This window comes from Conger conger, chromosome 2 (assembly GCF_963514075.1).
Source record: "Conger conger chromosome 2, fConCon1.1, whole genome shotgun sequence".
Lineage (NCBI taxonomy): Eukaryota > Metazoa > Chordata > Actinopteri > Anguilliformes > Congridae > Conger > Conger conger.
The window spans coordinates 15,276,625-15,340,877 of record NC_083761.1 but is presented as its reverse complement, the minus strand read 5'-3'; the positions used below and the strand labels follow the sequence as shown (position 1 = coordinate 15,340,877).

General features: G+C 44.5%; 2 protein-coding genes across 5 annotated transcripts in view; both read left to right on the top strand.

The window, feature by feature from the left end:
• Positions 1 to 6,609: 6,609 nt before the first annotated feature.
• Positions 6,610 to 61,679, top strand: exoc6 (exocyst complex component 6). 4 transcript variants are annotated; one of them, XM_061225487.1, is made up of 23 exons: positions 6,610 to 6,752; positions 20,696 to 20,867; positions 22,876 to 22,923; positions 23,054 to 23,144; positions 24,531 to 24,576; positions 28,581 to 28,785; positions 29,274 to 29,429; positions 29,893 to 29,961; positions 34,203 to 34,286; positions 34,383 to 34,429; positions 34,689 to 34,809; positions 36,912 to 36,983; positions 38,576 to 38,673; positions 39,423 to 39,528; positions 39,975 to 40,084; positions 42,972 to 43,083; positions 43,709 to 43,843; positions 44,231 to 44,410; positions 46,296 to 46,325; positions 50,059 to 50,200; positions 53,807 to 53,880; positions 59,408 to 59,520; positions 60,028 to 61,679. In XM_061225487.1, exons 1-23 carry the CDS (start codon positions 6,625 to 6,627, stop codon positions 60,158 to 60,160), a joined length of 2,472 nt encoding a protein of 823 aa, XP_061081471.1. In that variant the 5' UTR covers positions 6,610 to 6,624; the 3' UTR covers positions 60,161 to 61,679. The 4 variants fall into 4 exon arrangements, with proteins under 4 accessions (XP_061081471.1, XP_061081482.1, XP_061081490.1 ...); XM_061225506.1 differs by lacking the exon at positions 6,610 to 6,752 and adding an exon at positions 7,496 to 7,651; XM_061225498.1 differs by lacking the exon at positions 46,296 to 46,325.
• A 1,975-nt stretch (positions 61,680 to 63,654) lies between these two features.
• LOC133115335 (cytochrome P450 26B1-like) overlaps positions 63,655 to 64,253 on the top strand; it is a 4,678-nt gene continuing 4,079 nt past the window's right edge. Inside the window, exons 1-2 of the mRNA XM_061225192.1 lie at positions 63,655 to 63,858; positions 64,218 to 64,253. The exon at positions 64,218 to 64,253 is cut by the window's right edge and continues 189 nt beyond it. Of these exons, the coding sequence (XP_061081176.1) occupies positions 63,655 to 63,858; positions 64,218 to 64,253 (240 nt within the window). The remainder of the gene's footprint in view (positions 63,859 to 64,217) is intronic.

Below are 64,253 nucleotides of genomic sequence, written 5' to 3'. Positions count from 1 at the left end.
AACTGAAGTGGAAAAGGTGTTTGTCCTTTGAGCGTGTGTGGGAAAGGAAACGAAGAGCCGCAAAGGAGGCAAAAGTACAGATTAAGACACATACCGAAGCACTGTCTGAAAATCTTTTCAACAAATAGAGAATGTATGTGGTTATACTATCAGGAGGCATGTGCTGTTAGTTAGCATGATACAGCAAAAGACAGAGAAAATGGAGTACGAGAAGTAACTGGTGGGAGAGATCATGGCGTACAAAGGCAGTGGCCCAGTTACCTGAAAAAAGCAAACATCGACCCGAGGTTAAACAAATAAGACAGCACTTCTCAGGCAAGTGGGAGATAAAATACCTGGAGCTGCTCTTTAATAGATGCAAGCTGATGTGCTTCATTGGTTATAAGAGGGCATTCTGTTTTTAAGTACTGTTTTTTGTTCCAAATGCACTGGCAATCTGAAAACGACAGGGTTGTGTTGAAATGACCCTCTCATACTGAGATGTGGGTTTCTTTTTTGAAGAGTTTGCTAAAATAATGTCCTTTTCTACAGAGGTGACTTGAACTGTGTTGCATCCACTGCACCAGATATTACCACATGATATATAATGTGAAAGATGGTGTGAACTGAAAGTCTATGCTGATGAACTTAACTCCAAGTATTGTAGTATTTTGAAATTAGACGCGCCACTTAATATTACACAACACAGCATCTACTGGCCACACAAAGTGATTGTAGCAAGTGGCTTAAAAATGAATGACTGACTTTTTTGAGCCATTGAATTAGTTTTGTGAACAGGATATATCCTGTTTTCTGCCATTCTTTATTGCCGGTGGAGGTGATGTGAGTCATGATATTTTTTTCCGGAGTGAGAGAGAGAGAGAGAGAGAGAGAGAGAGAGAGAGAGAGAGAGAGAGAGAGAGAGAGAGAGAGAGAGAGAGAGAGAGAGCGTGGCTTCAGGGCCTACAAAGTGGTAGACTCCCAAACCAGCCAGGAATATCTGCTCATGACAGACAATTAATCTCTTTGGCTCAGGAAGTTATTCTTGCATGTATGTTTCCACAAATAATGTTATTGGGAGAGCTAGAGGGTCTGAACAATGGCTGCTAATTTGTTTTGCTTCCTTTTTTCCCTGCTACACGCTGTAAAAACAAAGATGAAAATGCAAGGAAACACCCTTAATTGACAGCATAAGAATGCAGGCAGTCTGCACTGGGGATTTCTTTCAATGGAGTCGGAGGACTTTGAAAAGTCTGCACCCTTCCCAATTCCCTCTGACTCTCTGTCTCTCTTTCTTTGAGCTGGTTGGCTAAGAGAAGACAATCGATGCCATGCAGTGTTTTTTTGTGAGTGGACTATTAAATCGTACACAGTCTTCTGGTTGGGTCCAAATAACATTTCAAAAATGAAAGCAGGGAAGTTCATGGTGAAGGATAGCACTGGGCAAATTGCTCTCTCTCTCACACACACACACACACACACACACACATCAGCTAGCCTGATGGTCAAGCTGCTCAGGGCATATAATCTCAGGGTGGTGAGGATGAGCTGGGTGTTTCAAGGGTGTGGGAGTGAAATCCGGTGAGTTGTCACACATTCAGCTCTTCGGTGTGTGTCAACTTGAGAGCTGTCATTAGTGTTATCATTATCATTACAGAACCAGTTCACACTGCATTTAGTGAAGGTCCTTACTTATTGCACAATAAAATAACACAGATACTTATGCCATTTTAAGCCAGAATGTCTTAATTTATCCTGCACTATCCCTTTATGTGAGTGCCATCAATTCCATTTGCACATGCCAGCAGCCATACTTCTATATTCTCTGCTCCTGCTGAAAGGCCAAGCAATTATAAGCTTGGTTAGCATTCAGATGGGAGACCTGTGAAAACAAAGTTTGGTTGGTGGGCCAATAGGAGGTGATCTCCCCTCTGGTCAATTAAGCCCCATTGCCACGGTGCAATGATGGGGACACTGTGCTGTAGGAGATGCCATCCATTGGCTGATGTTGTAAACACAGGTCCTGACTCACTGTGGTCATTAAAGATCTCATGAAGCCATTGCATTGTCCTTAAATGCCCAACTTGCCTTTCTCAACCTGCTGCCTAATCATCACCCAGTTCGGAATTTTACTTGTTTTTACTCATTATTATGAACAGTACTTCGCTGTTGGTGCTGTATACTTCATGCTGCTGTAATCCTTTACTGCAGTCCAAAATACAGTGATATTCCTTTAGTGTGAAAATGCAGTAGTAGGATGAACAGCATATTTAAGCTTGCTCTCATCTCAGAAGGTTGCCACTGCAGCCAAAAGAACCTCTTGGCTCCTATGAGAGCCTTGCACTTGTCTCAGTCTGCTGAACCCATGATATTTCTATTTGTCTAAGTTTCACAGAAAGGAGACCCAACCAAGATAATCACAAGCTACACATATATCTTTTTCATTTCATTGTCAAAAGAATGTCTCATCTAAGAGATTGTCTCCATAATATGTTGGAAAATTGGATTTGCTAATGACATTATCTTGGATTTAATCAACATTTGCCTTTAACACAAACCTAAATTAATATACCTCAAATGACTTTATGTTGTTTAACAGATTCAGCCTTTTATTCACCAAACTGTTGAAGAAGAAATGATTCCGTTGAATAGTGAGTCACAGTTAAGGGGAATTGACAGACTCCAAACCACTGTTCCATGAATTGTAGTTTTTATCTCATTCCTGGGTACTGTGAGCTGAAAGTAATATAGTTGAAGGTGATGACAAGCAAAAGCAGTAGGACAATAACAATGCTGTGTTGTTGCACACTATTTTAAGTGTGTGCTGACAAACCACTCATTCATTAGACTACATCTCAGAACATTCCACATGTTCTACACCGCCACCTGCTTCCTAGAGTTGAAAGGGCTTCCTGTCAGCATAAATGGTGAGCATTGGGTAGCTATGGAGAGACATTATTGCCAATTTTCTCTCCCTACACCAAGGAGGAGTGACCATCATCTTGTACAGGACATTCAAGAATTACTTTTAACCTTTATCTATTTATATATTTGTCAGCCCCTGCCTCCCATCCCACTGTACTACAGCAATGTGAGCAAACCTTTACTGATTACACATCAGAGTACACACATAAAAGTGATTGTTATTCATCAATGTATAACCACACTAGCAATTGTGACCATGACAACCTGACTGGAAAAAATGTCAATGGGATTTCCTTCAGGTTATCAACCACAGAATACTTTAAAATGGTCATACTTCATTGAATACTTATCAATGACTTTAACAGCTGGCTTCTGCTGAAAATTGCAGCAGCAATTAATTACAATTTACCACTTAAATCAACTCTCGAGTTCTGACCACACATTCTGGAGTGAGTGCCATTGTTACAGTACAAGCACCCTTTCATTTCTCTAAGAATCTTGACTCATTCTGCAGTCTGTGGAAAGTGTTATCTTAGGCAGCTTGCTACAGGAAGTTCTGTTTATCACTTCCTCTCAGTTGTAGTTTGTTTAGGGCTTCATCATATGATCAGATTGCATTAAGAGAGGGGCTTTTTTGTGCCCAGCACTCTTCAAAAGAGTAGACCCATAGGATTTGCTATCACTTATTGCATATGTTCTCATGTATGAAAACAAAGTCTATCAGGAGGTGACAAATTTGTCTGTTGGTCTTATTGGAGCACTGGTTTTGAATACCCAGTATGATTTCAGAAAATAAAGGGTTTCACTTCTCCTTTCTAAATGAACACAATAACACAGATCTTTGGTAGAATCATTTCACAACATAACAGAGGGTGAGCTCGCATGGCAAAGAGCGTTAAAGAGGAAACCTAGTCGGTTAGATAGAATAAGTCGTCCTCGTGTTGTTCTGTCTTCTTTTTGCCACTGTAATCAGACAGCAGTAGAAGCACAAACGAAGAGTAGGCCTATCCAGCAACAGCAGTTCTGGTGTATGGCCTTAAAATGACTGAAAAACACAGCACAAACGCATTTCCTCATTTTGTTTGGCCACTTTCTAATCTCCATTTAACAAAATGTCAACTTGAATGAATGAGGTGTGGGTGTCCACCTTGCAATGCATGGTTTTATTTAATTTGGCATTTAATGTTCCTGACAAATGAATCTGTGTGGTCGATACCAATATTAATCAAACAGAACTTCCTCCTTTTACTGGGTATTCTAACACAAGGAAATGCTTTCATGGCCCAAAAAAAACTTTTACATTGGCAATAAAGAATGCTTGGCAAGGTGGACAAAGTGATCTCTTGGTTGGAAAGAAGAGCCCCCAAAAAAGCGTATAAATTTCTCTGATTGCTAGGACTGTTTTCACAGTTAAATATTTGGATTAGATCTCCGTCTTCGATTAATGTGCCAATGAAATGGCTGAGACCTCCTGATGCAGAGTCTAGTGCCCTCCTCTTGAAAACTGCACTTCATCACGGTCTGAACTCTGTCTGCTCTGGAGTGGGCCTTTTTACCCTGCTGAAATCCATCAGAAGGGGGGTGTAATGCCCCTCAAGTACCCTTTTATTGTCCCGCTTTTTGGCCCAAATGACAGTGGCTCCACACACACAAACCTTTCAGAGGCTTTGCTTCTCTTCAGAGACAGCTAAGTGGAAAAGAACTATCAAAACATGATGTAAACATCCCTGGTCAACTCTTGCCCCATCAAAAAAGGGCCAAGGTAGATTATGGGTATCATAACATTCTTAAGCTTGTTTATTTTTCACACCATTGTTTCTACAGTGCATTATAAGATTTAAGTACAGAACAGTGCAAGTTGCAATATCAACAGAATTATTTTTCAAAACATCTGAGCTATTACTTTTAAGAGGCATGAGCATGGGCAAGATAAACAATTAAGATGCCATTTCAATACAAAGGACAAGTTACAAATTCCACAATTCCCAATGATACTTCACGAAACATAAAAAAAGTTATTTTTCCTAACAATTTGAAGGTAAGCAATAAACTACTGCTAAATGATTGGTTCCCAAAAGCACCCTCTACAGGATAGCTGTGATATTCTCACTTTCCACAATCAGGCAAGAGTAGGCACCATCTCCGGGCAAACGTACTTATCAGTATTTCAAAAATTATATGCTCTTTATTTACACATCAGGGACATTTCAAAGCTAAGGTATTGATTCCTGAGAGTAAATGTAGACACACACACACACACACACACAGAAGTAGAAGGATCCAGACTAAACTAATCTAATCTCTGGATTGACAGGGAACACAATAAACTCTGAACTGAAGTCCCTACAAACACAGAAAAAACAGGGCCTTATCACTCTGAAATGGTCAGGCCTGTCCAGTGTTTGAGCTCTGTGCACCGCACAAGGTCTCCAAAATCTCAGAATCTTGAATTAATAGATGTGCACAGAGGGGGGCGAAGAGGAATCAGTAGTCCCTTGTCTTTGTAGATAACAAGGAGACTCATTAATAATGAGTATTTTGTTCCCTGTTTGAAGTTGAGAAAATGAGCCTATTCAGTAATTGATGGCCATTAATTTTACTGATACTAATGCGAAATATGTAAGCTGTACACATTGCCTGTTAAACTTACCATTGACAGTGAATGCAAAATATAGAGGTTCAGATGCTTCCAAGATCAAGGGTTACCAAGTCTGTTGAAACCCATAGTCTGTGGGACGGACAGAGGAAATGGTAAAGAGTGAGAGGGGAAGAACACATTGACGAAAGAATGTTAGATGAGTGTGTGTGTGTGTGTGTGTGTGTGTGTGTGTGTGAGAGAGAGAGAGAGAGAGAGAGAGAGAGAGAGAGAGAGAGAGAGAGAGATCACCCGATTTTCACAAGTTCAATCCCTGAAAGGACAAGATTCCAGAAGTGTGTCAGTATCCGGGTGTTTTCCTTCTGATGTAACATTAGCGCTGACACTGCATCCGCCTGATAAATGACCTCTGAGATAAATTTCAGCAAAATAGTTTGCCATTACAATGCCAACCACCCGCTTGCTGTTCCTGTACTGCAGACACATTTCCGGTACTGGTGTGTGCAATCATGGTCAGCTTCTTGTTTTTGTCAGAGAAATAAGGAAATTTATTGTTTGAGGTTTCGTTTTTAAAACCAAATTGAGATTTCACCATTAATTATAATTATAATAATAATAATGTAATGTAATAATAATAATTTAAAAAACAGAAATTATTGTACATTTCATGTAGTAAATAAAAAGTGACCTGCGCTTTAAATTATTATTAATATGCTTAGGATCTTGAATTTTGATCAGTCTAAATTAAATACTGAATAGTGACCTATAGGCCTACACAATACAACAACAAAAACACTACAGTCAACAATTTGCGTAGTTCAGAGTATAACTACAGTACACACAAAGGCAAATAGGTAGGCTAAATGCATAATTGTATTCAACATAAACAATATGGTGACACATTTTATATCCAAACATAGTCTGTATAACTTGTAATACATGTAATGTAACTTAACAAAAAGGTATGACACCATGCCAATATTTAACAAAAGAGTAATAAAGCCCCGCTTATTGGATTCAATGTTCTACAGATCACAAGGTTACTTTTTTTCAGTTGCTTTTTTGCTGACCACAGTAGGTGTGTTGCCCGGATTTCATCCAAGCCTTTCTCCACAAACTCAGAAATGACCAGCGACCGAGTGAAAGCTCCTTTACCAAGTATTCCCGATGAGGAAAATAAAGAAGAGAAAGTCTACGGAAATGTTTTTGCGGAACTCGAATCTGTGGACTTGCCTTTGGGAACGACTTTAAGGTAGTACCACAGACTTAATTGGAAAACATCCACATTGTGCAATTAGGTAGCCTATATTGGTGAGCAATGTGTAGGCTATTCGTGTATTATTCCAGCAATATAAGATAAACAATTCAGTCATATTCGTAAATTATATAGTTAAAATCTAAATATCAAACGTTTCACATGGCAATGGACTGTGATCTTCAGTGTAGTTTAATGATTGAACTCCAATTGACCGTAGGGGTTTCCAGGTAATTGACTAAAAACAATGTAAATAGGCCTACACTTTTCGTTGCAGTGAATTCAATGTTGTAATTTATTGTGTTAATATTAGGCAACCCAATGCATACCTCTAAAAACAGGAAAGTAATTATTTTTCAATTTAAAAAACTAAACTAGCTATATTCCAATGACATTAGAGATTGCAAGACTTTATTTCGCTAAATTAATACTACCCATTTGTTAAGGATCAAAATATAAAATGCAGCCTAGCCGTTTTGCAAACGAATGTGCCTACAATATGTGGCCAATGTGCTTACAATAGGTATTTACTAGCTAAGCGAATTGCCTTGTTATAATCTATGGAGTTCCCGGATAATGAGAAGATATTATATTTTTGCGGTTGCTTCCTATTGATTAATGTCCATTTAGAAAATCTACGGTTTCCCAGGTGAATTAAACTAATATACCGCAAAATCCAACGCATGAGACGACGACATTCAGCGCCACCTTGCGCCAAGTTCTCCCCCTAACGGTGGGTCCGTGCAATAGCCTCTTTCCCCGCAGTGTCACTTTATCGCTACCGTGAATACAACCAACATGGCGGAGAGTGAAACCTTGGAGAGTATCACTGAGCATGAACGCATTCTGCAGGAAATTGAGAGTACAGACACGGCCTGCGTTGGTCCCACGCTTCGGTATGGAGGGGAATTTTCTTTTACAAATATTATTTAGACATTATTAAGAGGTGCAGCTTATCTGGTAAAACACATTTAATGGTCAGGCCTTTGTTAGCGGCTAGCTAGCTCACTGGCTAACAAAATTAGCCAATGAGCTAGTTTTGCTAGGTCTACCGATAGACTACTGCTAGCTAAATGGTAGCTGAGCCTCCTCCACTGCGACTGCTGCAGTGAGGTATTCCGTTAGACTATAGCTAGCTAATCGGTTAGCATAGAGCTAACATTGGCTCGCTACAGCCCTTATTGGTACTTGCGACCTAGCTAGCTAGGTACGAAGGCACTGTATAAATGCAGTAACGTTAGCTATCTATCTTTTTACAGAATATGTTAGTCAACACACATAAATGTTGTATTGTTAGCAAAATACCGGTATAGCCTACGTATTGCTCTTCTAGACTGTTACGTGGAAAATGCAAACAAATCGCACTGGCTAGCTAGTTAAGATTGCTGACGGTCTATGATGGGCCAGAGTACCGTTGTTTCCGTATAGGGACTTATGCATTTTGGTAGAGCTAGCTATCTACCTTTTTAATTAAGATATTTCGTAGTTCGCGAGTTACCTGTATGACAAACAATATCTTGCCTTGCTAATTGTCCAATATAATGTGACAGTAATCTGAGAGTTTAACATTAATCTACACATTTAGTGGGTGTGGCTGTATGATAGCTCAAGGTTGTTCCAAACCATAGCTAGCTCCATACTTGCAAGCGAGCTAACTAGACAGCTAGCCAAAGATGCTTATATGGTCATGGCTGTTATTAAAAGCAAAAAACCATCACCTTGTCCGCCATGAATGATGGCTAAATGTACCGTTATCTGGTGACGTTACCTTAGCGAGTTTGCCATGTCATAACTTACATTTAGGCAATACAAACGTTAGCTAGCTCTAGCTACTGTTTTATGATTGACAGAACTGACTGGTTGGTTACTTGCTATACCTTGTCTTACTCTCTGTTAGACTAGCTAGATAGCTATTTACTGTATGCAACCGCCCAGAATTATACAGCAAGCTAACGTTAGCTATCTTGCTGAGATTGTGTCGCATTAATCTGGCAACAATAACAGTTTGCCGGAACAGCTGTCTATCTCCAGCTAGTTACGACGATTTATGCAAGATTTTAATATTAATTGTGACAAAGTTTGAGCCTAACCATTTCTATTTCCCATAACGTTAATTTCGCGCAATTTTTGCATTCTCAATTGTCTTAATCTGTACGTTATACAGGCGCACTGTAATGTTCTGGTATCAAGTGCAACAACTGACAGTTTAGCTATTTTTTGGTAAGGCAATAGTTAGCTAACTAGCTAACATTAATTAACTAAGCTTCATGGACAGATCTAAGCAAATAGTTGACTTGATATTCTAAACGCATAACCGGCAAAATAATTGTAATTTTTTAAAATCTTAAAATGAAAAATACGAATAACATAGTAGTTGTATATTCTTCAGGTAATCACTGTTTTCTAATAAAATCGCCAAGGGACCAGTTTCTTGTGTGTACAATATTCAGCTGTGAAGTAGGTCACGGTTGCCAAATTGTTCTGATGTGCACTTTCCTAAGCGTGGGTAACGTCAGTGTTTTGGTGGGTCGGTGTTCAGAGGCCGTTTTCGAAACCGCATACTTCAATGGAAATCAGCTTGCAATTTCCACTGCTTTGTCATGCACATTCTGCTCTGACCTTGTCTAGGCCAAATGGTGCTTAGTTCCTCATTCAAAAAACGTATCTCTTCAAATAGGGTGCATTTTACTGGTTCCGTTGTATGAATAAAGTTACATTAGCATTTGGTATTGTATTGATGTTTTTGTGCAATACGATTCTGAAGTATTTAACCCTCCTATATGTTTGAGGTAGTGGACTGGACCGTTGCATATTGCTGTCCCAGGTAGGCCACTACTATATTTTGTCATTTGACCAAATGCTAACTTGGAAAGGCCTTCAGTTAAGCTATGCGGAGTGTGTACGGGTTAGATGGGTGATAATAGACGGTCGGAGATGTACCTGGCTTGGAAACATGAGGCATGTTTGGCGGGTCGAAGCCTTACTTCCAGCCTGGGACGGCAGGCCTTTTCGTCATTCATGCAAATGAGCTTGGCCACATCCACGGGATAAGCATCTGTGCTCTAAGCAGGAGCACCCAGCAGGACAATTAGAGTGACTCATAGACTGATGTCTGCACCGATGTCTGCACTGACTTAAACATTGCTCAGTGCAGTGGGCTGTTCATTAATGAAAATCGAGGATTGATATTTCTGAACAATGGAAGAAACATAAAAATCTGATTACTAAACTGAAAACTAAACTGAATTTGATTTCCTTGCTGCTTTGTCTCTGGAGTACAGTGCTTCTGCTGAAAGAGTTCAAATGAAATATTGGGTGGCTAAAAATATGACTACCTATACAGTTACTCTGTTGAAACCTGACCAGCATGACCAAGAGGAGTGATGTAAGGGGTTCTGGGAACTATGTTGCAACCAAAGCACAGCCGGCTCAAACGCACCCGTTTTCCCCTTCAATCCTTCAGTTTCACCTGAATTAGTTTGGGTGGTAATGCTGACTGCAGGTGATCTGTGTTATTCAGGACCAGGGTGTATGCTAAGTGAATACAGCAAATGGAGATGGCAAAAGTGAAAGTGTGGGAGGAATGGAGAAGGTGTAGCCTGTGGGTGCAGATGGACATCCGCCTCTGCTTTGACTTTTCTCAGTAAACACTCTTATGGTGGCGAGTCTGTCCAACACACCAGAGCTAACTGCATACCTCCCGGGCACAGAGCTGTTTTTGCATTTGTGCTTGAGTCAGGCTGAGATGATCACATCATGATGAGTCTCTAATGTCCCGATTTGCCATGAGACCCATTTAAAATACACATTCTTGTGATACTGTATGGCTAGTTACTGCTTAATTTGGCTATACTATTAATTACAAAGATCATCAGAGTAAGCCGGCTGAAGCCCAGTAGATATAGGTGGTGGTTTAGGAAAGAGAAGAGCGTGGTGTGATGGACCCAGGATACAGTTCTGGGTTATCGGTCTGTATTCCATTGAATTTGCATGAAATGCAAACGTGCATGTTGGTAAACACGCAGGAAGGGCTACAGCGGATAGTGCACTTTGATCCTTGGCGTCCGGTGAAACCGCTGCTTCCTGCAGTCGCTGTGGAATGCGAGCCGTGATTACTGGCGATAATCTATGTACTGCAATGGGAGAGCGGCACAGCGCAACACCGGAGGCTTTCTGCAGGCTTTTGTATCTGCCTTTATTGTCGGGCAGAAACCGAGAATGTGTTTAAGAAGGTTCCAGAACACCACAGATGGCTGGGATGGACGTTTAAGAACACAGCGTGTACCGTTCATTTCCGGAGAGCCCTGTGCAGCCATCTGCTTTTGGCTCCGAGGACCACTTCAAGGTTCATTGTTTCACTTTTTCTGTGTCTGTGTGTGTGTGTGTCTCTGTGTGTGTGTGTGTGTGTGTGTGTGTGTGTGTGTGTGTATATCTGTGTATATTTGTGTATATCTGTGTGTCTGTGTATGTGTGTGTGTCTGTGTGTGTGTGTATATCTGTGTGTGTCTGTGTGTGTGTGTATATCTGTGTGTGTGTGTGTGTGTGTGTGTGTGTCTGTGTGTGTGTGTGTGTGTATATCTGTATATCTGTGTATGTGTGTGTGTGTCTGTGTGTGTGTATATATCTGTGTGTGTGTGTGTTTGTGTGAGTGTATGTGTGTGTGAGTGTGAGTGAATATATCTGTGTGTGTGTGTGTGTGTGTATATCTGTGTGTGTGTGTGTGTGTGTGTGTGTATATCTGTATATCTTTGTATGTGTGTGTGTGTCTGTGTGTGTGTATATATCTGTGTGTGTGTGTGTTTGTGTGAGTGTATGTGTGTGTGTGAGTGAATATATCTGTGTGTGTGTGTGTGCGTGTGCGTGTGTGTGTGTGAATATGAATATATCCGTGTCTGCGTGTCTCTGTGTGCGTGTCCGTGTGTCCAGAGAAACTTTGAATTGCTTGTTGCGAGGCTGTTGGGGAGTCATCCCGGACGGGCTCTCATTGTTCCCGGCCCGTGATGCCGGTCTTCTTTATCTGCCCCTGACAGCGGCGGGGGGCCGGCAGGAAGGCATGTCCTTTTGGTGTGCGGTTGGGAAAACAGGAAGGAGGAAACTCATAGCGAGCGTGTGGGGCTGCTGATTACCCGCGCGGGCTCGGCACCCAGAGGATGTCCATTAAGAGGGGCGTCTGTGATGTGCAGCGTTTGTCCTCGTGCGCGGCCCTCGCGGCAGTGTCATTACAAGGGTGTATTGACCCTGGCCATAGGAAGCAATGTTAACTGAAACATCACGCTCAGCCCTTTCCTGCTCATGGAAACAGGATACTATTAGTGAGAACAATTTGCAGGATTTCTACCCGCAGGAAAGTGTGAGGGGGGGGTGGCGATGCTTTGTCCCAAGTGCTTGTGGTCAGGACAAAGCAGAGTCAAGTTATTTTTCTGCTGATAATGTTGAGTCTATTTTGAAGAATGCGAATCAGCCTTGGAAGAGTGGTTGTTACAGGCCGAGCAAATAAAAACATTCGGTCTTAAAGCCACATTTCCACTAAGCTGCCTTGGATGTACATAATCTGTCTGTGAGCTGGGAAACAGTCCCTGTCTGTGAGCTGGGCCACAGTCTGTGTCTGTCTGTGAGCTGCACCAATGGCTGTGTCTGTGAGCTGGGCCACAGTTTGTTTTCTGTGAGCTGCCTGGGCCTCTGTCTGTATCTGTGTCTGTGAGCTGGGCCTCTGTCTGTATCTGTGAGCTGGGCCACTGTCTGTATCTATGTCTGTGTCTGTGAGCTGGGCCACTGTCTGTATCTGTATCTGTATCTGTATCTGTGTCTGTGAGCTGGGCCACTGTCTGTGTCTGAGCTCTGTAGCAAATTGACCAGGCCAGAATTGTGTGGGGCAGTGTCAGGTATGGTCACCCCATAGCCAAAGGGGGAAGTGACTATTCTTATCCCATATAAAACCACATAGCCAGAAAATGTGCAGTGCATTGGTTACACTCAACTCCATATTATTCCTGCTCGTCTGTACTTGCCAGTAAATAAATGTTCACTAACTGTACTCAGTATCCACATTTAGTTGGCATTATTTTCTGCCAACCTCAGTCCCCAAAAGAGAAGTAATGAGGACTGAGCATCCGGACTGCTTTTTCCATGATGAGCTCTTTGGCAGACAGACAGATTTGACTTGACTGCTTATTTGTAAACGCGTTAGAAGCAGATGCATGCAAAGCAGAAAGGCTGTGCTGTAGAAGTGCTCCAGAGCCTGCACTGCCGGGGCAGTAGGTGAGACCCTGTCAGATGAAATGGACGCTTCCGTATTGGACTGCACTAGAATGGTGCACCTACAGCTCAGGTCAGTCACTGGGGTTAGCAGATTCACAGCTTCCCCATTTTATAATTGTGTCTTGATTCTTAGTAACAAATCCAATTTGGTTCGGCGGTTAAATTTATTTGGGTTGGCTTCCTGTTCAATGTTCAGCAGGATTCGGAACGTAAACGTGCGAGAACCCTAGCCCTTGCGTTCATTCTTCAGATGTAAGCACTAAAGCAGTGAGGTCTGGGCCTGTGTAGAAAATGTTTATTTATATTTTTTGGTAGATGTAGGCCAGTACTTAAAGTCTATTTCTGGATTGTTGTGGCTTACAATGTTACCGCAAATGCCAGTTAGGCTGTTGTAACTAAGCTATGATTACACAGTCTAAATGCATGCGCTTTTTCAGTGATTTCTAAAATACGGCATTCACTGTGCTTTAATAGTGATTTCCTTCCCGAACAACTCTTGCCATCGGCGTTTTATGTTGCATTAAATAGGCCTTGTGTATGAACAGATGTTTACCTGCCTTCAAATATGCAAATATAGCCAGCAGGGCATGGCCAGACACAATACATATAGACATAGAGTACGTACACATACCACTCCTGGGTGAAATACATAATTGGATTTGGATTCATATACCTTTCTGTGTTGATCATGCCTGGTGCGATTGAGGCAACCGAGAGGACCAGAGAGGTCCAGAAGGCAAGGTCTGCACTTTTTGAGAATATTTTGTAGGTTCCAATACGCCAGACAAGCTCAGTAAAGCATATAAGTATTTGATACTTACGTATTTGACCCAGGTCTGATGCATGCTGATATATTTTACATGCAGGTATACTGTATACTAGCATATAGTATACCAGCATACACATACTGGCACACAGTACAAACATACACACAATACACACAATACAAACACAGTGCATACACACACGAGTACAGTACATACACATTCAGACACACAGTACAAACGCATACAGACACACAGTACAAACGCATACAGACACACAGTACAATCACATACAGACACACAGTACAATCGCATACAGACACACAGTACAAACGCATACACACACACAGTACAATCACATACAGACACAGTATGAACGCATACAGACACACAGTACACATGCATACAGACACACAGTACAATCACATACAGACACACAGTATGAACACATACACACACACAGTACAATCGCATACAGACACACAGTACAAACACATAAAGGCACAGTAAGTGGCATGGCAGTAGAGGCAGACCACAGGCGTGCAGCTGCTCAGCGGCCTCTGCGCGGGGTGCCCTGGCGGTCACCCTGGAAGCAGCGAGGCCAGCGAAAGCGGCCAGGGCCCCTCCCCTCCTCACCGGCGGACACGCTCGCAGGAAGCACCTGCCACTGGATCTCTTTCAGCCGCCATTGTGAGGATATAACCCCCGTAAGCAGCGAGCCTCTGAAAGACGTGCTGTTTTTCCCGGGCCGGTCCTCGCGCCCGCGCGCCCGAGCGGGACCGCCGTCCCGCATTGTGGGGAGAGGAAGACATCTGCTGCCTCTGGAGCCGGCGGACATTTTACACGCCTGGCACGGGCCCGCTCTTTGTTTCGGGCCCGGTTGATTAGCGGACGTATTTATAGATCATAACAGGCTGGGCCCTGCAGCCTTGAGGGGGTATTGTCATACGGTTCCTCGTAGCCTGACCTCCCTGAGCGGGCCAGTGTGGGGAGCCGGGTTTGGAGGTGACACTGCTTTCCCTGTTAACCCCCCCCCCCCCCCCCCCCCGTGGGTCTCTGTCGGTCAGAGACCAGCAGGTCTGCCAGTGCCCACAGCTTCCAGGGCCTGGAACTGAGGTGAGCTGCTCTGAGGTCAGTGCTGACTAAAGATCTCATGATACGGCCACTGAATGACACATCTCTCGACTATGAGCCAGTTACATTCAGTGCTGGCCGGAGGCCCGTTCCACTCCAAAGAAATAGTTTGACAGCCCTCTAGTGGAGTTGGCGTGTCAGGACTTTTTGTGGGGAAAAGTGCCTGAGCAAGTGAGTGGAGTTATTACTGCAGGGTGTCTTCAAGCTTCGTCATTCAAGACAAACTCGCCTCCAGTCGCCTTGGGAAAGTGCAGTGCTGGGTTACAGACGTCATTCAGTCTCTGAGAAGTCTGAAGAGCACAGCCTGCAGCCGTTTTAACAATCTTTATTGTTCTTTATCCAGTCAGATTATCTCTACTCAAGGCAGACCACTTCCTGCCTCAACAACAAAAAGCCAAAATGCAGCTTTTCAAGTTATCAACTCTCTCCGCTTTTGAATGAGTCTTTATTTGTGCAAAGGTGCTGCTAAATCAAAGTTTTTTTCAAATGGCACAACTTGAATTTCCAGCTATTACACGGTCAGGATCTGAGTCACTTTTCGATGTTTACTGTTGTAACCAAATGCCTTTCTGACTAAACAGAAAGGTTATGAGGAGGCTGGTGTCTACACAAATGTTGTGGATGTTGTGTCCTCTGGGCATTCCAAAATGAAACAAGCTTCCCTTTTTAAATGACCCTTTAGCCCTTTACCATTTCACTGTCTTGAGTAGGCCACTATTTTGCATCTGTGGCTTTGCTCATAATCCTTCAATGACATTTCTCTTTTTCATGAAATGTCAAAGCCACATTTTTTTGCTGTGGCTGTCTGTTAGGAGAAGTACAACTGAGTGAAGCTCTGGGTAAAGAAGGTGGGAAAGGCCTTCGTTGGACCTGAACAAGCTAACTTGAAAGTTGTCTTGGGATTGTCAAGATGCGTGTCAATTTTGCACCAAATGAATGCATTTTTCTCCCATGAAAACCACTAGCAGGAAAATAAAACAGATTTCTGGCTTTTTAAGGAGCGTGTATCACTTCTCATCTCTTGGTTAAAAGCGAGCCTGTGGCTTTGCTGGATTTCAGATGTGAAACCTCAGTGAGAAGCGTCAGATACAGAAACCAGCGCTGCGCTCTTGGTTTCCTATTTGGGGCTGTGGTGTGACTTTTGTGTACGGCTATGCCTTGGTTTGCAGAAACCCTTTCCTTCTGTGGGGCAGACGGTTTCATACCAAAACGGCGAAAGGGGAAGGATTGCGGTCAAGTTGTAAAAATAAAAATGAACTGCATGGAAATGTACAGAATGTCGGAAGTTACTGTCGAGAATACAGGTAGCAAATGCACAGGTGCAAACGTGTGAACAGCGCGATTCTATTCAAGGCAACCCCAAGGTCCCCGATTACAGAGTAAGTGCCCTTATTGAAACTGATGGCAGTCATGCTCCTATGTTTCTCATCCATCAGCACAGGATACAGGTCAACCAGCTGGTGGGTGTGTTACTGTATGAACCCTGGTACAGTCTGAAGGCCGGGGAAGGTAGGTTGCCCATTCCACCACTAGGGGGCAGGGGTGACACTGAATGAGTGAGTCATCGCCATAGAGATTAGCAGCTGGAAGGATGGACCATAGTATAGTCAGTAGTAATTATTAGCAGTGAAAATGACCATGGTGGTAAGGTAATTAAGTTCAGGGAAGCTGATTATATGTGAATCTGTTCTGCAGTGCATCTCTGAAAACAGTGTCCTGTAAATTGCTTGGACACTTTAATAATTGAACAGTATGCACAGCTAAAGAGAGGCCACATTCCCCTTAGTGTTTTTTATTAGGCCGAAGAAGCTTGTGACCCACCTGCATTCTGCTCTTAATCACTTGCACGAGCAAACACACCATTTACTGCATTAAAATGATATACACGGCTGCCTGGGTTTTTGCTTTTGTATTGAAGTACATGGTTGGATTTGTATAGCTGCTGATAATAACATTGCCTGTAATGGAAAGGTTGGTTTGAAAGCGCTATTGGAGCTGGCTGTACTCAGTGCTATTCACCCTTTTCTAGGCATTTATTGTGCCATTAAATATCTGTTTAGCATCTGCAGGCCTGATAACAGGAAAGAGTAACCTGCTGCCATAGTAACCAAGTTCAGTGCCTGGTCAGAAGCACATTTGTGACATCACATGTGGAAGTGGGGAATGAGGCAATCATGCAGAATTAAGTTATTTATGCTCTCAGTGAGCACTTTAGTAGGTAGACCTGTGCACCAGCTTGTTCATGTAAATAATTAATCAGCCAATCATGTGGCAGCAACTAGGTGAAAGCATGAAAGCATGCAGACGTGGTGAAGAGGTTCAGCTTTGACCATGGAATGGTTGTTTGTGCCAGACAGTGTGGTTTGAGTATCTCAGAAACTGCTGATCTCCTGGGATTTTCAGGCACAACAGTCCCTAGGGTTGCAGTGAATACGGAAAACAAAAAAACATCCAGTGAGCAGCAGTTCTAGCAAAAATATGGCAAAAACGCACGATTATTGAGAGGTCAGAGGAGAATGGGCAGACTGGTCAAAAGATGACAGTAATGCAAATAACCACGTTACAACTGTGGTATGCAGAAGTGCATCCCTGAACACACAATACGTCAAACCTCTTAGTGGATGTACTACAGCAGCAGAACACCAATAAGTCTAAAAAAATAAGTCTGACAAATACCTAATAAAGAGCTCAGTGAATATACTCTGCTGAAATGGTATTCCTGCAGTTCTTCTCCGGTGAGTTGGTCTGTTAGCCAGTAGATGGCGCCACAGAAGCACATTTGGCGGTGGTGCGTTCTTGCTGAATGTTTCATACTGCCCCCTTGTGGTCTTGACAGAAATAAATATCCCACAACGTACTGGCTATGGGCATTTCCACATGTGAATCTGCTTTCATATACAGCACGTCACTGCACAGAATGCAAGGCTGAATTTGTCTGTTATAATTTAGTGTGTCTTAAAGGTCTTTAGACACTGATTATCATCAGCATCACATAATGCTAATGATAATCGGGTGTTAACTAAGTGGCCTGTTGGCCTTAATTGTCTTGATTAGTTTTCTCTCGTTACTGCACTGCAGGGGGTGCCTGTATTAACAGATATGATGCAAAAATGGGCAGTTTATGATTAATATAGTTTACAATTATTAGCTGGAATTGCACGACTGCTATGGGACTCATTGTTGTGTTTGCAGTGGGCCTTATAGCTTCTAGAACACCCTTGGCATTAATCACTCATTTTCCTGCCTGCTTTTTCCCATCATGAACTCAGGAATCGCTTTTTACTTTGACAAAGGTAATGCCATGAAGCCCGCATTATATTACACCACTATAGGGAGAAATCTAATTTGAGCTTATCAATTATGCACTTTGCTTTGTTAAATAGGCCCTTTTTTATGCTCAGACGAATGTTCAAACTGAGGGATGTTGATTAACATTTTAATAGCTATTTTAGGTTGAATTATTCCCATTCAGTACTCCACCAGTAGAGGGAGTAAGAAACCACCCTTATTTAATGGGCAGCCTTAAGGAGAACGAACCACATGGCTTAATGAGCAGGTTAAACACGGTAACTATGCCCAGACAGTGATACACAAATTCATAATTTTTCATGAGACAGAAGCAGTACAGAATGTTTTTGTAATGCTTTTTCCTTAGCAAAATGAGCAGCAGGATTGCAGTTCAAACTGGGAAAACTCAACACCTTGGACCTTCATTGTCCATAATTTAGTCCAGTGAAGACATACAGGAAAGCATTGCAGTAGGATTTGATGAGAAAATGTATTATTATTTTTTAATTCATTTTGTAGTATGCCCTATCAATCACAGCTTTCCTGCCTGTGTTTGCTGAATCAGTGTGTCACCTGGAAATGTAAATGAGTTTAGTGGGTCTCTCCACAGTGGGAGAGTGTTTGGATTTGGATAGTGTTTGGATAGTTAACTTTGGTGACTTTTGCTCTGTTTGTGTTTGTTTGTTCAAAAAAAAAAAAAAAAAATGGCCCTTGTCCTTATCTTTGTTGTACAGGTAGCAGTTGAAATTGTACTTACCTCTAGGGTCTTTCAGCGAACTTATCCCTGGTTATGGGTAAGCACTTTGTTGTACGTCGCTCTGGATAAGAGCGTCTGCCAAATGCCAATAATGTAATGTAATGTAATGAGAGGCAGCTCTGGTCCAGAGTGGTCCTCAGGCCGGAGCAGTGGATGATTAGGACTGATGTCTCCAGAACTGTCGCATGATACGGTTTATTCACAGGGCCGAAATGCTTCTCTAAAGAGAGAGATTACCCAGGACTGCAGCCAGTTCTTTTCAGTTTACATTTGGAAGAACTAAAGCAGACCGAATCCAAACCTGGTCCCTATTTACCTGTGAGGTGTGTATCCGTCCAGAAGCAGGTGGATAAACTGGAAGCAACATAAAATGTATAAAGAGCATTTTTTGGGACTCGGCCGTCACACCATTGTGACCTGAGGTAGAGTGTGTGTGTGTGTGTGTGTGTGTGTGTGTGTGTAAAAGAGAGAGAAAGTGGCTACCCTGAGGTCTCAGCAGAGTGTTTTGCCAAGGCATAATGTTTCAGGAGCCGTTACTACCGTTCTGACCGAAGGGCTCCGTGTGTTTTTAGGGCCGCTCTCCTTGTTGTTGGGGGCAGTCCGGGGTGGAGGGGGGGGGCGTGGGACAGGGGTGCGGGCGGTGTTGGAAAGGAGGTGCACTGAAACCCCCCAGAGAAGAACAAACAAGGGCCCACGTTCCCCTGACCTGCCGATGAGTGATCCTGGCAGGGCGCCCCCCGCACCGCTCTCCTGGGACCGGAGGAGGAATGCGGTCCACGAGGAGCTGTGGCCTTCACAAGAGCCACTTTTGGATCCCCCCCCCCCCCCCCAGCTGCCCCTCAATCGCACTCTTTTGGGGGCCCCCCCTAGCTCCCCCTCAATCTCACTCTTTTAAGCTTCTCATTGATGCTGACTTTGCCAGAGTGGTTATAATGAATACGAGATGGTTGGTATAATTGATAACTACTGTGAACTCCTTCTCTTGTATATGGCTCTTTCATGTATAGTCCCAAACCAGAGAACATTACTTCACCAGTTCGCTATAACTGTTCAGTTACCACTTTTTGAACAAGGCCATCAAAATTGAATACTTGTCTTTTTTTTTGCTCTAAATTGGCTGATGTAGCCAGTTTGCTGAAATACCTGTTTCCGCATATCAGAGCAGTTGCATACACACCAGCCAGCCACACTTGCCAGATAACAGTTTAACATCAACAGCGAAAATCAAACCCGTGGTCAGTTGAAGTTTGCTCATGTCCTTCTCCGGACCTTATCTGGATAGCCATGCTCTGTGTGTGGTTTGCTGAAGGCTTTACTGCTTCCGGCAGCAGTAATATGTGCCTAATGTGTGACATTTCCAGCTTGAATCATGCTGTGAATGGACTTGAATCCAAGCCAGTGTGTCAAAATCGTAAAGCTTAGCACATTGCAAATTTCCTTCAAGGAAAATTCTGCATATTTTCCGGCTCCGTCCATAACGAGAAATCATATTCCATTTTGTGAAGTCTATAGTGATATTCTTTGAGCCCAATGTCAAGATGAGGTGGCTGCTTACTTGCCTGTTTGAAATGTTCGTGAACTGACACAGGATGCAGCTGTGATGTTTCGGGTGTACAAACTGGGTTTTCAAAATTTTGAGAAAAAATTAAAATAGTATTGAATTCCTGCACCACCACCAGGTTTGAACAGTTGACGTTCTACACTTTTCTAACGCTAGGGGTCTTAACCGTGTCTTTCAGATCTGTTTACGATGACCAGCCCAACGCACACAAGCGGTTTATGGAGAAACTTGATGCCCGAATACGGAACCATGACCGAGAGATCGAGAAGATGTGCAACTTCCACCACCAGGGCTTTGTGGACGCCATCACAGAGCTGCTCAAAGTCAGAGCCGACGCCAAGAAGCTGATGGTAAGGAAGAAGCCAGGCCTTGTGTTTCTCTTGACCAGGGATACTCAATCTTTCCCAGAAAGGCCTGGTCTGGGTGCAGGTTTTTGTTCCAACCAAGCAGTTACTCACCTGACTCTACTAGTCAACCATTAGCCTTTGCTAAAGATCTTCATCAGGAGAATCAGGTGTGTAACTGCTTGGTTGGAACAAAAACCTGCACCGACACCAGCCCTTTCTGAGAACGGGCTAGAACATGCTTAAGCAAGCCTGTTCCTGGAGATCTACTATCCAATAAGTTTTTACTCCAACCCTAATTTTGCACACCTGATTGTACTAATTAGCAGCTCAACACAATCTCTAGCTGTTGAATGAGATGTGCTTTGTTAGGATTGGAGTGAAAACCTGCAACGGTGATCTCCAGGAACAGGGTTGGGCACATCCAGTCTAGAAGATTCCACCATTAGATTCTTCACATCCTACTCCATGCGCTGTTCTTTTGTCTGAGGGATGGCTAGGTCTAAGGGTACACTGGTTGGAGTGTCTTTAGACAAAGAGCAGATGGGGCGGGGTGGGGTGAGGGGGGACCATAAGTACATAAAGGTCTCACTGTGTCCTCTCTGGTCCTCTCCCTTCTGAATTACAGCTTTAGCTCTCAGATAGGAGCACCCAGCATACCTTTCACTCCGAGGTCAGGAGCGCACATTGGAGCCCTGTCCTCGCTCCGTTAATCCCCCCACCCCCACCCTGAGCAAAGAGCACCCTGCTCTACAGGAGCACTATCATGTTGCCCTGCCTGGTGACCTCACACGCGGGGGCAGAGAGGCCCCCGGAGACCCCCTCTGGATTAGCATGGCTGAGAGAGCGGGAAGCCTGCATATGCGTTGTGTGATTGGTGGTTGGTCGGGTGGGTGGGCGTGCCCTCAGAAAGGGATTTATTTTCAAATTGTGCGTTTCGTTTTTTTACTTCGTAACTACCGATGCTCTTTCTATGAGCTTCATGCTGTGGGAGGGGTTGTTTCGCTTAGATCAATTTATTTCATTTGAGAATAAATTTGTTTTGGGTTATAAATGGGTTTTAATTAATTTATTGTGATTCGTTTCCCCTGCTGGAGTACACCGAAAGATAAGTGCACTTATTTTAGAAGTGCAAAGTTTTTATATAGGGAGAAAAAGAAAAGTGAAGTTAGCATAATTGGGTGCTGGCTTGGTGGGGGGGAGGTGGTTTGCTCAAGTTACGGAGATTAGCATGCAGGCTTAGGCCAATTCTCTTTAGCTCCCTTTACACTTCAGAACGTAGAATATGCGCACCAAACGGCGAGGTCTTAGTTCACCCAAGGTTGCAATTAGACCAGCATTATATAAAGGATATTCAGATAACAAGGGAGCAGATACGAAATCAATGAGGTCACTGGGCATCTTTGTCCGGAGATTAATGAGGGTTTTTTTTTTCCTTAATAAACCCAAAATGCGCTTAATTATTACGGTGACCTAATGAGTCACTTAATATGTGGGAAAGGCCGAGGTGGGACCGTCCCTGCACCTGCGACAGCCAGGCGCCACCATGTTGAGCAAGGGCGCCGCATTTGATGTTAATCAACCGCCCAGTGTTTGTGTTCGGCGCAAAAAACCAAGAGCCAATGTTTAATTACCAGAAAACGCGGCCCGCGTTTCCCCCGCGGACAAAGACCGGCACATAGAGCTCATTGAGGTTATCAAGAAGGGACCAGTGGTCAATTGGGTCATTGATTTGGATTGTTTGACAGACCCGGAGGAACAAGCAAAGTTCAAAAATCCCAAGTAAAATTGAGAAGTTTGTCACAGAATCTGTTGGAAAGAGCTGTCAGGAGCGATTAGGGGGGCATAAAAGCGCTGTGCGATCAAAAGTTCAAGTTCCCGTTGCAGATTTAATTTGAATTTGCATCCCTTTGTTCCGGACTCCTCATGAAGCCTGATCTGATTACAAGGGTGAGCAGTTACAACAGGGAATTGTGCGCTTATTTGTCTAACAAAAGTGATATTATTCTTTAAGGGCCAAGTTACCGATACCAATCGAAGACTGCAAGACGCCGGGAAAGAGGTAAGAGGCTGACAGGCCTTTGTGTTGCGTGTCTGCAGTTTGGAGAGAAATGTGAAGTCTGTTGAAAAGCGCTGAGGGCACGGCCTCGTTAATTGGGGGGGTTTGCGTTCTCCGACCTTCCTTATGTAAGGTGACAGCCCAAACGGAGGAGGTCATCCGCTGCAGGGTTCAGCAGAGGAACATGGCCACCACTGTGGAGAAGCTGCAGCTCTGCATCCCCGGTGAGACGGCCGGCCGCACGCACGCAGGGACACACACACACACACACACACACACACGCACACAGGGACACACACGCACACGCACACACACACACACACACATACACACACACACACACACACACACACACACACGCACACTCTCACACGCACGCAGGGACACACGTGCATGCTTGTGTACATGCACACACACACACACACACGCACACTCTCACACGCACACACTCACACGCACGCAGGGACACACATGCACACAGGGACACACGTGCACGCTTGTGTACATGCACACACACGCACACGCACACTCACACGCACGCAGGGACACACACACACGCAGGGACACACACGCACGCTTGTGTACATGCACACACACACACACTCTCACACGCACACAGGGACACGCACACACGCTTGTGTACATGCACACACACACACACACACTCTCACACGCACGCACGCTTGTATACTTGTCGGGCACACTGTATACGTGCACACACACGCACACAAGCTCACTCTCACACACACGCACACAGGGACACGCATGCACGCTTGTATACCCACACACACACAACACACACACGTGCACATACACACACATATGCATCCACACATCACCTACATTTCACACTTGTGCACATGTGCAATGTACATGCAGCAGCAAATGTACATGTGATCACAAATGACATTACATTCTTGGCATTTGGCAGACGCTCTTATCCAGAGCGACGTACAGTTGATTAGACTAAGCCGGAGACAATCCTCCCCTGGAGCAATGCAGGGTTAAGGGCCGTGCCAAAGGGCCCAACGTCTTTCCACTAGCCACTGGCTATATCTGTAATGTTCATATGAGCCTGAAAAGTAAATATGGGCATCTGTGACACATGCCTATCTGCTGTCCCTGGTACCTCGGATATTTCTGTCCGCTTAAATTTAATTGGTGGATTTGTTGCTTAGCTACGCATACTAAAGCTGTTGTACAATGCTCTTATGTAGAATAACTGGCAAATAATTGATTTGGAAACTAATATCTGTGATTTGGAATGCAACATTTGCTGCATAGTTGTTGCATTTAAATTGATGTGATTTATTTGTGTAATATACACTGAAATGTGCTTCATCTTGTCCCTTGTGCCATGGCTCTGGGCTCAGAGTAGAGCCCTGAGACTCTGTTAGGCAAGTGACACAAGTATGCCCACATTAAGAAACACAGTGCGGACTAGGCTTGTAATTATATATGTGCACATATCTATCTGTTTGTCCCCCACAGCCTTATTCACGCAATGCAGATGTTAATAATATTTATTTTTATGTATATATTTCCATTAAATTAATGGAATGCAAGATATACCCTGATGTTTTTTGGGTTTTTTTCCCCCCTCTCACCAGTTCTTGAAATGTACAGCAAACTGAAAGAGCAGCTGGACTCCAAAAGGTAAAATTGTTTCCATGTTCATATTTTTAAATAGTTAGGCTTCATTCCCCAACATGACTGGTCTGGTATAACATTGATAGTGGATTGAATAAAATTGCTTTTTGCATTATACACAGTATGTACTTTTTTTTTGCACCTAAACAATGAAGTATGTGTCAGGTGCAGTAAAATGAAATATGGGAAAGCATGTTGGTCATTATTATTGATGTTGTTATTATTATTCTTATTATATAGACTAATGTAAACACTTTAATAAAATAAGTCTAAATGATTTCATAATCCTGAACAGCAGGGGGGCCATGCTTCCCTCAACGAAAGTCCATTCTGAACCTGAAATTAATGACCCTTCCTTGTTCATTAATGTCTCCTTAATCAATCACAGCACATTATAAATGAGTTTACTGTTCAGACGCAAGACAATTGACCTTGTGTGTGCCCTTCTTCACAGCAGTGGCCCACACCAGAGAGCTGTCACAGGCCTGGTCCAAATTAAGGCAATTAGCGCAGTGCGTTGCTCCATTAATCTGCGCGTCTCCTCTGTGCACTAATGACTGAGCGGGGACATGGGTCTAATCAGCCCCGGAGTGCTCCAGAGTTCACATGTAACACTCACTGGGGAGAGGCTGAACACTGGCACTCTCAGTAACCCGCGTGCGTGTCCTGCGACGCACATCTTCTTTCCGGGTGATTCGGTCAAAGTGCAAAGCTGTGAGGTCCTGTAAGAATTTCAGGGCGATGTTAAAACTTTTCGGATTCATTTGTAACTTTGGCTTCGTGAGAAGCGGTTTGTCAGACAGCCGCTCGTAGCTGTATGTTGAAGTGAAGGCCAAATGCCTTTGTGCTTCTGCTGTCTCACCCTTTTTTTACATACTTCTATGATGTTGTCTCTCCCTTCCTCTGCTGGGTTTGTGGGGTTTTCTGAAGTTTGGTCCCAACAGTAATGCTCTGACTTTACATCAGCTTAGTAACAGTGCTCGGCTGGGCTAATGGTGGTGGCTGCTTTCTGTATATTGTATTTTTGGATAATTGCTTGCATCACAGTGCCAAATACAAATGTCTCTGGTTTCTCGGGGTAAATGGGCCAGATTTAGCCAGGGAGGCTAATTTTCACCTGTAGACCTTTGGCTACACGTCTTTGGATTGTGGGAGGAAACCCACCCAGACTCAGGGAGAACACTCAAACCCCACACAGAGAGGATTCGGGCTGGCCAGGACTCCAACCCAGAACCTCTTCACGAGGCATCAGTGCTAACCACTGTGCCAACCCGCTGTCCCGTCAGCTAAAGAATCAACCGAACTGATGGACAGGAGCTGAAATCATTGGGATAAACTGTTATCCTACTCAAATAAAGATCGACAGTCCAGACATATTGAGCGAAATGGGTGGAAAGCAGTGGAGAGGAATATGCTGTTGATTTTCCCACCCGAGGACATAGGAGAGAATGCTAACCGCACAATGCAAAAATGAAATGCATCTGTCAGTCCATGAAGACACTGATTTATCACAGCTCACATGGTGCCAAACACAACTGGGTAAAATCACCACACACACACACACGCATACGCATACGCAACAGGGTTCCTGTAAACTAGTCCATTATCACACCTGTTATGTGGTTATGTGATGTTCATGACGTAACGGAACAAGTATTTCTGAGCCCTGTAGATGGAGCCTAGCACTAGGCAGCAAGGAAGACCATATGGAGCCATTTTAAGTAAAATCTTGGTGGCATATGCCATTAATGTCAAGTGGCTGGCTCCGGAGATTAGGCCTAGCTCAATGGCTGCCTTCCTAATTTACCGTTAATTGCCCATTAGCGCTGATGGCAAACCGTGACACCGCTACAACATCAAGTAATGAGCCGATTATTTTCAAGGTATGATTTTACACCAAGCTGTGATATGTATTCATTAATATAAATTAAATAATTTGTATCAGTTGAACTGAATTGCTGGAACCCGCACTGGAGTAGTAGCTTGCAGAATTTTTACATTATATTTTAGCATGGTAAGAACAAAGTTACTTTCCGTTTTGCTGCATTTTCAGGAAATAAAATCTGTACCAAGTTAAGTGTTTGGTCCCCAACTGATGTAATTATGTTTAGATGATTAAAACATTGACTGGTGTGAACAGTCATTGTCCAATCTTGGTTTACTTGTGCCTTAAGAATACAAATGTGTTTTGTAGATTCCCTTGAAGGAACAGCCATGGCAGGGACAGCATGTCCCTGAAAATGAATTGAAACTGGCTTATACTGTATGCTGATGAATTGGAATTGGAATTGTACAGAGTCAATGAAGAACCCTGTAGAAACGGAGACAGGGAATAGTCTTTCACCTTGATCCTTTCCACCATGGAAGATATTTTTTGGAATACAAGACTGAGCTTTCCTTTCCGTAGAGGATGCCTCATAACTTATGCATGAAGTAAAGTTGCATCCCATTTAAGCTCTCTTGTAATACCTAAAAGATTAATGCCCACATTATAACATGAAGTGGTGCATCGGAGCCTGAGCATTTATGCCTGTAATCATATTCAGACTTTAAGAAAAGGCTTTAATTAAGTTTATTTGTATTTGTATTTATCAGCAAGCTTTAAAGCAGCTCCCCCCCCCCCCCCAGTCAGTGTAATCCCATTCATATGCAGTTGGAAAGTGAAAGAGAACATAACAGAGCAGAGCATAAACAGTTGTTGAATTCATGCAGAATGTAAATCCTGACCTGCGGCTGACCCTGTAAATCAAAGGGCCGCACGTTCGGCCGGAGCAGACACTGAAAGAGCCGATTCCGGCGCTGGAAGTTGTAATTAGTGTGGGGTCTAGCAGTGGGTTTGAGCCGGATTATAGCCATTCTGAGCGCAGCTCCACAGATGACCCGGCCTCGCAGAGATAAGCCCACGTCGATCTATGGAGTAGGAAAACCAGTGGACATGATTCCACTGTTATTGTGAGTTGACCCTTTTTTTGAGGATTCGTCTTGGGTAGGTTGTCGGATTTAGGGAGAGCTATCAGGTCTAAATCTGACAATGTTACTGCAGTGTAGGCATTACCGCTGTAAAGTTGGGGGGGTTGGGGTGGGGGAGGGCTCTGGGGGAGCCTCCATTACATTCAACATCCTCAGGGCATGAAAAGGTCTTTCATTTGCTCTGGGATTCAATCCACAGCTTATGCAAAAGGAAGTCTCCTTTTTCCGGGGGTTTTAGGATATTTTCTCATGTCAAAGAAAGAACTGAGGCGCTTTTAATTCTCTGTAATTCTCTTTTAATTCCACATGTTCCCCACCCGCAAGGCGCCACATGTTGTATGCGCTGTTGGAGAAATGTATGGAAAGCTGAAAAGAAGCTGACGTTCCTACACAGTCCTCCTACATATGGATTTTCTGAAGCCATTTGTGTTTAACAAAAGAAATGTGTAGCCGATAGCAGCGCTATTTTTGGCTGCGTAGCGTCATATAAATGGTTTCCATCCATAGTTCCAGAGCCAGGCTTTGCTGAGTCTGGAGGAAAGCTTGCTCAAGTGCTGCCACAATGCTGCTCTGTCTGCAGAAGGTAGCTTTTCAGTGTCATTCCTGAACATGGCTCATACACTTTTCAGGATTTTTTACGACACTGTGGTTATAGCACGTGAATCAACACACTGTGGCCCATGGGCCAAACGTGCGAAATTTAACAACTATGCAATTTCTGTGCTTCACACATACAGCTCAGATTTTAGTCTAAAGCTGTAAATGAAACTTGGCTGGCAGCTGGCAGACATTACTGGCAAGTGCCCATTTTTTCTTTTGGAAAGTATGATTTAATAACCTTTCACTTTCTATGTTTGACTCTTTATTTCCCCCCACTATTTATATTTCTGTTTCAAGAAGGTAATGTGACTACTTTGGTTGAATGGCGTTCTGCAGGACTTGATTGAAACGTGTACTTTTTGTGCTTCATTGACTGTTGTGGTCAGGTGAAACGCGTGCGTACAATGGCGTCGTTCACCGTAAGCCTGTCTCCATTTCAGATACTACGCTGCCTTGAAGACCATGGAGCAGCTGGAGAACACGTACATCCCGCGCGTCAGCCAGTACCGCTTCTGCCAGATAATGGCGGAAACACTCCCCAAACTGCGCGAGGAGATCAAGGAGATCTCCATGTCCGACCTGAAGGACTTCCTGGAGAGCATCCGGAAGCACTCGGACAAGATCGGCGAAACGGCCATGAAACAGGTGAGAGGACGGCGGGTCCTGTGATTGGCTGGGCCTGCACGTGGCCTGGGTTGTACAGGGTTGGCACTGATCGAGGCTTGAGGCATGAGGCTTGACTATGGTGGTGGTACATCTCTTCTCCTTGGATCCCAAGCAAGGTGGCTTCACCATAAGGTTCATTGGTCCTTTTAAAATGGTGCCTTTTGAAAAGCAGAGACATTTTGTTGATATTGTCCAGTCAGAAAAGGTCACTCTAATGGATAGGCCAATGGGGGAAAGCCCTGAAAACCTCCAGGGCAGGTTTTTTGTTGTCAAGGGATTTGGCATCAGTTTGAAGAATGCCAAATTCATGGTGACTTTTAAGCCCTGTTTATGTTGAAATTAGGTGGCACCATTATCCGGTATGAAGCCAGTGTCTTGTAATGCTGGCATTTTCCCAGTAAAATGGATGCTGTATGATGAAGAAGCAGCAGTGTCCCTGACCCGTGCCGTGTCCTGAACGCCCACAGGCTCAGCAGCACAGGACTTTCAACAGCGCCGTGCAGAAGCAGGCCAGCGGGGCCTACGGCAAGCCCGTCTACTCGCTCAACGGCCGCGCTCCCGCCCAGCACAACGGCCTGTCTCCAGCAGAGGGCGCCGAGGAGGAGGAGGACGCAGACGAGGAGGTAGAACCGCCGCGTTCGAGAAACACAAAGCTGGAAAGAGTCATTTTTAAAAAAACGTTTTCTCATCTCACATTCATTTCCAGTTAAATAATTGCCTTTGCTCTGAGCTCTGGGTTCCACCTCTCTGGCTTCTTCGCTTGTCCCTCTTCATTACGTGTTTTTCATTGTGTCTTTCTATTATTCCGCCACTTTGCCCGTTTGGTCTTGTTAATAAGGAAGTCTGAGCTCACTGACTTGGATGACTCTACTTCCATAAAGTAAAAGGGGGGATAAAATGTCTGCCTGTATTATGTTCCTCACAAAAGAGTAAACCAAATGTGAAAACCAGCAAGCTTGTCAACAAGCAGAGCGGTAGCTACCCTGCAAGAAGTTAACCTTTGTCTTATTTGTAATATGACGTCTCTGTGTTATTTATATTCTTATATATATTCTTATGTTCTTTCTTTTTTTTGTGTGTCTGAAGGTATTAACAGCGCAAGACCTGGTCGATTTCTCACCTGTGTACAGATGCCTTCACATCTACACAGTTTTGGTAAGTGTTTTATCATGTGAAGTTGGTTTATTGCACTTTCGGACTGCACTGCTGCTCATTATCTGAACCTTCAGTGTTTTTTTTTCATGTCATGAATCATATTTTACGAAAGCGTTTAATTAAACACAAACCCCACATGCAAGTAGTGACAATTTGAGAAGGACAGCCATGCGACATGGCTCAGGCAGTAAGAGCAGTCGTCTGGCAGTCGGAGGGTAGCCGGTTCGATCCCCCGCCCGGGCTGTGTCGAAGTGTCCCTGAGCAAGACACCTAACCCCCAAATGCTCCTGACGAGCTGGTCAGTGCCTGGCATGGCAGCCAATCGCCGTTGGTGTGTGAGTGTGTGTATGAATGGGTGAAGGAGAAGCATCAATTGTACAGCGCTTTGGATAAAGGCGCTATATAAATGCCAACCATTTATCATTTACCATGCTGTTTCTGTGTTTTTAAGTTTTGTCTTTTTTAGGCTGGGCAGTTGCATGTATGTGCACATTACTTAAGTGCAGGATTTTACAGCATTACAGCCGTGTATTAACACACACAAAGGTAGTTCTCTATGCCAAAGCCCATTTGAAGTTGGAAGCGTTGGCTTCCTGCTCCAGTTGCCATGACACCCATAATGATTGTAGCAAAAACACATACGGTACAAAAACTGTAGCTTGCGCCTGGGTAAAAGGGTCGGCTACAGTACCTTTTGAAGACCATGTCAGACCACTGGTTGCTTTGTTCTCGCTAATGTTCACATTCACATTTACAATAATTACTTTATACCTTGTGGTGCCACATATTAATAAAGTTTCTTTTTTTCCACCAAGTACAAGTTGCTTGCCTCATTTCTACATCGCATTAAAGCAAGGAGTAAGTCCTTGACCTTGATCTGGACTTTACTAGAATGCTGACAATTGAGCATTTGTATTTAGCTTCTCTATAATACTGACAACAATGGGGACGCACTCATGAGTATTTTTATGGGAAGTCAACTTTTTGAGAATGAAACAGAAACACCAACATGTAGATTGAGCTACTGCATTCGAAAAAACACAGGACGGTGACTTCATGTTACACGTCTCCAAACAACAATCTATATATATTCTATAACATGAAATATAAATATTAATATTTGTGTCTAAGTTGTGGTCAAATTGCATATTTGGCAATATTTGCTAGGAAACACAATGGGTGTTGAGCTTGTCATGAGGATTTTTTAAATGTAATTGGATTAAACCAAAGAGAAAGTTTTTTAGATTAGATTATCAGTCCAGCAGAAAGTCATATTGAAGTAGCGATAGTTCTCTTCCTGTGCTATGGAGAACATTGAACTGAATTTAGCATGTTTGAAAAAGTACCAGCCAAGCACAGCTTTTAGATTGGGAAAAAAAACGGGTATTTTAGTGATCTGGGCAATGTATTATTTACATGAGAGGCAGTCATGCAGATAAATCAACCTCTTGCTTCCAGTTGGCATATCACTTTTTGGCAAACAAAATATATTTATAGATATGGTGCCAAATTGACCTGTAGGGCTTGATTGAATTGCATATGCCCTTAAACATCTTGTATTGTATCTAGCCTCCTATAAATCTTGTAAAGTGTCCCCCCTCTTGGAATGTGCGTACTGCAAGGTCTTGCATTAGACACTTCACACACACTAACGTAGTTCATATAAGGTCGCCGGGTCATAAAAGCATGAGATTTCCACTGTTTTGATAGGCGTAACATCAGTATTATTTCAGTGTAAAGCTGAATTAATGCAATCGAGGGGAATGCGGGGGAGCGGGTTTGTGAGGGCTAAGCCCGCTATCTGACGGGAATTAATCCTGTGTTCCTAAAGGCTGCTAACACTTCAGCGTCTAATAAGTTTGACCGAGCCGTAACCTCTCGCCGTAAAAACAAAGCATAAAAAAAGTGCTGGGCTGCCGCATTCATCTTGTGCAGGGATCGCCCGGCGCTCAGTGGCCCGCGAGCCAGCGAGTCAGCCCGGAGCTTTCCCCTGAATGGCTCCCTTAATGAGAGCCCAGCACAGGGCCGCTCTGCACCCCCTCCCACACTGACTGCTGAGGGGGGGACTCACCGCTCCGCGCCCCCTCCCACACTGACTGCTGAGGGGGGGACTCTCCGCTCCGCGCCCCCTCCCACACTGACTGCAGAGGGGGGGGAAACTTACCGCTCTGCACCCCTCCCATACTGACTGCAGGGGGGGGACTCACCACTCTGCGCCCCCTCCCACACTGACTGCAGAGGGGGGGACTCTCACCACTCTGCGCCCCCTCCCACACTGACTGCAGGGGGGGGACTCTCCGCTCCGCGCCCCCTCCCACACTGACTGCAGAGGGGGGGACTCTCACCACTCCGCGCCCCCTCCCACACTGACTGCAGAGGGGGGGAAACTCACTGCTCCCGCCCCCTCCCACACTGACTGCAGAGGGGGGGACTCTCACTGCTCCGCACCCCCTCCCACACTGACTGCAGGGGGGGGACTCACCACTCTGCGCCCCCTCCCACACTGACTGCAGGGGGGGGACTCACCACTCTGCGCCCCCTCCCACACTGACTGCAGAGGGGGGGACTCTCACCACTCTGCGCCCCCTCCCACACTGACTGCAGGGGGGGGGGACTCTCCGCTCCGCGCCCCCTCCCACACTGACTGCAGAGGGGGGGACTCTCACCACTCTGCGCCCCCTCCCACACTGACTGCAGAGGGGGGGAAACTCACTGCTCCCGCCCCCTCCCACACTGACTGCAGGGGGGGGGGACTCACCGCTCCGCGCCCCCTCCCACACTGACTGCAGAGGGGGGGACTCTCACCACTCTGCGCCCCTCCCACACTGACTGCAGAGGGGGGGACTCTCACCGTTCTGCGCCCCCTCCCACACTGACTGCCGAGGGGGGGACTCTCACCGCTCTGCAGAGGGGGGGGGGGGCACTGTCCATCACATTCCCCCAGCACAGAGTCAGCCTGTACTTATGACCAGCAACTGTGCCCCCCACCCCACGTATACACACACAACACACACACATACACATGCACAGACACGCATATACACACATACGCACACACAAACACACATACACACACGCACACCCACACACGCACACACGGGTGGTGAATGCAGGCAGGATTTCTGCATGTATTCTGTACATGACAGAAACTGTCAATAAAACAATGCTGAGTTTTTGGGATGACAGTTGTGTTATGTTGTGAGTAGTGATTCATGATTTTTGGTCAAAGCAGCCCCGCCCATTATTTTGTTTTTCTTTCCCGCCCAAATATTTGCTAGTGAAAGACTGATAGCTTTCACAGCGATCGCTTCGCTGTAATTATGCGGTAAAAATTTGTCAGTGCCACCAAATGACACGGCTCACCAAAATGCTACTCCCTTTATAGGCTAATGGCTGACTGCCCCAGCCTTTGATCTGCGCGAGAGCGGGGTAAAAGTATATTCATTTGGATTAGAAGCATTGTAATCAGAGGAGCATTACACAAGTTTAATTATAGTGGTGGGGAAAGCCTGAAACAGCAGGTTCCTGTTGGCCTCAGGGCGCTGTTGTTCTTGGACGTGGCCGCGTCTCTCTCTCTCTCGCTCAGCGTTTATCGCTGTATCTCTGCGGTGAGCTTTCCCGAGCCATATCGCGCGCGGAGTGCCGTTTCCCCACATCCCTGGCCGTCTCTGCACGCACTCGGCTGATCGCCGGAGATTAATGCGCTTCTTACGGGAGCCGCGGCCAACATCTGTCAGAAACATCACCGCGCCGGGCGGGGCCTCCGCGCTTTTCCTGGGTTCTTTTTTTTTAAGTGTGATGCGTGATGGCCCCCGAGAGTGTTTGGGTTTTAGGGGGGTTTTACGTTTCAGACACGTTTGACAGATGCCAACTCCTGACCTTTTCCCCAATGCGCAAGGCCTTCCTCTCTCCCCACCGCCTCCTTCAGCTCTACAGGCTGAGCTGAGAAAGGAGAGTCAATGCAAAATAACACTATTCTACAAGCACAAAATAACACTATTTTACAAGAACAAAATTGCAGCTATAATGGATTACTCAATTGTTGTTATCAGTGCTGTGTGAAAGAGGCCACCAGAAGACCTTTGTGCTTATTTACAGTAAATGCCTAAAGTTCAGAATGGCAACTGCGGTTATTGAAGATGGAATGATAAAAGTGTTGAGTTGTGTTTTTATGTATATTTTATTCAGTGGTATATTTCATGGTTCAGTAACGGCGTATGCTCTGCTGCCTGCCCTTGCAGGGTGACCGAGAAACGTTTGAGAACTACTACAGGAAGCAGAGGAAAAAACAGGCCAGGTTGGTACTGCAGCCCCAGTCCAACATGGTGAGTCTCTCTAATCTATCTGGCCTTCTCTGGTTCTAGTGCTTTCCATGATTCAGTAACGTTTATGACCGAGTGCGTTTCTGTCTGTTCTTCCAGCATGAGACTGTAGAAGGATACCGGAAGTACTTCAATCAGATTGTGGGGTAATGTGCAGGCTATTACATTGTTTAATGTGTATTGAACACTATATAAGATTGTATGTATAACAGTCATTATATACCGAATGTATATTTTTAGTGCACATATGCTTAGCACACCTTATGCAGTGCAACACGAAAAGTAACTTTTTAAATTTAGGGGGGGACATGTAACCCTTTTCCTCTGGTAGAGAAAGTGAGGTAAATGACTTGGGTTAGGTAAGGAATCTGAACTCATCCAGTGAAATTGGTGCCCTCTCTGCAGGTTTTTCGTGGTGGAGGACCACATTCTGCATGCGACACAGGGGCTGGTGACCAGAGCATTTACAGATGAGCTGTGGAACATGGCCCTGTCCAAGATCATCGCTGTGCTGCGCACACACTCGGTAAATGCCTGAGAAACACACACATACACGGATGCACACACACACACTCTCCAACACTTGCATTTCCACATGTGCACACACTAGAACATGCATACGTGGTCATTATGCACACAGCATGCAAACACAAGCAAGTAAACATGCACACACGCACAATAACTCTAAATATTGATCTCACATTTTTCCACACATGGACACACACACTAGAACGTGCATACATGCTCATCATGCACACACTCAAGCATGCAAACACAAACAAGTAAACATACACAAGCACACACATACACACACTAGAACATGTATGCAAACTCACAACACACAAACACAAACACACACACACGTTGGGGAGTGAAAGAGCAGCGCTTTAATATGGGGTCTGAAAGCAGGACCTCCATGCCCTGGCCTGTGCCTCTTTGTCATTAAAGACAGAGCGGCCGGCCCAGACTCTTTGTTTGTGGGCCGGGTCTCAGGCTGTGAGCCACAGTGGAGGGCCATTTGCATAATCCCCCGAGTGATTTACAACTGACTGGGCCTTGCAAGCACGCTCTTAGGCCATCACTTTAGAATATTCACAGTTAATCTGCTGTTGTTGTTGCAATCTGTCCTCATTAGGGTCAGCTGACCTCATCATTAGATCTGATTGAATGATTCGCCACTGAAAGGGCCCACCAGGAAATGGTTCCAATTATCATTCCTAACGCCTTGTTTTCAAAATAAACTCAACCGAAGTGAAGGAGAAAAGACTCTTGTTGGAAACTACATTTTGTCCTCTCGGTTGTGTTGATATCTTTTTCCTAGAAGGGGTTCAGATTAATTCTTAGAAGTAGAAAGTGTTTCTGGAAAAGAGCATCTCTTGACATGTTAATGAGTAACTTTAGTGGAGCAGAAAATGCATTGGGAGGGGTTTATTTTAGGTTTGGTCTGATTTAGAGTGTAGTTCCGTTCGTATGGGTGACTCCCTCCTTCCTGCGGGCTGAAGGCTCCGATAGAGCAGCTCTATTGCAGAAGCCCCCTGTAACCCGGGAGGAGAACAGAGTGGGCTGCAGACCAGGCCCGGCTCACGCTGCCCATTGTGTGGGAAACCCATAAACAGCGGGGCGGTTAGCGTGGCCCGGGCGGTTAGCGTGGCCGGCGCTGTGACCTGCACCCCGCACTGCCGCCTTGTGTCACCGCCAGACCCCCTCCTCATTCAGCCGGGTGATTTACGCTCTCCCCTGGCCCGCCTGTCCCACAGGTTAAACCCACGCAGGTTCCCCCTGCCATAAATCACCCCCCAGACCAACCTGCTGAGCAGGGCTAGAGCCAGGGGGGCTTCTCATTGGTCAGGAACGTACGCGGGGGAGGGACTCTGCCGACAGGTGTGAGAAAACGAGGATTTATTTGGGATTCCCCCAAAAAAATGGGTTTAGCGGGCAACAGCAGGGATTGGAGTGAGCAGGCAATGGGTAGCTACAAACTTGGCCTATCTGCCTTGTGTACTGGACTTATGTTCATGGCCTTACAACCAAACATATATGAATTGTACCTTATCTGACCTGTTGGGTTGTTTGTTCTATGACCGTGATGTGCTCTGGTTTGTACGTAGGTTTGGATAAAAGCATCTGCGAAATGAAATGAAATGTAATGTAGAGGGAGGAGGTAATGGTTTTTTGCTCCTGCAGCTCCCGCTGGCTGTTTTAGGAGTGGCCGTGTTTACTAAACACCGTCTCCTCCTGGGAGCACCCAGTCCTTGGAGGTGTTGACGGGAGTTGTGTTTGTGTAAAGGGTGCTGGGGGGGAGTCTGTGCAGGATTTGATCCCCGTGTGGAGACCCTCTATGAGCACCTCTAAGTCCATCTCTCAACACGTCCAGGGCTGGGTCACCCCTCCCCACCTCCCCCCTTAACCTCCCATCCAGACCCCGGGATGGCATTTGAATGCAGATGTGTTTTTTTTTTTTTTCATTTAAAAATGCCATATTGTTTAACTAAGTTGTATTTTTGAAGTCCGTTTACTTAAAATTGATTGTGTGAGCAGCAGCATTAATGTCACCTAATTGCTTTAGTAAAGGTCCCTTCTTTATGAAATGTTTGTCTAAGTTCTTTCTCCTGTTTGTTGTTTTGCCAGTCCTACTGCAATGATCCAGACCTGGTCTTGGAGCTGAAGAACTTAATTGTCATATTTGCAGACACTCTGCAGGTGGGTGCAGTCATTTCTATGTTTCGTTACTCAATGGCCGTGGTTCTCAACCCTGATCCTGGAGATCTACCATCCTGTAGGTTTTCATTCCAGCACAAAGCACAATTGAGCTGCTAATTAGTTGGATCTGGTGTTCCAAATTAGGATTGAAATGAAAACCTATAGGAAGATAGATCTTCAGACACGGTGTTGGGCAGCCCTGCTCCATGATGTTTACAGCCCAGAATTCTCACACCCCTGTTCCTGTATGGCTGATATTTTTGATGCGTCTGATGTTTGAAACTCCACCTTCTTTGTCCCTGATCTCAGCCACTGTTCTCCTGTAGAGGGGGAGGGGGAGCTGGATAGGCCAAACATTATCACAACAGAATCACTGCCATATCAGAAACCATAATCATTTTAATCTCTGAAATTGCAATTCTGAATACAGCTGCTAGCTGCGATTAAACAGGGGCCAAACACAAGCCCAGGCCTCGGAGATCTTCGACATGCCGCAGCATCTCAGCTCGAGAAACCCGCTCAAGTTGCCAAACCGTACGAGCACGGTTTTAAAGAGAGCCGACCGTCCACCCTCCTTTGTATTTTTCACTTCACTGTCGTCTATCTGGCTTTGGTAGTTGGTAATGGATAAGTGATGAGCACATGTCGGTCGGCCATTTTGAAGAAGGATTTGAGGAGAAAATACTCACATCATTCTAATTTGGAAAGTGTGGTCCTCAAAATGCCTTCAGCTTTAGTAGCACACAGTGGCCATGACAATGTTCCTATTATACCAAGTTAAACTCCTGCTTTCAGCTCGTCCACATACATCTCCATTCCACATACTTTGCCTCTGGTTTGTACAGTGTTGCCCTAGAAAAAAAACATATACATTAAGGCTGTACGACGATATTGTACCCATTTCATTTATATTTCTTGCATTATAAACACTGTTGTGCCATCTTGATAAATCTGATAGGCGCATCGAGGCAGCTCACCTTTGTGTGTACGCGTGTTTAGGACTTCATTCGGCCCTGGGTACTTTTGAACTCGTGGTGCTTGGCTGCCTCATTTTGACATAACCTCTCGAAGCCGGACAGTGCCAAAGGACACGCACAAACACAAAACGCGCACAATGACGGCGTCAGAAACGGTGACACAATGGTCTCTCCGTCCTCCCGCCTGGGGGTTTGTACAGTCTTAATTAAAGTGAATCCCTGGCGCCTACGCCGGGGCTTTGGCACGGACGCTTCTGAAAGCGCCGCTGTTCTTTCTCAGCGCTCTTGGGACACAGCAGGGTTTATCTTCACTTCTCTTCAGGAGTCTGGGGGCTTCAGGAGCAGAGCCCCCTGACCTGTGCTGCTCACTCACTGTAGATCAGGGTTACAGCCTTCTGACGCCATGGTCCTATTTCTGTCATCACTGTACACAGAATTTATTGTTATTGTTGTGATTATTGTCATCTTTGGTGGATTTAGAAAATTGACGTTCACAGAGATTTAAATGGCAGTTTTCTAAAACTATATTCTGTGCTTGTATAGGTGCTCTGATACTTCATGATCTGTACTTCTTGAATATAATTTTTAAAATTCATTTTGTGCTGTTTTCTGCAGGGCTATGGGTTTCCAGTGAACAGACTCTTTGACCTCCTGTTTGAGATAAGGGACCAGTACAATGAAACTCTCCTGAAGAAATGGGCCCTCGTGTTCAGGTTTGTGTGGGGTTTTCTTTCCATAAATGACAGAAGAATAGACATCCCTGGGCCTGTCACAGTTCCTGCTCCCCCCACAGGGACAGACATCCGCCAGACCGGCTCATAACGACTCTGGGCAACCGGAACAGACCCAGACGGCCCCATTTAGAGTTTTTATATTGGCAAAAGACACCAGCAGAGTTTTATGTTAATAAGGTTATGTGGGGCCCCCCCAAAGAAACCCCAGCCACTTTTATTGATGTGGAGGCTAGTGGTGCGGAACCATCCGCAGAGATCATAATTGACAAGCCGACTGCCCCCCCCCCCCCCCCTTCACTTCCTACAGGGGCCTCTCTTATTATCGGGCCCTGCATCCGTGTGACTCATTATACTCTTTACCACGTCCTGGGCTGGATGTGGGGCCCTGAAGTCACGTAGCCCACCCCCCGCCCCACTGTCTCCAGCGTGGGGCACTCAGCCCAACACAACAGAGACAGCAGCCCTTAACGAGGGCCGGCGCAGCCCTGCTGAACTCACCGTGCCCTCTCGGCGCTGGCCTTTGTTTTTGCGCCTTTTCCCCCCCCAAATTACAACCTTTGACGGCGGCGTACCGCCTCTGTTTTGACTCTCCGCTGTTAAAATTGCCGGCCTACTGTTTGCGTCCTCCTTCCCAAGGGCAGCTGTTGATGTCTTTCAGCGCAAGGTAATCGGGGCAGTTAGCTGAGGTGCACCGCCGTTGCGTAACGTGCAGAAATGTGTTTGTGCAGGGAAATATTCGAGCAGGACAACTACAGCCCCATCCCGGTGGAGAACGAGGAAGAGTACAAATCTGTCATCAGTAGATTTCCATTCCACGATGCAGAGATTGAAAAGGTTTGTAGAATGGCCAGCAAGGCCAGAACCTTTGGCCCTTGCTCTAATTGCATATTGCTTAACCAGTGTTGATGGCCACTTCCTCTGTGTGGAACCAAGAGCCTGCTGACAGTTAAAGGACCGTATCTGGTTTTGGAATGAGTTGTGTTTTGATTGCATATTTAGCTTATTTTTGCAGCAGCCGCAATAAGCCATACTAAATTGCCTACAAGTTTACAGGTGGTAAAATGTTTTCACATTGTAGCATTGAGAAGGGCTGAATCTTATATATTTAGATTCGGTTAATAATTTAAAGAGAATAATTGAAAAAATGTGTAGGAAAATGGGACAAAAATTAAGAAAAAGGATTAGTAAATTATGCGTTTGATGTACATTTTTGGATTTGCTTCACAGTTATGTCATTGTAAAGTGTTTTTTTTTGTTCTTGTTTTTTTTGCTTTCATCAGCAACAATTTCCAAAGAAACTTCCAATGTCCCAGTCAGTGCCTCAAATCTACATTCAGGTGAAGGAGTTTATTTACGCCAGCCTTAAATTCTCCGAGTCTCTTCATCGCAGGTAATAAAAAGCTGCACACTATTTTTGTATCACATGCCAAAATGTGTCTGTATGCATTAGTAATTTGTGTCCTTCAGTAAAGGTGCGGTTATGTGTGCTCGAAGTTCTCCAGAATTCTGAGGCGCATACGTGCTCCAGTTTTTGAGAATATATTCAGAGTACAGAATGTATTTCACAACTCTTTAAAAAAAAAAAAAAAAAAAAAAGAAGATGTTTCTGAAATGCATCTTCCTGGCAATCTTGAACACCTCAAACAGAAGTAACATGTGAGCACAGAACTTTGAAACCAGGAGCATTTGTAAGGTCATTCCAGCATGCTTATTCTTGTTACAAGTAAGATCCCTATAACATTAGATCATGGAATATGCCATTCTTGTCTCCCAGAAAAGAGAGGTTTGTTTGTTTTGACTGTGAATATTGGGTTATATCTATATCTTATTTTCAGGCATATTGCGCAGTGACAATTTTGGACAGGAGACAAACCTACAAAACTCCTTTGCAGATAAATCTTACAATGCAGGGATTTAGGAATAGCTACACATAGAACCATCGTCCTAAATCTTGATCCAAGCTTTTTGGAAGTTTTGGAATTGCTGCACAAGTCACTGAGGTTTACATTTGGTCTACTCATGTGGAGACATACCCCGGCCCAGTGGTTTTGCCTTGAACATAGTCATGTCCTGCCTGCTGCAGCAACCCACCTGAGGTTCAGACACACAGGAAAGCCTGTGTGCTAACTCACCCCAGCCCTGCTGTGGGAAGAACCATGAAGACCCCTGCCCTAGCCTCTCCTCTGGACCCAGAGCCTGTGTGCTAACCCCTGCCCTAGCCTCTCCTCTGGACCCAGAGCCTGTGTGCTAACTCACCCTCTGCCCTGACCTCTCCTCTGGACCCCGGGCCTGTGCGCTAACCCCTGCCCTAGCCTCTCCTCTGGACCCAGAGCCTGTGCGCTAACTCACCCCCTGCCCTGACCTCTCCTCTGGACCCCGGGCCTGTGCGCTAACCCCTGCCCTAGCCTCTCCTCTGGACCCAGAGGCTGTGCGCTAACTCACCCCCTGCCCTGGCCTCTCCTCTGGACCCCGGGCCTGTGCGCTAACCCCTGCCCTAGCCTCTCCTCTGGACCCAGAGGCTGTGCGCTAACTCACCCCCTGCCCTGGCCTCTCCTCTGGACCCCGGGGCCTGTGCACTAACGGGCTGGGCCTGCGTTTGTTTTCCCCACTGTTTCTATCCCTTCTGCCAATATTTGTTCTCTTTAAGCTCTGTGGCTTTTCGCTGCGGCGTTGTGAGGGGTCTGTGTTGTGCTTGTTATTGGCACCCCAAATCCTTTTCCCAGGAGAGGCAGGTTCCCATGCGTCCGTCAGGCTTTGCAGTTCCCGACTCCGCGCCACGCAGCCGGCCCAGTCGGCCGGCCCGTTTGTGTGTGCGGACCTCTGCGGTTCCAGAGATAGGATCTGCGTCAACAAGGGGGGGCGCATCTCTCGCTCCACGCCATGCCGCTGCCCGCTAGATATTCCCACGAGCGCCCAGCAGGCCGCTAGACCCGGCCACTGCTGCTGCTGATGTCCAGCAGAGCTGGGCTTGCCATGGGGAACCCTTGCTGCTCGTCCTGCCCCCGGCCCCTTGCCATTCATGATAAGGGAATTGTCCTCTGGGGCCGTAAGCTGTGTCCCGGTTACCTCCATTTTGTTTTTCTAAACTTGAGGTGAAACATTCAGGTATCAAGCATACCTGGTGATGTCACGGCCTGGTTAAATCTTCAACGTCAACGCCGTGGCTCCGAGCCCCAGGCCCGCAGTTAATTAATGCAAATGACTCTTGAGTCACATGTTGCTAATTGCTTCTTTGTAAAGTTAAACAGTCGGTAATGACCACTGTTCAGAACGTTTACTTTACCTACCCCATCCCCTCCCAGAAATCAGCAAACCCTCCTACACAACTCTTATCTGCAAAGTCAACCAAAACCTCAGCTTTGAGCAAATATGGCCAGCTCTGTGTTCTGCCTGATTGCAGTCATAATGAGTGTAGAGGAGGTATCTGTATCATTACCTTTTGTGGTCCTGTTTCAATTTCAATCAGGAATCATGGATTGCATTAATAAATTGTCACTTTTAAGAGGCGAGATTATTTGCTTTTTTGGATGGTATTCTGCCGCTGTGTTTTGAACCCGTGGCTGTTTTTGGCAGAATCTGCACAGTAGATGATGTCATTAGGTGTTATTCCTCAAATGTTTTCTTGCTTGTTACAAACCTTCTGTGATGTGAGAGTTTACCTTCACAAAGGTCCAAAAAAGGTATCTCCAAGGGAAATTGTCTTGCGAAATTATGAGCAATTAGAAGAATATGTGTTCTGCTGATGAGAAAGTAATTGTTGGGCTCGGTGATTCTTTGGGTGCACTGTCTAAGTGTGATATTGGGTTTCTCTGGGTCTCTCCATTGTTGTTGGCCTTATTTCAATTGGGGATTTAGATTATTTGCTTTGCTGACTTGCAGTACTTTGGTGTCTACGTATATAGCCATAGCACTCAAACCTATTGTTCACAGATTTAGGATTAGACTGTTTGTTGGAAAATAAACATTTCAGTAGATTTGTATGAATATCTCTTACATCCACAACATAGTACGTTATTCTTGTTGTCATTAAAGGCTACCAAGAGAAATTCATTCAGGTGTCGTTTGGCGTCTATGAATCTGTTTTCCGTGCAATTGGAGACTAAACACTCCCCCCAGGGCTGATTATTTTCATATTGAAAAGCTCTGCTCAGGCTCCAGTTACGCACATACGCATGCTGTATGACAGTGATAAGTGACTTTTCCGAGAGCAGTGCTGGATGGAAAATGTGCCTCTGAAGGGGGGAGTCTGATCGTTTATGGTGTCGTCTGAATTTCAGCTCGACGGAGATTGATGACATGCTGCGGAAATCTACCAACCTCCTGCTGACCAGAACGCTGAGCGGCTGCCTGCAGAATCTGATCAAAAAGCCCCATATAGGACTCACAGAGGTACAGTGTCAGACAGAGCCCCCTGTGGCAAAGAGAGGAACTGCCGATCACATCACTACCCTTTTTTTGTTTTATTCTGCCCCCCCCCCTTTTTTTAAATATGGTATGGCATGTTGGGGTGTGTATACTTATCTAGGCTTTATATAATAAGTATATAATGTACTTTACATATTAATTAATGTATGTGATGTGTAGTATAAGTATCTGGTATATAATTCATAGATTTGTTTTGGTTTAAAATATCACCCTTGTGGTATATGTACGTATATTTGTCATGATGGTAGATGCGATGTGTTAAAACATATAAACAATATTTGTTATTATTTATTTATGATGCATGCATATACTTAATGTGTTCATGATGTATAAATTGTGTTGTGTGTAGACCACTGTAATGCCTTGCTTGGGGGAAAAAAACAACCAATTGTGAAAGAGCTTGCTGTTCCAGAAACCTAGTTAGACTACCAACCTCAAACTGAACTGTCCCCAAAAGATAAATATATGTAAATACCCTTTTGTAGTTAAGCTCTGAAAGGAATTTGGGTTGTTGCACCATGTCTGTCATAAATCAGGTGGAAGGGTGAGACAAAGTGTGAACATTGATGTTTTCTGCCTTGTTTTGCAGCTAGTTCAGATCATTATAAACACCACCCATCTGGAGCAAGCATGTAAATATTTGGAAGACTTCATAACAAATATTACCAACGTTTCCCCGGAAACCGTTCACACTACACGACTTTATGGCCTCTCCACATTTAAGGTATGAAAATTGGTGATGTAACGCACTGCTCTGGATTTTCCTGCCTGTGATTCTATGAGGGTTCGCAGTTGCTTCCTGGTTTGTAATGGTCGTGCAGTATAAGGTGCACTCCGAAGCACCATAAACTGTATTTGACCGTGCCATCAGACTATTCATTGTTCAGTTGTCAGTTTGTATTGTGTCATTTCATCAGTTTCTTGTTCTGCATGTAATTTTTGGTGTAGGGGTAGTGGATGTTTATCAGCAGATGTTTATTGTATTGGGTCGAAACATTAGTCATATAGTTGAAAAAAAAAAGTACATTTTCTAATCAGTCAAAGTGAGGTTGAGGCTGTGAACGGAGTGGTAAGGGATATCCTGACCGAGGCGGGTATCTGTCACGTTCAGGACGCCCGACATGCCGCGGAGGGGGAGATCTACACCAAATTAAACCAGAAGATCGACGAGTTCATCCAGCTGGCCGACTACGAGTGGGGAATGTCGGAGTCTGACGGCCGGGCCAGCGGGTACCTGATGGATCTCATCAACTTCCTGCGCAGCACCTTCCAGGTCTTCACCCACCTGCCGGTGAGTCCAGCGCCCCTCTCCGCCAAGCCCTGTGCCCTGTGGTCCCACATGGTGGCGTACCTGTGTTTTCACTCTTCACCCTGTCGGTTATATATATATGTGCCTTCCCCCCGGCCTTTTGCCCTACTGTGTGTGTGTGTGTGTGTGTGTGTGTCTGTCTCTCTCTCTCTGTGTGGGGTGTCCTAATGTTGCATGGAGGAAGTTCAGGAGCACCAATCCTCAGGATTTTATTGGGTTTTTTTTTTTATTGAGTCCAGCCATGTTGGTGGCATTTAATGCTGGTGCCGGAGGTTGCACAAGACACCGGTATGGAGGTTTCCCCTGGTTGTGTACATGATGCTTAGAATCACATTCAGAGATGCAGTGCCTTCAGATAGTATTCAACCGCCTTGGAGCATTTGCAGCTCTTCACCTTCTCCGCTGTCACTGGATTAGCGTTACACATTGAGATTTTGGGATTCTCTGAGTAACTTTGCTCCAACTTTGCCAAATTATACTAGAGGGCAATTTTAAGGTCATGCCACTGATTTTCAAAGGAATTTAAGTCTAGCCTTTGGCTGGGCCATTCCAGAGCCACCGACCTTCTTGCTTTTAGGCAGTTCTTTCGTCATTTTTTCCATGCGATTTGGGTCCATGTCCGGTTGGAACATGAATCTTCGCCCAAAAAGGAAAAATCTCTTGTGGACACGTTTTCCTCAAGGCTTTGCCTGTTTTTGGCTCCATCCACCTTGCCCTTGAAGGCAACAAGCTTCCCCATTCCTCCTGCTGAAAAGAAGCCCCACTGCCACCACCATACTTCATGGTAAGGATGGTGTTACTTGGGCTGTGTTTGGATTGCTTTCAGGCCAATGAGCTCAACTTCATTCTCATGAGACCGCAAAATCTTCTTCCAAAAGAACTCCAGGTCTGTGACATGGCTTCTGACAAACTTTCTCAGAAGTCGCTTCCCTGAAATGGCCAACCCTGAAATGTTGACCATATTGTTGATCTCTGGACAGATTCTTCCATTTCAACCAATGAGCCTTACAACTACCTAAATGTATTTTCATTTGACTCTGCATCACAGCAAATGAGAAATAATCAATTTTGGGTGAATACTGTCTGAAGGTACTGTCCCTGGAGGGCCTGGTTAAACATATAGAGTGAAATGGGACGTGTGCAGTCAGTGAGTGATTTCCAACAGCACAAAAACTATTTTGAAAGAACAAAACATTGAGCCAAGGGCATGTCCACACTTGTGGGGTTAATCAAGTGAAAAGCAACTGCCCTTGTTCAGACAATAAATTTTACATTTTGATAATCATTGAAATTAAGAAAAAGGGAATTTGCCGAGTCATGAGTAAAAGTGATCCAATGGAATGTTCTGTGCAAACCCACAGTATTGGCATATTTTATTTAGAGCAATAAAAATGCTAATAATTTTGGGTGTTACCGTGAAATGTTCATTTATTGTCGTCTCTTTCAACTCTGGAGACACGTGTACACATGATTTTATTAGAAACCTCCATATTGATGGCCTCACACCACACTACTTGTCCTGACACATTGAATTCCCCATATAAATCTGGAAACAAAAATATAATATTGACAGTGAGCTGTGTTACATTTACGAGCACACACCTCCGCAGAATGTTTACTTGAAGAGCATTGCTTGCTTCCCTTAGTTTACCTGTGCTTTCTTGGACCTTTACTTTATGTCCATGTATTTTTCAGTTGTGAAGCTGTTTACGAATGCCTTAAATTCAGTTCTTGCGTGATGAGTTCTATTTAATTTAATACTACTTCTGCCAAAAACATGCTTGCTTCTAAACTTTCTTTCTGTCCATTTATTATTGCCATACTTTCTTTCCCTGTCCATATTTTTGATTTTTTGGGTTCTGCTCAGAATAACAACAATGATCATGCTGCGATGTCGGTAAGTAAGCTCCCTGCCCGGGGAGGGAACCGCATGCTCATGTCAGTGCTGTGGACTCGCCTCCAGGCTTGTTGCTTCTTCCACGTTTTAATTGAAAAGTCCCAGCGGCTGGAGGAGAAACATTTAAACTGCACCATGGCCTTGTTTCTCTGTGTAATGGCTTGAGAAGGTTGGATGTTGTGAAATGCCTCACAGTGTGTATTTGGCACATTCCGGTGTGTCCACTCGTTGGAAGGGGGTGAGGACGGTGTAGCAGAATTTGAGGAACGTGTTATTGAACATTTAACATCACTAGTCCCGTATTCGGTGTAAAGTGCAAAAGCTCAGTGTAATTTTGCCCTAAAGAAAAAGGAAAAACATTTCAACTGCGCCATGGCCACCATTCTCTTTGTAATGGCTTGATTGGAATGGTTGGATGTCTGGATGTGTATTTGGCACATTGAAGCCTGTGCGTGCACTTACTGGAGGGGGTAAGGACGGTGTAGCAGAATATGAGGAACGTGTTATTGAACATTATGACATAGTAAGGCGTGTCGTAGTGGAGAGGGGGCATGGATAAGACCATTGTGACAGTGGGGAGAGAGGTAGGGTTTCTAGGGCGTGTCCCTCTGCCCCGGGGCTAAGGGAGGGCGTTCCTGTTGTTCATTGTCAGTGTGATTGGCAGGCACAGTGTGAAATCCCAGCTGGCAGCGGGGTGGCGGTGGGTACAGGAGTACTGTTTTTCCACCAGCGGACTTGAGGAGGTGTCTGTCAGATCGGCTGGGTGGGCCGGGCGGAACGGAACAGGGATACGCGGCTGACCCCGGCGAACGGCCCCCCTCGCTGGCTCCTGATTGGCGTGGCGAGACAGAGAGGATGTAGGGAACTGCCACAGGGGAGGCGAGGGCACTGCGTTTCTCAGGCTTTTGGCCTCCACCAAGTGAGGCTCTTAAGTGAACCAATGCCTGTGTAATTAGCAGGGAGGGGTTTCATTTCCTATACAGTACACTTTTTCTTTGTTGAATGCGGTCCATTAATCATGTTGACTGATGTTCCGCTGAACGATGAAGGCTCCTTGTCTGTCAGCTTGTGTCAGTTCGGACAGCCGCATAGATTTTTCTTCCATTTAAAAAAAATGAACTGGAAAAAGAGAGTTCAGTGAACGGGTGTCCCTCTGGGAGTTCGCTTAGAAGTTAAATACATTTTAGTTGCTTTAAAAAGCCTTTCACAGCCTATGAAAGTGTTTAATTATGAGAGTTAGACCATTTGTATACTTACACACGACTTATATTGTGATAGTAGGCTGTGATGTCAGTTACACCTGTCTGCTTGTGGCTTTGGAGTCTGCAGTGACTTGCTAGATTTGTTAGCAGAGCCGCATTCGTATATATGATAAAGGCTGTCAGTTGGTTCAAAGGGTAGTGAGTTTCCTGTAGTTTTTACTCTTCAAATTTAAAAGTTTTTTCCCCTCTCTCTTTCAAATGTACATTTCCTTGAGGAGCTCAGGGTTGAACATACGTTGTTGAACATTCCCTTTCTCTTTACCTCCTGAACTGAGCCCAGGAACGCGTGCAATGGCGCAATTATTTCGGTCACCTTGAATTAGCGTTGGAGCGTTTGCCTTGATGCCCCAGGTAGAGTCCTGACTGCCAGGATGTGCACAGACCTCCATTTCAGGGTCACTCTGAAAAGAGAGGGGAGGCACTTTTCACAACGGGCCTGTAGACTGCTGCATGGGCGGAACGAGTATGTCTCTGTGAAATCACTGCATCTTCAGTTCAGCAAGCGAAATCGCTTTTACCGTAGGAAGTTCTGCAGCCACCCCTGTGGCATCCTCCACCTCCATTCCTCCAGAGAGAGGTCCCCCTCTCCTCAGTGCATGCTCATACTCACTCCAGTCCCTGGGAACGGGACCCAGAAGGTTCGTCTGGCATCTCGTGATTCTGCACAATGGGAGGTTTTCCTGCTACGGCTGTAGAGGGGAGAAGGGACTAGCAGGTCATTTCGTTAAAATAAAAAGCCCTTTTCCATAAAATACTCCTGATCCGTCACACATTGCAGTGAAGTAAGACTGAGCCCAATAGCCCTTTTCTTTAATCTACTCACTCGATGGCTTTCAGCATGCCGATTCTGCAGTGTTTCTTGTGTTTCTACTTTTCATGAGATCACCTGCTTTTGTCTTATTTTCGGGGGTTTGCACCACACCTGTCGTCCCAAGGCCTTCAGTTTGACTTGCTCACCATTTAGTGTGGGTAGAGGGCCAGCTCCCAGTGTTCCTCTGCAGTGTAGAGCTCTTACAGGCCTGACAGCACTGAATCACACTGGCGGTGTGGACTCCAGCACCTGCACTTATTATCAGCCTCAGAAGAATTATTCTCCCCAGGGGTATTCATTGTTAATTTAACCGGGCATGAAGTGAACTGCTTTAGAACCCCACTAATGCGTGGTCATTTTAAATATCTGAAATGGAAATATTTATTATAGTACTGCAGTGGCATTTGATTTGATAACTTCTATGGCGAATTTTCACATGACTTTAAGCAACACTTTTCTGTTTCAAACCGCCATTACTGAATTTCAACCAGTTAAAGGGAAATTGTCGAATAATGAAGTTGGTTGCTGGCAGTCAAGAAATTACCAGGGTTGTAAAAAGTACTGTATAATTTTATTTTATTACAAAAAAAATTGGTATTTGGTCTGCCTCATGAAACCTCGTGAAATTACAAATACGCCCAAATGAATATGGTGGTTGATGAATTCCTATGACCTTATACGGTTTGGACAAAGTGGACAGCTGGTGTCTAATGCACGTATCATCTGTGTTCCTCGCTCTTCATCAGCATGTGTAGACATAGCGGTTAGTGCATGTCTGTGTTCCCCTCTCTCCTGCGGACAGTCACACAACCCTGTTCATTTCCAGCCAGTACCTTCCGAGCTGTCAGCTTGGTGTCTGCCTGCTCATGTTGTCATATTGGTGTGCAAGTTGGATGTACTATATTATATATTATGTATTTGGATTAATATAATTATGTATATACACTCCATGATCACTTTATTAGGTAGACCTGTACACCAGCTTGTTAATGCAAATATTTAATCAACCGAGCATGTGGCAGCAACTAAACGCATAAAAGCATGCATGGTCATGGTCAAGAACGGTTTTTCAGACCTATTGTCAGAATGGGGAAGAAATGTGATCTAAGTGACTTTGACCATGGAATGATTGTTGGTGCCAGACAGGGTGATTTGAGTGTCTCAGAAACTCAAGCTGATCTTCTAGGATTTTCACACTCAACAGAGTTTGCAGAGAATGGGGTGAAAAACAAAACACATCCAGTGAGCAGCAGTTCTGTGGGCAAGAACACCTTGTTAATGAGAGGGCACAGAAGAAGGGCCAGACCGTTTGAATCTGAGAGGAAGGTCACTGCAACGCAAGTAACCACACATTACAACAGTGGTATGCAGAGGAGCATCTCTGAACACACAACGTGCCAAACCTCTAGGTGGATAGGCTACAGCAGCAAAAGACTTGAGTCAAAAAAAAAAAAGTAATAAATCCCTAATAAAGTGCTCACTGAGTGTATATCCAAATACATATCATAATATTTTATAAAATGATACATTTTTCTAAAAGAATGGAATAGCCTGCAGCACAGGTACAGCACAGTAGTGGGAGCCCTTGCCTGTGCACTGACCTGGACTGAGCGGTGTGGGGTTTTTACAGGCTCTGTCCTGTCTGTGTGTCTCCCTGCAGGGCAAAGTGGCCCAGACGGCCTGCATGTCCGCCTGCAAGCACCTGTCCACCTCGCTGATGCAGATGCTCCTGGACAGCGAGCTGAAGCAGATAAGCATGGGCGCCATCCAGCAGTTCAACCTGGACGTCATACAGTGTGAATGTAAGTGGCCCGGTTAAGCCTCACAGTGTCAAATGTGGGGGGGGGGGGCTGAGGGTCAGGCCTGGCTAATTAGGGCTGTCAGAAGTGTGCCTCTGCTGTAGAATGCTCAGCCAAGGAGCAACAGGGCAGCTGGAAACCACACTGTAAAGTCAATCCCTTGTCCTCTGTGACGAGGCGCTAGAAACCTGCCTCAAAGTGTGTAGTTCCTGTATAGGAGAGCATGTTCAAAAGGGAGTCGCGTATAATCCAGTTACATTATCTAGGGAGATGATTGAGAGTTTAATATGTCTTATATTATGTTACAGTTATTTCGCTGGTGCTTTTATCCAAAGCAACTTGATTAGACTAGGCAGGGGACAATCCCCCCCCTGGAGCAATGTGGGGTTAAGGGCCTTGCTCAAGGGCCCAGCAGCTGCATGAATCGTGGCTATGAACCACCAACTTTCCGGGTCCCAGTCACGCACCTTAGCCACTAGGCTGCAGGCATATTATATACAGTACATGCACTCACACAGATGACTGTGTGTGTGTTTGCAACACCAATGGTTGTAAATTCCTATGCTGTCTTACAAAAAATGCACTGTCTATGTAGTTCACCTAAACTGTGACAAGGAAATGAATCACTCTAGTAGAGCACATTGTGGTTTATCAGCTTAGGATCACATCAAACTGAGGAAACGGCCAACAGACCCTACTTACTCACTAAAACACAGTCACGTACATAAGATCTGCTGTTTGCTGGCTTCCACCAGACAACGTAATTACACATTTTGACTTGGGACAGTGGATTGATTCTGATCTAAGGGATGACTACAGTTTCTTTCCAGTTAGTCCTGACTTTAAATGGTTTCCGTGATGTCAGTTAACCTAAGCCTTCCCCAGACACAACATTGACTTGCCTGTGGGATATGAATAAACAGCGTTTTGGCACGCACTTCTTCTGCACACATACTGCCCATGACGCATAGACATCAGCTCGTCGTCTTTGTGCCAATACAGGGTGCAGCAGTCGGTAGAGGTTTCCCTAGCCCTGGCCTAAAACAGATATTACCATCCTTCCAGTTACAGTAGACCAATAAAGCACTTTTCAAAGCTTTTTGGCATTACGTGTGTTTAAATGGATAGTGTTTGAGCCCGGGGCTGTATGGGTTCTGTGATCCAGTATGCGTAAGAGCTGCCGGCGGGAGGCTGGCGGTGCGCCGGCTGAGGGGAGCGCGTCAGAAACCTCCCGGCCCCAGACGCACTGCCACAGGAGGCCTCAGCCCTGTCACTCACGCCCTGGACTCCGCCCCGCCTGGCCTGTGATTTATGGCCACCTCCCGCCACACCTCGGGATTAACGGCGTGTGTCGGGGGGGGGGGTGGATTCCTACTGTACATGAAAGATGGGCACAGGGCACTTTACCGGGGCCGTGAGGTTGGACGAGTTCCCCGCCTGCCTTCAAAGCAGCACCTTCAAAGTGAGCCACAGTAGAGCATTGCCTGGTCTATATGTCCGCCATCTGTAAAATTATATACACACAAAATGACAACACGTGGATTATACATTTGGCACAGTAATGACTCCTAATGAGCTTTTGTCACTGCTGGTACCAACTCTGATATACTGTATAAACTATGTTTGAGAAAAAAAAGTATTGGAAAATAAATTGTAAAGACATGAAAGATTTATATTCAATCAATATATTAATCAACTGTACATCACTCTGGATAAGAGCGTCTGCCAAATGCCAGTAATGTAATGTAATGTAATATTCCATGACCGCACCTTGATACATTATGTCTGAGATCTTTAATGACTTTGCAGTACATCGTATTAAGTATTTGTCATTGATTATGGTTCACCTATGATCAGCTCACAGGGGTGGCTGACAAGATGGTCTCACTCTATGTTGCTTGCACTCACACTCACACACACACACACACACACACACACACACACACACACACACGCAGTCCCTAACGTATCGTTCAGCAGCAGTAATGACCGGGGCTCTGCTCTGAACAGGATGTTGACACTTAAGTGAAACCAATGGGCCGTGGTTTAGAAAACAAATTTGCATCCCATATGTGAGGCATTTAAAGATTCTCAGGAGGAAAAACAAAAGGAGCTGCTTCCTCCTCTCTGGCAGTGGTTGTTTTCGCACCATTGAGAGGAGGGTTCAGCTTGGCTGCACTGGGGCCGTCGGTGGGGGGGGTCCGTGGGTCAGATCCCGGTACCTGGCTGTCCCAGGAGGGGCCTCCAGGCAGGTGTCGCAGGGTAAACTAGAGTTCAGCCCTCGCGCTGCTGTCCTGGGACCGCTGGAGGAGAAGTTCCCCGTCTATCCCGGTGAGAAAGCCGCAAGAGTAGCCTTAAAATCTGAAATTTTAATCTGCAAACTGCTCGACTGTTGAATCTCTTTGACAGCACTTTTCCGTCAGAATAATCAAGTCATGTTTTTGGAATGTGCTGTGGAGCTAAGAAGGAAATGACATTTCTTATGAATTTCAGAGTATAATGCAAGAGGGGAGAATTGAGCAAGAATTGGAACACTTCCTGCTGAACCAATTCTCTCTCAAACCCATATAGACTACTGCTGCTATTCCACAAATTATTGGAACTAAAGTTCATGCTAGTTCATGATTTAGTATACAATTTAGTCTATTTACTATACAACACTGTCCTTCCAGTCCTTCATCGTATAACTATAGAGTTTCTTAGCAAGGCATTCGACTAACTGCAGTGTAGAATCGCATGAAAACATTATTTCCAGAACATTGTAAACAGTGTTTGTGATGTCCTTCAGTTCCCCCTGAGATTCCCCTGAACTCTACACCTGTACAATAAGTGTTACCTGTGAAGAATGGCATCTCGCTCACACGTTTTTCAGTGTTTATGTCCAAAGGTATGTTAAACGTGCATGTTTCAAACGCGCATATTTGGGAGCAGAATTCCAACGTGGAAAAGCTGTTAAAAGACAAGAACAGACATTCCACAGGAGCGATGGAGGAAGCCCCCCTGCTCCCCCTCCAAAACCTCCCCACCCCACACCAGCCCTGCCCGCCCCTGTTCTGCCCTACAGTCCATCTCTGTTCACTCTAGCTGGATGTACAGTTTTCAATGAACAGCTACTGCAACCAAAATGAATGAGTGATGAAAATGAATGTGCACTGAAACAGGTCATCAGTTTGCAATGTATCGTCCCACAATAAACGGGCAACTTGCGAAATGGCCGGGTCTTAACAGTCTCGCCTCAGTTCAGGACCTTTGCACAAATATTGTCACAAAAGATTTATATTTACCCCGGCAAGCAATTACGACAAAAAACATTACAACAAAAACTGTGGTACAAGCAAGTGGAGAAGAGTGAGTAACTGCTTTCTGATGAGCCCCAAAGGGATCACAGTGCACATGTAATCAGGCTGATGTGCCACAGCTTGTGCTGAGGGGCTGTGACTGCACAGAGGTGTTCCAGGCTTGTGCTGACAGTGTGTGTGTGTGTGTGTGTGTGTGTGTGTGTGTGTGTGTGTGTGTGTGTGTGTGTGTGTGTGTGTGTGTGTGTGTGTGTGTGTGTGTGTGTGTGTGTGTGTGTGTGTGTGTGTGTGTGTGTGTGTTCTCTACCTGCAGTGTTTGCCAGCTCCGAGCCTGTGCCAGGATTCCAGGGAGACACACTGCAGCTGGCATTCATTGACCTCAGACAAGTAAGACCCTCACCTCTCCCAAAATACAAAGAGCGGGGGGGGGGCTCCACAATGCAGAGCACGGGGGGTGACGGACCTCTGGGCTCCTCGGGGCTTTGTCACTGTGGGGTGGGGGGTGGGGTTAATGGATTATGGGCTGGTGATCCCTGTGGAGGAGGAAAGTAATCTGCGATAGCGGGGTGCATTCTGCCATTGTTGGCTCTCCTTACCTCTGCCGTCTCTCCCCTCTCTCCCCTCTCTGCAGAGAGGCAGGTTTGACCTTTTAATCGCTGCCTCAGGTGGTTGTTTTTGCAGGTAGAGGCTATGGATGGGAGGCTCCGCGATCGCATGCCAAGCGCATACCTCGGAGTCCTCTAATTGCTGACACTTGAACCAATAAACATGTGGGGTTCTTCTCATTCCATTGTGCGGGGTGGAGGGACCTTCCCATAGCTCAGTGTTCCTGAAAACAGGCAGCTTTCATTAGTCACCCGATGAGAATGCCCATTATACAAAATGACATTTTCATTCTGATTCAGTTTCCCTGTGGAAGAGCAAAGTTTGAAAGCAAAAAAAAAAAAAGTCGATTTTATGGATGTATTTAAGTGTATGTTGCACTTTATAGCCAGAAATCAAGTTTTTATTAGGTTTTTGTTCTCCAAAGACAGCATTTTGATCCAAGTTGATGATGTCACATCTACTATACATAAATAACAGTCATAGAGTCATGAAGAGTAAACAAATAACATTTGCTATCAACAGTGTTAATTTGTGAGCGCTATATAGCTTCACATCTCATGCTCTGTGTCTGGCGCCAAGAGTCATGTGTACTTGGAGTAATGCGTTTACGCTCATTTCCAACACCTAGAAGAAATGTTGCTCACCAACCCAGTTCATTAAGAGTTTAAACCTAGGCTATCGTGTGCTGCAGGCATTCCCCGTCAGGTGCAGTCATATTGTGTTCGTTAATGCGTGTAATTGGAGACACCTGATGAAATTGTATATTTGTAGCAGTGTGTGACATTAATGTCACGAATGCTTGGCTCGCAAACTTCATAAGATAACCCAGACCGCTTTCATCTGCTTCCGCCCTGGTGTGGAACACCTGTCTGGATAAATACTCTTCTGACATTGAGGCACTGGAGTCGCAGTTCCAGGCTCAGCTTAAAGGCCAAACTAGATATGCCGTCACATTCCATTGTTTTCAGTCATCTTTTATTTATGCATATTTAACTGTTATTATCATTATTCAACATGTTGTTTTGCTGAATAATTGGTCAGGGTTGAGACCTGGTTCATGGATATGATCTGAATGTATAATACCAGTGTTTTGACCGTCTGATTCGAAGCGTGGGTTAAAAAGCTTTAAACAAATTAGACTGCTTGGTGTGTCACAGTAAATTATGTAGGCTATATATGTATGCATACTTCAGGACTAAATCTTCAGGTTCGATTGAACTTGTGGTCAGAAATCCTCTGAAATAAGAGGAGCCGAACACACTAAATCGGAGGGTGATCAAATGCTGGTCTTGTTTCCAACAAGTTTCAGGAGAACATCAAGAGGATTTTTCCCTACAGATCCACTCATTTGCGGTTTATAGAGGAGTGAATGATACATCTCTTTCTAATCTACTTAGAGAGGGCCTTCGTCATGGAGCGCACTTGCAGGGGTTGTGGTGCCATGCCGCCCGCCAAAATCCTGTCTCCTGCCCGGGACGTGGGTGCCTGTCAGAGATAAGGGCCCAGCGGTCCTCACCCCAGCACTGCCCCGGGGGGCCAGGCCCGCTCCGGTCACCCCGCGCGCTGCTTTAGCTGATGACAGGTCCGCGCTCAAACAAGGGAAAGCCTGTAGAATCAAAGCAGGCACCCAGGGGACCCGGGGCCCGATGAGAGACCGCGGCTCACAGACGGATCAATGGAAGCCGGCCCCCGCCCCCACCTTCTTCTTTTTTTTAAAGGAGCTGACCCGGGATTGAAAGATCACGATCTCTGCCAATCACACGGCGGCTAATGGAAGCCAGTTTTCTCCACAATGGCTTGGCCTCTCCTGCCCTCCCCGCATTTACCTGCTGTCAAGCCGCTATCGGTGGGGTCTATCCCAACGCAGTCTTATCTCTGGATAACGATTCTGCCCACCGCGAGTATATCTCCTTCTGGTTGCCCATCTGACCCCGTTTTGTTTGATAACCTTCAGACTTTGTGTCAATATTTTGAAGTTACCTTGCTTTGGTTTTGAGGTTGCCCTTTTCATATATTTGACAGCTTAAGACAGGTTGTCGTTCTTGATTCCTGCTACTTCACAAATGGAATGCTGTCTGGTAAAGCAGTTATAGAATGTCTGGGTGTACCTTTCATTCAGATCTTGACTTTTCAGTCCCTCTAGGTGAGTGTTTTTGGAATAAGCCCAACTTTCTCTTCTCTTTGCCTGCGTCTCTTCAGTCAGCACTGCGATGATGTTGACTGAGAAAGGGAGACTCCTCCACTACAAAGGGTGTAGAGTAACCTACACTGTGTCCCAGCAGCCTGGACTCCACAGGTCAACAGGGGTTACTGAAAACCCGCTGAATGATTTTTGTTCGCTTTCCACAGATGGTGTTCTGAAAAAAACTTCTTATATTTACTCTCATCTTCAACTTCTACCGATATGCAAAAATTCTGTTTGAGTATACGTTGGTGTAAATATTTTGCGATATACATAAATGTTAAATTGTCTGTTAAAGGTTCAATAAAAGGCGGTGTTAAAATTTGAACATTAGATGAAGGGAATAAATTTACTAGCATAGACCAACATACGCAATTGTTTACAGAACGTCCCAAATGTGATGGGAATTTTAAGCATGGGACACTAACATTTCTTGTGCAAGGGCCTCTGCTCAGATCAAAGCAAAGGTTGAAGACAAGGCATGTCATCATCACCCATCTAAGCTATATGACCAAATTATTTTCTCTTAAGCACAAGCCCTTGTTTTATCTCAAGACTATTTTGGTAAGGTTCAGGTGGTGTCTTAACTTCTACCACAATTCAGCACTGACTTTTTAAACCTTGGTTTCTGTCTAAATTATTTATAGTCAGTCTTTCTGCTAAATGAATTGGTCAAAAGGACTGTGGTCTCCTACTTAACCCAGTTGAGAATGCATTTACAAGCCCAAAGTTTCTGATTCTGTGTCCTTTGGCTTTTTACAAATGATTTGATTTGCAGTATATCTGTTTCCCCATCATTGTCAAAAGCCGGGCTGCTTAACCCTGTTCCAGGAGATCAACAGTCCTGTAGGGTTTCACTCCAGCCAAGCAAACTGCCCCTCATTCAACAGTCTTGTTGAGATGCCAATTAGTAGAATCAGGTGTGCCAAATTGGTGTTGAAATGAAAACCTACAGGATGGTAGATCTCCAGGAACTCGGCTGCCCAGGTCAGCCGGGTCCAGCCCTGGTCAGAAGTCTGTAAATGCAATGCCTCCTTCAAAGTACCCTCCCCAGCCAAGTCAGTACTGATGACAGGCACCTAGCAGATGCACAACTTCCATTTAAAAGCTACAGGGTGTTACACAGGTGGTTCGTGTTACATGGGACAGGCACACGCTGTAATAAACACCACAAACATTCCTGTAGCCCTGCGCATAATTAACATGCTTAAGTGTCTTCTTGTCAGACATTTTACATTTACCTGAACAAGGTAGGCCTGACACCACAGCCGGTAGCCAGCAAGAGACAGCCTTGACAGTGTGAGGGTGAGCAGAAGGCCTGGGGAATAAGGAGCAGTGTTCTGACTCACTGCTGGGCTGGGCTGGGCACGGATAGGCCTCGTTGGCTTCTGTAAGACGAGTACAGTTTTTCAGGCAGGTATGCTGCCCTGTGGGAGAATGCAATTTAGAGAGGATTAGTCTCAGCCCAAATAACCCCCGGCGAAGCCGGTAGGTGTTTACCTGCTGAATATTCTGGAGGAATCCATTCAGTGTGTTGAGCTTAATCCCGCTGTGAAGCAGGGCCCACAGTGGACCGGCACTGTGAGGGCAGTTGTTGAACTCCCATTCAGTTGGAGATGGCATTGGTCGCTTGAAGTCAGAGCATTTCTACATTGGCCTAGACTTCAACAAAGCATAGTAATGTAGTCAGGTGGTAGTCTGGAATTGAAGACACAAGTGTGTTATTTCTGCGCCTTCCATGTTTGTTGGGTGATTTTTCACGGAGCTGCATTCCATTGTCGTTACTAGTGCTTTCTACACTGCTAGTGCGTAGTTGAAACTTCTCCCTCATCTGCACAATTAGCCTGAGGTTTCTGTCCTGTCGATTGCCAATTTCTACCTTCACAGGCTAGGAATCTATTAGTGCCCTTTGCTGATCCACCAACCTGCCCCCCTGATATTTTACACTATTCTGGCATGAAAACAAAATCTCAGCAACCATAAACAAATGACCAGGGACTGATGCTCATCTTGGTTAAACATGTTGGATCCATGTCATTTCATGGTCCTGCACCATTATCCACTGCCATGTGTCCATAGTGTAAGATGGACATGACGGCCAATACACAACCTTGCGTCTGGAGAGCTTCAGCCATTACCTCCCCCTCTCTCCCTCCATATTAATAATGGCTGAGATAAGATGGTGGAGCTTCACTCTGCAGGGTCTGCTGATAAAGAGCTGTCCCATCAGGAGCGAGTAACAGGTGGGACATGGACGTTAGCTGGAAAACCCGCCCTTTCTAAGACCCATGAACCCCTGTTTTTTATCGGTTTGCAACAACAGGACGACAGGAATTGGACGTGCTTATCGCTACAGCGTACGCACAACAGTCCTTTGCAAACGGCAAAGTGGAAATGTAAAAGGCGCACAGGGCCAGAGGGGGTCGGGGGAGGGGCGTTGTGCGAAGCGCCTCTCGGCACAGTAGTGTGACTTCTGGCTGCTGTTGGGTTTGGGCTAATCTCCCGCCTGGGTTACCCAGGGGTCAGGTGGGGATTTTGTCTTCACTCTTCACTGGATCAGCTCCTATGTGTTTTAATAATGACCCCCTCACCTCTGTTAATTACGCCTGCTGACTCTGAGAAAACAAGAATTTGTCTGTTCAAACAGACTAAAGAGGCATGAGTGCCCCTGACAGGTTTACGAAACTGCCTATATTAAATTTGGGGGTGCGGAGAAAGATGGTTATACACCATTACCCTGAAAGGGAACCAGATGAGCAAGAGCTAAGGGCTTAATATATTTAGAAATGTATTGTACTTGTTCTTGAAAGTTTGAATTCAATTCAATTGCATGTCATTTAATTCAGACAAACAATATAAAGGGGTTTTTTAATGAATAACCCCTTCATAGCTGAAGTGAATTGTTGCTTTGAAGAGAAGGAAAACAATCACTGGCCTGTTAAAATTGGATATTTTGAGTTGTAAAAAAAATATATACACAAGCAAAGACTTGGTTTGCTTATACATTAAAGAAAATGAACTAATCTTTTTCGTGTTTATATCCTCAGTAAATGTTTTACCCTGACTTTACAATGTAAGCAATTAGCAAGCTGACCGAAATCCCTTTTTCCCCCTCACGTGCCAAAGCTCCTGGATTTGTTCATGGTGTGGGACTGGTCCACCTATCTGGCAGACTATGGACAACCCACGTCTAAGTACCTGCGGGTCAATCCATCCACTGCACTGGCACTTCTGGAGAAGTGAGTGTCCCTGTAACATCACCCCGTTTAACACCAGCAAAAGCTATATATCCTACCAGACTGTTATGGTGTACTAATTTGCCAATCCTCCGCCCCTCTTTTGTCTGTTTACACATGCCTTGCAGAGTCTATAGGGGGTATGTATTGATTTGAATCTAAGTTGGTGTAGAATGTGTGTATAGCTAAACTGCATCAGGTCATTGTGCTGTCCTCTGTGGTTGGTTTCACGTTCATCACTCACCAAGGGAACAGCGGTAAACATCAGCTTGCTCCATACACATTTGCCAACAGTTGGTGAGAAAACAGGAAGTTGTTTGTAGATGACACTATACTTTCTGTAATACAGTTAGATTACTTTTAAGAGGAATTAACTTTTGAAACCTGAAGAGAGGTTTGTTTTGTTGCGTGCAGTGTCTCCAACACCACATTTTAGTCAGAACGATGAGGTGTGCGTAGCTCTTCGGCAGAATTGCCAGCTTGCTCATGCATCATTTTCCTCTCCCACAGAATGAAGGACACCAGTAAAAAGAACAACATTTTCTCCCAGTTCAGAAAAAATGACCGTGACAAGCAGAAGCTGATCGAAACGGTCGTGAAGCAACTAAGAAGTTTAGTGAACGGAATGTCACAGCACTCCTAGTCTCAGCCACATCGCCAACATCTGCATCTCCTCATCTCCAGCATTTCAGCAATGTTGCTTTCCATTTATACAAGACTGGATATATCATTGTAAATAAGAAAAATGAAGAACGGTTTACCATGTACCGAAAAACAAATAAGCAGTAAATTTTTTTATGTATTTTTAATGGCTGAGAAATACAGTATGTTTTGTAAATTGTGAATGTGCAATGATTGTATCACCACAGAAAAGGGTGTATCAGTGCGAATGTATTACTATGAAGACTGAGGCTGGACTATGAAGTCCCAAAATGAGACTGATGTTCAAAGAGATACTCCATAATGCAATATAAGGTGGAGTTTTAACTGTAAATACTTTTGGGTGTATTTAACAGTATAGTGTATCACGCTTCTTGCTAAATCTGGTTTGAGTCCAATAACTTTTATTTACTGTACAAACAACCTTGCATGATTCTGTTAAAGTTATTTTAAAAGGGGTTTAGGCCAGGAGTTAATTTATACTTTGAATTGCACACAAACTTTCTCTTCACAAAGAAAAGTGTGTATTTTTAAGAAGTGGAATTTGTGACTGAAGTGATTTATGGAACAATTACTTGCATCCAGAACACTACTCAGATTTTTTTTCCTCAGGGTGAAATGTCAGCTTTTGGTTAAGATGCTTTAGAATTCCATGCTAAGATGTTCCTAAAAAGCAATAATTGGACAATTTGCAGCCTCTTGTAAGCATAACTGCTTACAGGATGAAGACTTGGTAAACATTTCATAATTGGATTAAGGGTTATGGTCTGTACTACTTTAATAGGCGTTTTGCACTGAATATTATTTAAGTTTGGCATTGTTTTCTTCAATAGATAATGTAATTGAGCATTACATTGTACATAAAGCACATTTTGAAAAAGAAAACGCAGTGCAACAGAAATCATGTTTCTGTTGCTACAAATAAAGGAGGGGGTGCTCATAACTGTCTCCTGAATCTTAAAAGTGTAAGTTGCCTTTTAAATGCATTTCAGTTTTATTGCTATTCATATATTGTAGGGAAAATATTTCATTTTTTTCTTTCATAAATTAAACATTTAACATTCCAATGTGAAATGGTTAGTTTTCCAGTAATGTTGCTGAAGATTTCAACTGACAGTTGTTTATGTGGCACTTGGCATTATCCCTATGTTATGGCATTCAAATTTTGTTTTCATTTTAAAATTTAAATTTATATGTTTGTCTATGTGCTACAATTAAGTGAATTCTCTCTCAATCTACTGTGATTAAGTAATGTGATTGAGGTGATATGAACACTCATGACTCAAAGTATAAATTCCATTCATCATTTCAATGTGCAAGCTTATGGAAGAGTAAATGAAATATTGTTGAACACAACGAAACTGTATGAATATTGCTCTCTTTTTAGAATTGGCAATAAATATACAGATCATATTTGCATTATATGGATGTGACATTTTATTTATATGTAAGAAAATTTCAATGTACATAATTGAAATAAATATTGATATTGCTTATGCACAGCCTTTTATGCATCCTGTGGCAAGATGCTTAATGCACTGATCAATTCGAATTCTGTTGTATTTTCTATTTTTAATGTTTGTTTATCGAATTATAATGCTGCAATATTCCCAACATTAAGGCTGCACTTCTACATTTTCTGCCCTAAGAGGTTAAAACTTTACTTTAATTTTCTTTTTAAAATAGGCTCATAGCAAAGGTGCTTTTCCTGATCATACAGGTGACAGCAGTTAAGAGCTATAGCAACAACAAGTGTAGGTTGCGGAAATGAAACCGCATTACGTTTCATTGACAAATATGAACCATGCCGTTTTTGGCACACCGAATAGTATTGCAATTAAGAGGTTACTGGACCATGAGGAACCCACGTCTCGAGTCTGCCTGGGGGCATAAAGGAACTCCATAGAGGAGCCATCCCATTCTGGCATCAAAACAAACTTCAGCAGGTGTGCTGTATGTTACCCGAACGGAAAACCATGCACCACACCTGGAAGTGCTGGACCAACTACAATTCTGAGGGACTTTCAAGAAGACCCATCTGCATACACAAACAGATCATTTAAAATCATTTAATCATGTGCTTAAATGTATGTAGCTATGCGTGTGCATGTTTGAAGACAACGATTAATGCATATCAAACCTGGAAGTATTGCTACATAAAACTGGAGTGAATGTAAAAGCTAATGTAGGAACGAGATTATTAATATGACAAATGGTAAAAAAATAAATAAAAAGTTTCGTTCTATTGTATTGCAGTTCAGGTACGTTAGTTGTTTTGCATAAATCCATATTATAGCCTACTGGGAATCCGTTTTACTGTTAAACTAATATCTAAACCACAAACCACTATATCGTAAACGTGGGGGAAAAATCTTACACTGGCATTGTTGTAGTTGTATTACGTTTTTGTCACTGACACCGGCATTATGTAGCCTAATTGAATGCGATCTTTATTAGAAAATCTCAAATTAATAAATGCAATTTAATTACTGGCCGTAAGTAGTCTACATGTTTGTTCAGTGGAGGAAAAAGTATGATTGGTTACCTGTAATTGTTTCACTGAACTCTCTCCCGCCTTCTCTATCTCGGAGTGGGACAAGTAGATGATCTCAAACTTGGCTCCAACCTTGTATCAGCCACATAAATACTCAGAGCACAATACGTCATCTGCGAAGGTGGATCATAAAGAGTGCCAATATCTATAAAACGCGGTGCGAACGGGAAACATTAACGGAGGTCATTTTTGGGAAAACTGAGAGAGGAGATATGATTCAACACTAAAAAGGTAAGTCTGATATGATGTTAGTATTATTGTGAACAATACTATTGAATAGACTAAGCGAAATGTTTGTTTGTAGCACTGAATCGTATAAACTCAAACATAAACGTTCAAATAAGAGTAATCGACTGATCTCGTTTATCTCTATTATTATCTCTATTATTGACTATCTGAAATATTGAAATAATCTGATTTGTTTTTATTGATGGATTTATTACCGAGTGGCTTTCAGATAACCGATTTATTAGATGTGAAAACTACAATTAGATCATTGGGAATACTGAGAGCTTCAGCTCTGTACACATATAAACAAGCATGCAACAGGTTCCATTTGGACTGTTGCTGCAACCAAAACGTTTTCTATTTAACTGCTTACTCATATATTGTCAATTTTATGCTTTTGCAACATACAATTTACCCTAGTTCATGGAGACGTTAATTTATCTATTCAACGGCTTTTGTTTAATCATTTTCAATATTAAGTTTATAGTTTGGTAAGTGAAGGTTACGTATTTTGTCTCTGTCATTAATTTATTTGTAAAAATATGTCATTTCTAGATCGCTGAAGAACGCGACAGTGATGCATCTTCTGAGATATAGAGCCTCTGATATTACCGGTCTCTGATTCTTCTGATAACTGGAACTTACTCGGAAAGTAGAAAGCACTGGGGGCTCGTACAGGTCTCGACTTTTTGGAGATGTTCCTACCAGAGTTCAATCAATTCTCAGCACTGGCTACAGCAATCACATCTGTGACATCTGTCCTGTTGCTACTCGCTGTTGCCCGACAATTGTGGGCATTCCGGTGGTCCGTCACACGGGATAGAGACAATAAGCTTCCTCTTCCTAATGGCTCCATGGGCTGGCCACTCATTGGAGAAACCTTCCACTGGTTGTTTCAGGTAAAGTGATCAATTACCTAAAATGTACACAACCGTTATATTATGGTGGGCACACACCGATTGCGCGCAATTGCGCATTTCCTAATAAAGTATGTTTGTGTTAATGTTCTGTTCGTGACAAACTGTAGCCTATGTGTTGTTTTGCACGAATACAAAATGGAAATGGGCAATAACCGAAAGTAGTTTCATTTGGATGTAGCATCTTCCTAAGCCTGGTGTTTTTTTAACACTGAATTGGTTTGTGCTGGAATGCATAAGTGAGATTGTAGCTGCACACCATTAGCACGTAAGGTGCTCCCTTTCACTTTGCCAAAACATGAATGTAACATCTCTTTAACCACGATGTATTTTTTTGACAGGGGTCAAACTTTCACATCTCCAGGAGGGAAAAATAC

Coding starts and splice junctions, on each gene's coding strand:
- exoc6 (XM_061225487.1), top strand. CDS start 6,625: ATGACCAGCGACCGAGTGAAAGCTCCTTTACCAAGTATTCCCGATGAG. Junction 34,810..36,911: donor CTGTGCTGCGCACACACTCG/GTAAATGCCTGA, acceptor TTGTTTTGCCAG/TCCTACTGCAATGATCCAGA. Junction 53,881..59,407: donor CATTCATTGACCTCAGACAA/GTAAGACCCTCA, acceptor CACGTGCCAAAG/CTCCTGGATTTGTTCATGGT.